This window comes from Crassostrea angulata, chromosome 5, assembly GCF_025612915.1.
Source record: "Crassostrea angulata isolate pt1a10 chromosome 5, ASM2561291v2, whole genome shotgun sequence".
In the NCBI taxonomy this organism is placed as follows: domain Eukaryota; kingdom Metazoa; phylum Mollusca; class Bivalvia; order Ostreida; family Ostreidae; genus Magallana; species Magallana angulata.
The window spans coordinates 39,027,325-39,099,413 of NC_069115.1; the positions used below are offsets into that span (position 1 = coordinate 39,027,325).

The 72,089-nt window shown below is 31.7% G+C and overlaps 1 protein-coding gene across 1 annotated transcript; it reads right to left on the reverse strand.

The window, feature by feature from the left end:
- Positions 1–18,382: 18,382 nt before the first annotated feature.
- Positions 18,383–56,020, reverse strand: LOC128185410 (uncharacterized). Its single transcript, XM_052855007.1, has 11 exons — positions 55,705–56,020; positions 55,481–55,565; positions 52,775–52,948; positions 40,326–40,476; positions 33,481–33,632; positions 33,258–33,377; positions 33,014–33,164; positions 32,348–32,502; positions 27,533–27,652; positions 27,311–27,461; positions 18,383–18,584 (listed from the first exon to the last, which is right to left on the reverse strand). Exons 1-11 carry the CDS (start codon positions 55,999–56,001, stop codon positions 18,383–18,385), a joined length of 1,758 nt encoding a protein of 585 aa, XP_052710967.1. The 5' UTR covers positions 56,002–56,020.
- Between the last annotated feature and the right edge of the window lie 16,069 nt (positions 56,021–72,089).

A 72,089-nucleotide genomic window follows, 5' to 3' on the forward strand; every position in this document is an offset into this window, starting at 1 on the left:
GATAAATGATATAAGCACACTATTTAAAAAGATGCTATAATTCTAAATTAAACATATATTCCAGAACAAGATAGATGTATATAAGCACGAATAGCTTATTGATTTTTAAATCATTACTCAGTAAGCATAGAATAGAACTTAATGTTTCTAATCAAATTTGAACCTATGTAACGAAACTTATTTCAGAATATTGAGAATACTCCTTTAAATAGGAGCAACTCAAAATGTTTACAGATGTAATTTGTCCTTGTGTGTGGTTGTATGTTCCTTATCTATAACCTACAATTTTACAACACGTTTACGTTTTCATTTTCATTTTTTTTTACTCCTAGTATCTTTACAAAACCGTATAAAAGCTACATGTTATTTGAAATGTTTATGAACTCGCATTTAGATACAATCAATTTTTGTTTGGTAAAATACTACTTTAAAATATGTTTTAGAATGCAAAGTGTATATATCAATTTTAGATCCATTGACAAGCGCTTAGACATTGAAAATCGACAAGTCTTAAATTTGCCAATGACAATGAGAGTGCAATAGTTGAATATTAAACGGGGGCGAAAAATTTTCCTGTATACGGTATATATTACTTTCACCCCCCACCCCCCCCCCCCGAAAAAAACCCCCAAATCAATCAGTTGATTAAACCAAAAACAGAAAAGGAAGAAGGGGAGAGCCTGGTCTCAAATATTAAAAAAAAATCCTGTGTTTTTAACTGTGGACAATATCTATCAAAACTATTATCATTTAAATCGCAGATAATCATGAAACGCTTCCATGTCATTGTCTACATTCTTTCAATATTAGAACATAGGATGGACCTTTTCTTCCTTCTGTAGACATGGACAAGGTTCATGTACATGATATTATACAGTAGATATTTTTGATTTCAGTTGGTTGCTGTTTAACTAATGGACATATTATTTTCTATAAATAATTTAGTTATATGACAAAAAAAGAATCAAGCCTTATCCCAGCATCTAAAGTGTCTAAATATCTATATGAAGCATGACTTATCAATCTGCAGACGTATGCGGGCATATATACTGTAACCGCCCCTGCATTCTAGAAATATTTGAATTTTACACGAATATTGTAGCTAATTTCTATGCATTGTTTTGTTTAATTAATATGTACGATTGTGCCTCAATATCGTCTACAATACATGCATTCAATTGTCATATATTTGGTTTCTGAAACCTCTTATATCTGCCTCTTTCATATCCACTGTACTTCTCTAAAATTTCATTATGTTAAGAGGTGAATAGGCATTTGTTCTACTTTCATTAATATACACTATTATGAATAGCTTGATCAACTATGCATATTCAGTGGTAAAGTATAATAGTGATACATGTATGTGTACTCTCGAATACATGTACTATAAATTGGAAAATTGATTTACCACATCTAATCATAGCCTCAAAGCAAAACAAAATAGCATATGCGCATGCTTAATACTCAGCAGAGATGTCTAAGTTCTTGGACATTAAAAACCTAACTTACGCCTCTTTCAGAAACGCAGTTTAAACCTGACTAAATACTGGCGCAACTTTGTTAGTGAGACTAACTTAAGCCCAAATTTACGCCTTTTCTGAAAAACGGGCCCCTGATATCTTATTTAAAACCAAAACATTAATAACAAGATTTCATTTTGCCTATCTTCAGATCCCACCAAGAGGTAACAATGATCTTTGCACGTTTCACTCTTATCAATATTATGATACATGTAGCTACTAAGAATAACTAAGTCAATAGTGACAGTTGGAGAGTTTGTCGCCAATTATTTATATTGAATAACATTTAGGTTATTTTTTCTATCTTATACGTGCTCTCCTGGTGCAAAGTTGCACAATGGAAGTTTCTTGTCAGTTGATATTTTGGGTAAAAAGGAAAAAAAACCTGATATTAGGTTCAAAAAAGTACAAAATGAATCAGTTAATGAATATTAAAGAAAATATATCCATGCGATTTTCTATAAACCGAGATTTCAACACCCTCGAAAATAAATGTTGATACTTTAAAATATCCATTGAATTTTATAGACTCATTTTTTTCTAACAGTTTTCCTGTCCGTTAATACTGGCATACTGTACAGGTAATACAAATCTCTGTGTTTTTTTTACCGCGATTTTGGGTGTAGAAAAACTCCCGCCAAATCAAGTTAATCGCCAAATGTCAACTATGTTTGTACGGATATAAGCACATTCATAAACGCGCTAATTCAGATCCATGCTAACATGTTCCAAAATCGTTTAACGCCAAATATTGTACACGCTAAATATGATATGTGTACATTATTCAACAAATATATCAAGGGGATGCTAATTGTATTAATATTTTACTTGTTTTTCAATGTTTCATTTCTTTCCCGGACAGAAATATTTCATTAATTGTTATTTCCTTTTTAACTTAGAATTTTATTTGAAAACTTCAAAGTTGACAATTTCCAGTTGTTTTATAATTAAAGCAACAGTATCGATTGAATTGGTTCATTTTAAGCGAGTATAAACTTTGATTTTCAACAGTCATTGGTTTCACTTTCTCATGTTAACCCACGTAAACATATTAAGTACATTAAATATTTTTTCAATGAATCATGTGCAATCCTAGTATCAAACTTTTAAGGGACAGCTGGATACCGTATTTTAAATAAAATCAATTATGAAATTGTCAAATATCAGACTTTAACTGATACCAACGGTGTACGTGTCAAGCATTTTAGTCATCCGAACGTTATATTGGAAAGCATGATTAATTATTTGTGTAAAAGACTCGTTTTGCTGCAGAGCATCACTTTGAGATGTCAAACCGATTTTAAAAAAAAGAAAATTAGAATTATCTGCAAAACCAATACTTTGCATTGTTCAACGATACATGTACAATGTGGTACAATTTGGGCTTTACGCCAAAATGGACCTTTAAAAGATGACAAGATTGTATTTAATTTCATGAATTTAACGAAAATAAATATTTCTTTTTTTTCTTTTTTTAGATTTAATAAGTAAGATAACTCATTCCTTTTTAATTGTCCATACATGTAATATCTTTGAAAAAAAAAAACCTGTACGAGCTAGCATACACCTTCTCTTGATTTAATATGATAATGAATGTAGTACTGGCGTGTGTGTACAATAGTGTTTTGAAGTTTTAGCCTGTCGGGATGTGTTTATAATTGACTATGTTTGTACTTTTGTCTCGTGACATGTAACAATGACTTCATTAGATATTTTTATGTACTTAAACTGCCATGTTCAATAAAAAAAAACCCAATGTTGCTGTCTATCATATATTTTTCATTAAATTCATAACTAACAGATTAATTTATGCAATAATACTTATTTAATCGACATACGAAGTTTCAATGAAAAGGTATTTTTGTTATCTTATTAAAAAAAAGAACATGTTCTGTCACTTTGGTGCACAGTAACGTTGAAAACATGACGTCAAGATTAGGCACAAACAGTTAATAGAAATATTTAATATTTATATCACCTTGAGTTTTTTGTGCTTTTCGCAATACAATTTAAATCGGCACTACACCACTTGACGTCAATTTTTTTAAAATTTGTTCAAAATCATAAGTTCCTCGAAGTTTTCTTACTCTTAATGCATGTCGTAGGAAAATCCCTGAATGTCAGATGACGTCATCTATTCTTTTGATCATTTTTTTAAACAAATATTCTACTCTCTTTTCTATTGTTTAATGTTCAAAAAACACATTAATCACAACCTCATCAAAATGTGTTGGAGTGAAACACAAATAAGCAACTAATTTTTGACTAATTTTTACCACCATTGAGCATTTTCACAATTTTAATCGGCTTTTTCCATAGGTCAATTTGTACTGTTTATACTTTTCGTTTTTCATGACGTCCGGTAAATAATAAAAAAGACAGATTCTGTTAAGTTCATTTTGATAATTTGGATTATGTGTGAACAACTTAATCAAACAAACCTGAGTCAGCTAAATTGTCATTTTAAAACATCACTTCCTCCAATACTTAACAACTTTTCTAATAGGATTGGTAAAACATAAAAGCCACTCAAGAAATGGCCAAAAGGTATAACTTTAGGCACAACATACTTTTGCAAACATTTTTTGATTTTCCATTATGGAATCCAAAATATTGACAATGATGCTTAAATATTTCAAAATAGTTATATACTAATTTCAGATCAACGCTAAATGATTATTAATCATAAAAATACATCTAGCGATTTCCATCGAAAATGCAAAGTTATGAATACAACAGTTGATGTGCCAACAGTCTTACACTAACTAGGGTAAACTTGCTTTATTGATAACGTGAGTCAAAGGATAACAAAAAGGAATATTCCTGATTTCTGTTTCAAATTTTGTCAATGAGCCTTTGTATCTGGAAACATATTTTTATATTATCCCTTACAAATTTGTTATTGTCCAAACAAACAATTTTCGAATAAGTCTTAAATAAGACTTTGTGTCTATGCATTCAAAACTGCTAGCATTCCTTGAATCTTAGTTAAATCAATGTCTTTATTTATTCACTTCTTGCAATATTTTGTTTAATTACTTTCCAGCGAGCCGGTATCGTTACTGTTGTGAGTTAATTCCTTTTGAAGTACCCCCCCCCCCCCGATTTCTTGTTGTTTTTATATCACTTAGACTGAGTTTGCAATTGGTTTGGTTTCTCAGGACATGGGTTGGAGCGTTTGGCAACTCTCGGTGCATTTTTTCCTCTTCGTCCAACGCTAGTTCAAACTGTGTATTACTTGATGGTACAGTCGGTTCAAGCATATCTTTTACAACATACACCATAGCATAGCACAGCATTGAAATCTCATAGCATAGCATCAGAATCTCATAGCAAAGCATACAGTCTCATAGAATTGCATTCGTCATATCATGCCATAGTATACCATAGCATAGCATACAACATTATTTTAACTCGGTTTTAAATGTTTTTATTTGAAAAAATAAATGTTCACATAATAGATTTGTGGTAAACTTTGGCTTCTTATTATTTTATTTCGAAATGTATGGAACTCGTCTGTGTATGGAGGCGTTTTCGTTCAAATCTTATAGAATACCATAGCATACCATAGCATAGCATACCATATCATTAAGCTCTTCATTTCAATTTCTCATAGCATAGCATACAAATCTCATAACATAGCATACAAATCTCATAGCATATCATTAAAATCGCATTCCATAGCATAGCATTAAATTGTAAAAGATATGCATGAAATGACTGTAAGCCATCTTGTCTTGGAAAAGTCTGCCATTTTGATTAACTTTTGTCGTTGGTAAATAGTTTTAATGAGACGGGTAGTTGAACAAATTACCTATAATATCTATTTGCAAATTCTTGGCATGGTTATAGCATAAGCTATAATTTTTAGTGTATATAGAGATATTCCATTGTTTTACTTTCAAATTTCACTAATTAAATGAATTAACGAAATAATGATATTAAAATTATAATTATTTTAAAAGAACGATAGAAGGCGTAATATCTGTGCTATAGGAACAAATAACATACAATGTCGGATTTCAGGTGATCGACTTCATTAGTTTTCTTGGGCGTGTTTTTATGCATTCTAGAGAAACATCGTGAGCTTAAATATTTTAAGAATATTGTTTCAGTACCCTTTATAAGATTAAACAAAATAAAAAAATATAAATGAAATATTTACTTTTTCCGTTTTCCGTTGTTCCGTCGTTATGCTTTTGACCTTAAAGAAAACATTTTAAGAAATGACTTGAAAGAAAAAGTAAAAGTTGTACGTGTAAAAGTTTAACGAAAAAAAAATATGCTTCCCTCAGTATACTATGACTAAAAAGCAAAATTTTGGGATGAATAACTTTTACAACCATAAGGTAGGATTTAGTTTTTTAACACTATATGAAAATAAGTTAGAAAATGATATCACTAAACATATATCACAATTTGAGGAATATGTCCTAAGATCTGTTTTCATAATCATCTTTGAAGTGTAAAAATTGTGCTTTTGTCTATGATGGTAACATCATTTATATTTAAACATTTACAGGTAACTAAAAGACACAAATTGTAACAGGAAAAAATGATGGGATATTTGGCGGTTTGTTATGTTCATTTTTCAGTAACATGAACTCTGTTAAGCACATGAAATGTGGTTTGGAACTTTGGAAGTTGTTGCATGTTTTTACATATAATTTAGACAAAATTTATCAGCTTTGATATAAGCACTTTCGTTATTCATAAACAGTAACAAATACCAGCGAGGGGATTTGATTACAGATGAATATACACTCCTGTTTTATTTTTCCCCTTTCGCTCTCATTGTCAGCGGATGAATTCCAATCAATATATATATATATATATATATATATATATATATATATATATAGAGAGAGAGAGAGAGAGAGAGAGAGAGAGAGAGAGACTCAATTTGCACATGAATTCAACATACTTTTTTAAAAGGTCGTTTAGCTTGTTAAAGAGAAAGTCTGGGGCAAATAAAATGACGATATCAGTAGAAAATTGCCTGAAGAATTCAATGGTACTTATTTTTCTACAAAATATGAGTGGAAATAAGGTTTATTACTCCAAATATAGCACATTTTTTGAAAGAATCTGTACCAGAACTTAATTTAAAACAAAAACACCCTACTCTATGAAACTGATGGGAAGCGGCCCCATCTCTTTTAAAATTCTTAAATTGTTATTGATGTAATGTTAATACATTCGAGGTGTTGAAGCTCTGTTGGGATAGCCAGAGATGTCGATCGAGATACTCACTATCAATGCTTATATCCCATCTAAAATCATTTACATTGTCTTTGAATTATAAACAAGAGGCCATGTGCCATATAGCTCACCTAAACAACAGCTCCTTGTTAATTCTAATTTTATAGCGTATGTTATTTCTATTTTAAACTTGCAACCCCTTTCTGGGGTCTAGTATTAATCCGGGGGTTGGTTTAAATAATTAAGAATCTACACTATTTGAGAATGTTTTCGGAGTAATCTCCTAAATGGTAGCAATGTAGTTCTTAAAAAAAAAGATTTTTTTAAAACATTTTCCCAATATTATTCTATGTTAAACTTTGAACCCCTTCAGGGGCCCCAATGTTAGTCTGGGGTCATGGCTTCTACAATTTAAAATGTTCACTATTGGAGGATCCTTGCATACTAAACTCAAAATTGTAGTTCTCAAGAGGAAAATTTTTAAACATGTTTCCTTTATATTTCATTGTTAAACTTGAAACCCCTCTCGGTGCCCCTGTATACACCGGGGAAAACGTTTCTAACAATTTATAATCGACAATAGCCAAGGATGTATTCAAAATAAAATCCCAAACTGTTGCATTGTAGTTTTCAAGAAGAAGATTTTTAAACATTTTCCCATATATGTTGAACTTTGAACCACGCATGGGGCTCCAGTTTTGGTCCAGGTGTCACGATTTTTACAATTTAGAGTCTTCAAAAAATTGGTATTTTTGGTGCAGTGGTTCTTGAGCAGAAGATTTTTAAACATTACTCCTATTCATTTCTATGTTAAACTTTGAACCTCGATTGGGGCCTAGATTTGGCCCAGAGGTAACGATTTTTACAATTTAGAAACTTGACTATATATACAGGCTTTTGTGTAAATATTGGCATTCAGGTGCAGTGGTTCTTTAGAAGAAGACCTTAAAAGACATTAACCATAAACTCACTGTTTTGCAATTATCTTCAATTGAAATAAAGTTTAGCCATGTATTTTGATAATTTAAAATTTTCTTCCCATACAGATGCTCTGTACCAAATTTGGTTCATATTAGTTCAGTGGTTTTTGAGAAAAAGTCAAAAATTTAAAAAAGTTTACAGAGGGACAGACAGACGGACGGACGGACGGACGGACAGACGAACGGACAACAGGTAATCAGAAAAGCTCACTTAAACCTTTGGTGCAGGTGAACTAAAAATATTACATTGCATCTTTTTATCACTTGCCAATCTTAATAATTAGTATCTATCAAAAAAAAAAAAGATGTCCAAATTTCAAAAGAAATTGATAAACTTAACAATAAAGATACGGACATTTTATTAAAAAAAAAGTTTTTTGAATATTTATCTATGAAAAAAAATCGAAGCAAAGTAATTGAATAAAGATCGAAAATAAATAACGGTAAATTTTACGCACCGATTTTTCTACCAAAGATATTTACTTATCGGTGTCCGTATTTGTAAATGACACACAATAATGTACTAGCAGCATGTACAGAAATCATTTCACAAACATATGTGTTTAGAACACTTTAATAAGTTTGGTTTTATAAAGCAAAAATTGTTAATCGATAGAATTGTCTTCTACATTTCTTTTTATAAAAATGTCAATAAACAGCGGCAGCAGTTTTGCGAGAACGGACACTAATATAAATAAACCAATATCATTTTGTAGGTTTTCTTACATATACATATAGTGAAAACATTTGAAACAACTAGTCTGGAAGAAGTTTAACATTACAATGTATCAGTTAATTGCAATTATTTCAAGAGTATGTTACTTTTGTTATACTTAACACCAATAAGCATTTATAACCATTTTAACAGGGTCTTGTACTTTGTTGTGTCAATCATGATCAGCAATGTGACGTAGACATGTCTATTTTATTGCTGGTCACTCATCCATGGCTTTTTGAAATAAATTTGTTTGGGGGTTTTTTCAAGCTGAGACGACGCAATTTAGCTCTGTGCATATTTCCATGAAATTCAGTGGTATTTTGCATCCATTTTAACAAAACGTAGACTTTTGGTTGTTGTGTCAAACAGCAATGTGACGTAAGCTTATTTCATTGTTGGCCACTCTACCATGGCTCTTTGAAACAAGAACATTTGTCTGGCTTTTAATGCAATCTGTTTATATTTCAATTGAAACTTGCTTGAAACTAGCGTCATTTTTACTTGAAATTTGTTTTGATGCAGGAAAAAAGACAATTACATCCCACTGCAATTCCAAGGTTTTGTCAAAATGGTTCTACATCAGTTTCAATAAACATCATGTTGTATTAATATAGGGTTTGTTCGATGTTGAATATTTTTGCAAATTATTTCTCTTATATTTATATACATGTATTATAAAGTCGCTCGGGTCCGTCAAATTATATTCGTAACATACAATTGTGGTAAATATTCCTTATATAATCGGTATTGTTGTTCCAGTTTCGGAAAACAAGTGCCTTACCCTGTCTGTAACTTAATGGTTCCGTTTTTATAAAAGAAATCTTTGTGGAGAGAATTGGAGTTCTTTTAAGGAAGGAATAGTCACTTTCCTTTCCAAATATCAAATATCGTTGCTTAATTTATCAATTTTAAATATTTCAAGCCGAACACATCAGACATTATATTTTGACAGAATAACGGAGTTTTGTTATAACCTTCGCAGCGGACTTTTGGAAACACAAAACTGAAATCAATCATCGATTTTTTGGGCATCAGTAATTCTGAAAATAACAGTCATATTCAGTATGACTGTTACAATATATGAAATCCATTGAACATCAATGCATGTAAATATCAAACTTCTATATTATTATGTCTAATTAATCAAATAGGCAATCGAATACAACTCATGTTCTGCAGTGTAAATAACAATTCATTGCTTGTTTTTTTTGTACCAAAAACTAGGTAATATTCTTTTACTTAACCGGATTTTCTCTATTCAAAAAGTCACACAAACACCATGAAAGATAGATGAAATTGTTATTTATTTTAAATGACGACAGATATTTATAATATTTAGAATAAAACCATACAGTAGAAATTCATGCGCGAATCCAGGGTAGGGGTCCGAGGGATATTTAAATTTCTCGGGGGTGGGGGTCTGAGGCACGTGTAGAGTAATTTTACACTGTATATTTCGTAATTTTAGTTTTCAGGAACCCCCTTCCCCTAGATTTGCGCATGTGATCCCCTTACAGAATACATCAATGATAAAATCATAATTAATTCATCTTCACACTGTATCCCACTACATTTATATTCAAATGAAACAATCTAGTATCAAAAAACAAGCTGTGAAAAAAGGTGGCAGACAAATGTTGCCGGAGCATCTAAAAAATCGAATACATTTTTCATCAATAAAAAGTACGTTGGAAAATCTATCTATTTAAGGTGGTATGGGACATCTGTCGATATTAATGAGGATTAAAGTATATTATAATTGATATACTTTCACCGGTTTAGAATTTTCAAATTTTAAAATATCTAACCAAAAAATAGCTTTTAAAAATAATTCGAAAGGTAAAAATTGTAAAACCCACAGTGGGATTGGAACTCATGACTTACAGATTCGTAGTAGACACTTTAACTCACTGCGCAACGCTGTTAGATGACAATATTGGGAAAGAAACTACTTGTATAACTGCACTTAATTTCATTGTTTATTTCGATAAACAATACGTCACAACATGGAAGTGTCCCATACCACCTTAACATCACACACAGCAATATAAAATTGATAGAAGTGGAAAGAATGTCAGGTGTACTTGTAGACAAGAAACCGAATAATGGTTATAAAAAAGTGTTTTGGTTGCATGTATGTTCACGGTTTGTTATGTCACAGTACACGAACCGGAAGGAAGGATACGGGTGTTATTTTATAGTGCAAGAACCGGAGAGTAGGGGGCATGTGTTATTTTATAGCGCACGAACATAAGGGTAGGGTTAAGATGTTATTTCATTGTGTACAAACATGAGGGTAATGTGTTATTTCATAGCGCACGAACCGGAGGGTAGGGGGTATGTGTTATTTCATAGTGCAAGAACATTAGGGTAAGGTTAAGGTGTTATATCATTGTGCACAAACATGAGAGTAAGGGCCATGTGTTATTTCATAGCGCACAAACCGGAGGGTAGGGTTCAGGTGTTATATCATTGTGCAAGAACCGGATGGTATGGGTCAGGAAAGAACGTACAATGTACAATGTTCCCCGTGAGGTGCACCTTAGGAACTCTTGTTCCATGAGAGTAAACATTTACGTTTAAAATGCATTTTTGAGCATTTTGTCTCAATTGACCGAATTATTAGATTTTAAAAACTATTGTTTCAAAACAAACTTTTACCTTTTCCTTATACATGTTCAGATAATAAATGAGTTTATTTTGACTTATATACTTTATTCGATTACCCAATGAGTTAAAATGAATCACCAAGTGATTTAATGTTTCACCCTTCCATATTTTGTGCTAAGTGTGACGTAATGAAAAGTAAACTCTTTCTGAAGATGATCTCAAGTATTTGTGACCGAAATTAAGTCATATTTTTATATGTACCAATGGTAAACATATGACCTTAATTTTGGACTTTAAAAAAAAGGTATTTACTACTCTATATCGATCTGTAAACTCCAAGAAAACTATTTATTGCGCAAGCGATTGGGAATACAATTCTAAACATGCATAATAAATGTAAATTTATTAAAAGATGATAAAAATAATACTCTCTTAACTTGCTTTTATCTTAACCCCGCCCCTCCTATATTATGAGTTTGTTTTATATTTTCTTTGCATTTGAAACATCTTGTGTACTAAATCAAAGTTTTCCCCCTACATTTAGGTGTATTGTCTTGAATATTTTTTAAACTTCATTGTAAAATTTCAAATTAAGCAATGGAAAACTATCACTTCCTTTGTTTGCAAATTTTTGCCAGATGTATTTAGTTCCTATGTGGAAACTAATTTTTACTTTGTAGAATTATATTTACAAATTGCGGTTAATACGGTTTAGAATAAAACCGGGATGAGAATGACAGGATAGTATCAATGGTAATGATTAAGAGTACATATTTAAGAAATAAGAAATCATTCTTTGAATTCTATAAGGTGACCAAATACGGTCAGGGGTGATCATATCAAATAAAGACCGTGGGGCTTCATTATAGATTTGAACACATCAAACCGTATTTGATCACTTCATAATATCCAAAGAATGATTCCTTATTACTTACATCTATTGAATTTTCAACAATCGATTAACTTGTGTACTAGCTACAATGTATATACACGTATTTACATTTTCAACTGTCTTCGTATGTGAGAACACTGCGAATCGATGTCCATGTAACTCATGGAGCTACAGTGCCTCTCATAGTAAAAAACTGCAATTTACGGCGCACAAAAAATTGCACTAGTTTTGGACTGATTAATCTCATTTCTGAACATTTTCTGTACAAATATTTGATTCCAAAAAATTCTTCGGACATTTTACTACAGATAATGTCACTTCACTTGCCTCTGATATTCTTTTAAACACGATCACCAGCCCTGTAAAGTGAAGTGGTGCAGTTTGTTTACATGTAAAAATGGCGACTCTCGATCTCGACGTGAATTAATATACTTTATTTTCGGATGTCGGTTAGCATGTTTCAAAGACAGTCTGAGGCAAGTAAAGTAACAATATCAGTAGTAAATTATCTCACGCATTTAACGGTACTAATTGTTTTCACAGATTTTGTGTGAAAATAAGGTTAATCAGTCCAAAACAGGCGCAATGTTTTGTGCGCCGTATATAGCAGTTTTGTACTATGGTAGGCACTGTGGCTCCCAAGTCGTCCATCTGAATTTTTCAGACTGGGAGCTACAGACCTGCAGCATTATAGAATCAGGTCATCCGCATGATTTTATGATACACTTATTCAGATAAAGTTTCCTTAAACTAATCAGCTCCTAGTGCATTTCGTTACAAAAATCTCAATTTCATGTCGCTGTATATATAGATTGGGGATATCTACAAGTGTTGTTAGTTTCAACATTCAATCAAGTTATCCATATGATATTGTGACAGAATTACTCAGATATCTCTTTTGATCATCTCGTCAGCTACGTGTGGATTTCGCTACAAATATCTCTAATTTTCAACAGTGTTGTCCATACAACTCAATTAGCTGTAAATATAGATTGGAGATAGCTACAAGTGTTTCTCATTGATACATTTTATTAAGTCATCCATTGATATTACGACACAATTGCCCAGACATTCTCTTTATCCACTACTAGTGCATTTCGATTCAAATTTCTCCAGTTTTAGACTATTTTATTCATTTAACTTTAGAAGCTGTGTATGTAGATAGAAGATTAGGTCACCCACGTGATATTACGATACAATGACTCAGATATATCTTTAAATGTCGTTAGTTACTAGTGCATTTTGTTTCAAATATCTCCATTTCTAAACAGTTCGGTCCATTTAACTCAATTAGCCTATTATATATATATATATATATATATATATATATATATATATATATATATATATATATATATATATATATATATATATATATATATATAGATTGAAGATTAGTGCCTTTTCATTCATCACCAAACCTGGTCTTTGCTTGTAGGCGTCGTTTCAATTCTTATTATCTAGTACTATACATAATCCCGCGAAAGTGCGGCGTATTGAAAATTAATTATGAATTAAAAATCAAATTTTGAGATATTTGTGACAAAACCCACCGCCAAGAAATGAGATGAAATGAAAAAAAATATCCGATCGTCGCTTATAAAGTCTAAATGAAAAACCTTTTGAGGAGAAATGGTGGTAGAAAAGGCATGATTGTAGGAAAGCTTTTTGACAATGCTTTATCTCCTTTTTCAAATTCTGTTTATCTTACTTAATCAAGCCTTTGCATACGTAGGTAAAATCTAGTGTTGCATATAAACTACTAGTATGACTCAAGAAAAATAAGTTCCTTCAAAATTTGCCAAGCAACCCCACTCATTTAAACATGAATTCTATTTCAAGCGGTTCTATACAGGAGTGGAAAACTACGAAGTCGGGTAAACAATAAAACAAAACTTTCTTGGGTGGTTCAAAAGGAGATAATGACATCGCATATTGCAGATTAAGTCCAATACATATCCCGCCTCATCGATTTTAGTGTACGAAATTACTTTAAGGATGCTGAATGCTGAACAAATTACCAATCAGATCTAACTTAAAATTCTAAATAAAAAGTTTAATTTAAAAAAACCCTGTATTATTCAGTAACGAATATTCAGGATATTTAAAATGAAAAATTGAATATTTTCCTATACCTTTATATCAAGCCCTTGTTAAAAAGACAAATTAGACTTAAAATGGACACAATTATCCAGCCCTCCCAAAAGCTTGATTTAGCTGGAATACATTGAAATCTATACTTCAAAATTTTTAGAAGAAGGAGGTAGTATTCAATCTTCTGAGTTATGGCTTATTCACTTTGACTTTTTGCACTAAATGCAATATTTGCATTGTTCAACATCTATTATTTTGATTAAGCGGAATTATAGAAACTATTTTTTTTAATTTTTCACAATAGTCAGATTTGAATTAGAATCAAAGAAAAGTTTCTGTTAAAGCTGAATGTGATACATATGTTTTTTGTTACCTTTTTGCAATTAAAATTCAAAATAGGAAAAATTCTCTTTAAAAAAATCTACACTTTTTGTTAAACACCTTTTGTAAATTGCTATCGTAACACCAATCAACAATACCTACCTATCTAGCTTTAGTTTAGTTTAACATTTCGAAACCACATGGTTTAAAGGCAAAGAATAAATAAATGCATACAAACAGTGTTAACAAATTTACAAGTACGTGGAAATACATGCATCTGTTAGCGGATATGAGCTTACAAGGTATACCTTTATTTTTAGCTGATATTTTTTTTTGGGGGGGGGGGGTGAATCTCTTTCCCTTTAATAAAATCTACGGTCAGTTTATTTGTAATAGATGAGAAGTTAATAAACTTAAGCAAAAATTCCTAGTCATCAATACAATGCAGTCATATTTGACATCTGATCCTGGTATCACACACTTTAATACTTAAAAAAAAATAGATAAAAAGAACTCAATATAAGCATTAAAAGGTATGCCTTATTTACAATCACTTTAATTTTATCTGAATTTTAAAAAATCGCCAAAATAGGCCAGCATTATAATCCCCGCTTAAATCACAGCTGTACGGTAACTAGATATATAATACAAAATCAAATTGAATCACACTTAAGACAAATTATTCTTATATTCTAGAGGCGAGAGAAGATATTTGGCATTTGATCAATTATTAATTATCTTATATTTAAAATATATCCAACATCGCTGACAAACATAAGAAGGAAAATATTCCAACATATATTTTTCTTTTCTTCAATGTCTAAGTTATTTAGAGATTCTTTATGTTTTTGTTATCAAATTTTTCTTTTTATGTGTCATTTTATAGAATGCATCTTAAATAACTTCGAGGTTATTATAATTGTTAAAAATTGATAGAGGCAGAGCTTGTTTTTGTAATGTATTCTAACATGTCAGGCATACCAAGCATTTCATTAACAATAATTTACCAAAAACTATAAATATAATATAGTTCAATAAAATGAGTGTACTCTAAGTATATCTAGTGTTGATTTCCCCAAAACTGAGAACTATTTTTCTAGAAAAATTTCGTCTAGAAAAAAAAATGTCTGGCAAATATAAAAAATGTCGTTAAAATCAATTGTCATTTGCAGAAGGGGTGTTTCTTGCTGAGAGGGGATTACAAAAAGGTTCATGTAAATATAATTATCTAATGTCACTAAACTGTTAGAGTGTAATTTTATAATTTATAAATGAGCTTTCAGTGATTGGGTTAATTTAGTGCCGAATACTGCACTACCTCGATTAAGAAATTGACCAGATTTTTACAAGGGAAAGTAAAATACATATGTACTGTAGCTGGATTTGTATATTGCATATATATATATATATATATATATATATATATATATATATATATATATATATATATATATATATATATATATATATATATATATATATATATATATATATATATACCATTAACACAAACCACTGACAACATGTTTTAATTCGAACACCTTTCTTCCCTCCATGTAAAATACTCTTTGTCATCTAAGAGGGTTACGTACATTTATCTATTAAATAGTATCTAAACCACAGTGTTTGTTCCTGGAATAGAAACCCCACACTCTAAATGACTTGTATAACGAGCCAACGATCCATACCCAAATCTCTCGCCTCTATACCACCTGTAATAGCCTGCAAAATAAAACATCGATTAAGTGCCGTAAACTTTTTTTTCCTAGTCAGGCGATTGCTCTACAGAGCAATTTCCTGGCTACAAAATCGATGGTATCAAATAGTTATGGTACAAATGATCAACTTCGAAAAGAATGTATTTTATGGCGTTACACAAACTATTATATTTATTATTTTTGAATAAATATTGTACCTGTCTGTATACTGAAAAAATAACTCAACCCTATTATATCTTTCCCTTATTTTCAATGCAGTATACACACTTTTTTTACATGCTGTTAAATAATGTTACCATTAAAATGACTATAACTGATTATTCGTCTGGAAAAAACACATGTTTCAGATTACATATTTTAACATCTTGCAACGATTGAAAATGAAAATATATTTGGAACAAACAGGGAAGTAGATGTAAATGTTTATGTATACTAAAAAGTATTGTTCTACTTAATTTTGTTGTGTGTAGACCGGTTCAAGGACCACGAAACAGTTGAATATTTAAATTTTATTTGTACAACATGGTATATAATCGTACGATTGAAGACATTATAAAATGATATGCTATTAAAATGTGTATCGATATTACTTTAATACGTACAAATTCGCATTATTTTATGATAAATAATCATTTCTATGAATGATTAAAAATGGAACTTAGATCTAAAATTGCTTCATTCTGAGGTCTTCCTTTTCTACTCCATTTTTGGTCAAGTGACCCTTCCATTTCTACATACTGTATAGCAGGAAAAACAACTCGCAAAGTTAATTTTCGCTTTATTCGCTGAAAAAAAAATTCCGCAAATTTAACCTCTAGTGAATAATTATAAGAATATCACTATAATATAAATGTAAGACTTACTAAATCACCCTTCGCATTATGAAAATAAACAATACAATATATGTTTTCAATTTAATGGCATAACAGTATAATTGACCACGCCTTATATAATAGTTATTTTGTCAGGAAAATTCATGGTATTAAACAGTCTATTATAATAACCGACCTATGGCTATTGCTAAATTTAATAATTACTAGTTGGAGAAAGTGCATGATCTACCAATTGACTCTATATTAGCTGATGAGCTTTCATTTTTTCCCTCTACTTCCGGTTTTGAAAAAATCTAACAAGGCACAATTCTTTTTTTTAATAAATAACTTCTTTAAATAGAATAATTGCATTCTTCCTATTATATAAACTTAAAAAAATCCCTGCAGTAATAAAACATGACACGACATGTATCCACGCCACGTGCTGTGATGCGTGACTAATTCTGTCTGCCCAGTGATATCGGTAAATTACAAAGTGATTTTGGGGCTCAGAGTGTTTATGTAAGCTACTCAAATGTCTTGCAAGTAAAAGGGTGTAAAATTTAATTGACAGAAACCATCTTTCCATGATAGAAATGGGTTGCACTTGAAGAAACTGTTGTATTACCGGACAATAATCATAAAGAGGTATTATACAAACCGATGTTTTTATCGAAAATCATTTCATTGGATAACAATATTATTGTTTTTTTTAACAAAATATATTTTAAAATGTAACCCAGATAAAAATCTTGTTTTCGTTAAGGGTTGCTATACATGTTCCATGTACAAAAAACCATGATCGTTTTTTGTAAAATTCAGGCGGGTTTGAATTTTATTTTTTTTAAATTTTTGTTTACCACAATCTGAACCCACCGCCATTTGCTGATAAAATGAAAAGAATCGCGATCTTTTCTGATTGAGATATTAACCTGCTATACAGTAACATACATATGTCGTAGAAAGTAGAAAGTTCCTTAAAAGACTTTTACATATGGCGCTAAATTTGCCATGTGCATAAAATATTATCAATAAATATCGATTTCTATAAATTTTGGTTTTTTAAATTTACACACCTTAAATTTTCATCCACGACTACTGTGTTTCAAAATCGTGTGTAAATAAAATTTTCTAAGCGGAATAATTAATTTTGCATTCGGGAAATCTTAAAAAGCTCTTGTGAGCTTTTTATTGCAATTAAAACAAATCAAATGTTCAATGAAAACGAAATAATACTTCGCGTATTAGTGGTCAAAATGGATAAAATTATATACTTTGTACATGAACATGAATTTTATACAAAAATTGAAAAATATATTTTTCTTTTATTTCTAATATCTGAAGCATAGACCTGAATATTAAAATGATGCTACGATGCTTTTGGATTTCAATATTTATGTTTTATTTCCAAGAACTATATATTCCATGTATTTCATTTACCCCACCCTTGTTGGCAGACGTTAATGACTGCATAAATGTTTCATTTGAACAGAAATACACGCCTTTATACGGTCCTTAGCCTCTACCAAGGACGTTCATACAAGTAAGTAAATACTTGCACACTTTACCTTTAACATACGAGGATAAGATGTATTCCTCTGTAATTGCATTAGCGTCAGATCCGCCGACGAGTTCACAATGATCTTGGCCCGTCCCACTTTGGTCATATATGCTTCTGAACGTAGTTCCTAAGCTAGAACCGAGGAATAGCTTGTACCTGAAATAAACAAGACATTTAAAGTTCAAATGATGAAATCGGAAAAAAGTATGTTACATTATTTTGATTTCGCATTTATAGTCATTTACATGATATACAAGTGTGTGTGTGTGTGTGTGTGCGTGTGTGCGTGCGTGCGTGCGTGCGTGTAAAATAAATAAATTCTGAAAAAAAGGATCAGTTAATAATTGATTCAAACATAAATGTTGAATTAATGAGTAACAGTCCGTGTGTATTTTTATCTTGATATTGCAATGTATATGAGCTAAGCATAATAAAATCTTACCGTATAAAAATGTATTTACCTTTACGATTGCTAAATAAATTTGTTACAAAGGTCTTAAGTTACGTGTACATCATGTTAAAAAATGGCCATCATTTTACATAATAAAACATGAGGATCTTCCTTTTAATCAATAGTGTCTTAATTGAGTATCATAAATTTAATTGTTCAAAAATAATATTTGGGCTCCCTTTCATCGAGAGTTGCCATTGAAGCCTTGAGTATAATTTAAGAAACTATTTATAAACACATCTTAAGTCCATGGTGTTCCATGCTGGTAGGGTGACATGACAGACAATATCATCACTGACATACATGTACGTCAAATTATTTGACAGAAAAAGATAAACACTGGCTTTAGAAGACTGGCGGCTTTTACCAGTTTAAAATTTTTCATATTTCGCAAATTTGCTTCATTTTTAAAAAAAAATAAAATGTCTTACTGACATTTCTGGACATGATTTATTATATTGGATATTAATATCATCAATTTATTCACACCAAATATTAAACTCTACAGTGTATTTCTTGCAACCAAAACAAATTTTCCACTTTCTCATTAAAATACAAAAAAATTGTATAAAGTAATTGAGAGTATAGTTATATTTCTCTTCGAAAAACAAAACCATGTTTTAGAAATGAAACTTTACCGACCTATAAAATAAAAGAATGGTGTAGTATTCCACCTTGAAAAACTAGGACGAGTTCAGATAAGGCGTGGTTGATGGACGGATGACGTCAGCCCATGTGGCGGAAAATCTTAGCCCTTGATTGAGTGTATGTGAATTATAGTCAAGATCTAGTAAATGAAAGGTGCGTAAAGATTGCTAAAATTTGAGAAATTTATTTATTAAATGATGCTACAAACAATAGCCTAGCTTAAAGGTCTACCGGGTTAAATTTTTAAGCTAAACACGCTATATTTTGCGTCAATTTTGAATGACGGAGAAAATGCATATTTTGTTACATTATAAGGTTACCTTTATGCTGTAGATAACAATGCTGAATTCTAACAAAGATGACAAAGTTAAATTGATAAAAAATATTTATATTTCTGCCAGGAAAGTAATGCCTCCTTTTAAATATAAATCCATCACGTGATATCGACAGCTACAATGTATTTTAGACTAATTTACAAAAATGAGTGGAGGGTCAACACCTTCATAATTTTTATACATTGTTTAAAGAGTGAAAGACTCTGATTTTTTCCAGCAAACTTTATGGGAGTATTTGAGCAATAAGTGACGTACATATATACTTTCCTGTTACAATGAGGTATGTGTTTCCCCTCAAGGATATTTTTTGTTCGCATGAGTGTAATCCTATTTAAGGAGACCGAGTTTAGTTTTCATTGCCCATGTTTTTGCGCATACTAGTGAAATACAGCGTATTTATACTTGCTATGATTTTTTCGATATCATTAATTAAATTAAACACAATACACAAATTCTTTTACAGATATAAATACATAGATTTTGTTAAAGAAAATTTTATTTTTTTAACAGTTTTTCCGTTGTAAGGTAGGTGAGCGTTGCCATTGTGCTATTATGACGTTATGATAAAATGAAGTTTTGTATGAGAATGATATAAGAAATGACATTAAAAAAAGTGAAAATTGTATGTTGTTGAAATTTCATACACAGAATAATGCTATCCTCGGGTTTGTTTTTTGAATGAATCCATAGTACCAATCTACATTTGTAATGCTCCAAATATAAAGCAAAATTTTGGGATGACCCCTTACCAAAAACCAGACAGTAGAATTTAGTATTTTTTTTTACAGATAAGGCAGAAAATAGAATTCCTAATCACAGATTACAATTTGAAGAAAATTGCAAATCGCTATTGTAGGATTTTTTAAATATGCTTCGAAGTGCGAAAAATTACCTGATGGTCGATTTTCCGTAAACTTCGCAACTATACTAGAGTTGGTGTAAATTACATATGGTTAAAAAATAAAGACTGTTGCGTTGTATTTTTTCGCCAAAAAAACCAAACTGGACTTATTAAGGTAATTATCCATACGTCACAAAACAACGTCTGAAGTATTTCACGCGTTATTACGTCTTATCCGTGCCCGATCTAATTGAGACCTAACTTTAAAAGGTGTATTGACATAGAAATTGATTCAAAACAAATATATCAGAAATCCCGATAACTGCAATCAATTAGGCCTAACGGGGTATTATTCTAATAACATGACTGGGTTGTGTCGATTGCATTTCGTTTTGAAAATATAGACGCTTACTTTTGTCCTGCATAAACATCAATCCATTATAAGGTTGAATTTAATCAATTCTTTGAACTTTAATCCCTATAAGTCTTTAAACTTTCAAAATGAAATCCTGACCGCGATCTATATTCCAGTACATAAGGAAGATAAAAACACAAGGGTAAATAATTTGACCTTATTATCTTAATCCTATTCACTTAACAACGAGCATATATTTATTTTCCACAAAAAAAATGTTTTTAGAATTAAAATCATGCGCTGAAGAGAAGTTAATTCATTATAATATTAGTCTTTAAAACCAGTAAAAAAGTTTGAATAGAGGTTTTGTCTTGAAGGCATATATAAGGAAGTTAGCATTATCCACGAATGTGACTGCAATTTCTAAATACCGAACTCGATCCATAATACTTACCGATATCCAAAGAAACAATCTTTTGCGATTTAAATAATACAGATTTGTCAACAGTTTGTTTAAATCATGTTTTCTATTTAACAATAATCAAAACATATTTTTTAGAGTTATGAAATAATGAACCTATGAACAGTTTTATTTTTACGGATCTTTTTTTCAATATATATATTTTAATGATTTTACCAAAAATATGCCAATTTTCATCCTGAAAAGGCCGGTCCCTCGTGTAATTTTATTTCCAATTTATTAAGGGCGTTAGGGTGTAAATAATATCAAAATTTACGTGAATAAAATTATAAGAGCTTAAATCCTCTTTGAAAAAATATTCATTTCATCTAATTTGTATGCAGATTTATCTATTTTTTTGATAAATAAGCTAGTGTAACATAAAAATTTTTGTTTTGAAATAATAATTCTTTTATTTTACACAGGATATAAGTCAAAAAATGATTTTGTGAAAGTCAAATTTCAGGCTTAGGCTTATATTCTTTATATATGAGAAAAGCGTCATTTCCTGCAATCGGTTCTATTTTTAGCAACGGCCCTAGTTTTTATATACCGATGGACGAGCCAACAGGGTAAAATCTGATTAGAACATATCCTCAGATACACGTTTGAAAAATATGAAAATAATTCTGTACGCATTTTATTTATCTATTTGGGTGTCGCAGTTGTCATATAAAAGTGTTATATTTTGCGTATTTATATTTGACGCGCATTGCCAATGGAGCGTGTATGAGAGATGAATGAGTGAACGTATGAATGAGTTTTTTGTAAGTCACGTGAGGATTTTGTTTACAGGTGTATGTTGACCACATGTTTATTCTTTACTACTATATTACAGCTGACCAATATAAATTTACCACTGAATTCATTAATATGCATGACTTTACTAACTCACTATAAATAGCGAAAATCCCGCCAATTCCCTCACCCCACGACATTTACCTTCATGGTAGACACAGTGAAGTGTATCTTTACCTTACCTGTACAAGATATTTCATATATTTGGTTAACTCATAGTTCTGGATACCTGGTAAGCTTCCGTTTACCTTGTAATTGAAATATATTAATTGTAAATTACTTTTAATTCATTTTATTCAAATATTCTAAATCACCGTGCGATGTTGCGTATGAATTGTGAGTGTGAGTGTGTTTGTACTTACAGGTTTTATTTGATAATATACAATCATCGAAATAAAGAACCAGTGAATACATGCAGCTGAAATCAGCATCAGCGTTATTTATTCATACAAGACCCTGCGATAGGGGTATGGACCATAACCTTAAAACTTGTTAAAGTAACGCTATCAGAAATAACAGACGTAATACATGTACTCTCATACATACATGATCGTATTTCAAATCAACAAATGTTAAGCATATACACAATCGTAACCTTATTTTCTGCGGACGTGCGCAATGAGGTCGCTTTCGCTCTTTCTTCATCAATATTCATTAAAAGGCATTCCTTTCCTGGCAGGAAAAAACAAACAATTAAAATTTTATATCTCTTTAACGAGATGAAATTAAGCATTGCAATTTACATAATAAAGGTAACGTTTAAAGGTAAACAAACAGCATGCGTTTTTAGGAGTAAATATAATTGGTTTTTGTTATTTTTCAATATAATGTCAAAACAAATTTACTTATTTCTTAACAAATTATTAGCTTTTATCTCGGCCGTACAAAATCCAAAAATCTCAAAAACTTCTTTATCAAAGGAAGCATTATAGCTGCGACGCCAAGTATTCGTAATGTATGCAATCCATAATAGCCCTAGATTAATGAAGACGGATGCATAACAGATATGTATGGGCTTGATAGTATATAGAAACATAATTTTCATATCAGTATGTAAGAGCGGAATGTGTTTCTGAAGAGTTGCCCCCTTACGCTTTTAATCTAAAAAAATAATTCTAAAAAAACTATATGGTATAAAATTTATTTTCAATAGCTTTCGTATTCCTAATGATAAAATACACATTTCAACCGAAGTATTCATTGATAATCTAAGTATTTACTTTTTTATTTGAAAAAAATGTACTTGTCCCCATAGACCTTAATGCAGTCTTCTTCTATTAATTACTCTTTAGATAATAAATTTTGGAAAATTTCTCTCGGTAAATCTTTTTTTTTTTACTGTAAAATGCTTTAAATTAATATTTAGAGTATTTAATACATGATGAATTTTCAAAGTTAGTAAAACTAGGTCCTAATCTGGATCGGATACCTTAGTAAGGTTCGTCACACCATAAGCGACAATTATTTGAACATATCTAGAATTGCCATTGTACGAAAGCCGAGAAGGATCATTCGAGATTCGAGATTCGAAATACGAGATTCGAAATACGAGATTCGAGATTCGAAATTCGAGATTCAATATCTAAATTAACCAATCAAATCAAGGATCTGAAAATATGTATCCTAGCGACATCAAACTGTTCTAAATAAATATCATACGTACATGCTCTTATATACAAATAAATGCTATGTTCACTTCTCCCTACCTAACTAAATAATTATTTGTATTTACTTTTACACAGAATATCTAAGTAGACTAGTAATAATGCAGTGTGATTCGCGGATCTAAGTGATTTTGTTTGCCCTGGTGCATTTCCACCTGATGCGTTTGAACCCTAAGGTATTTCACCACCAGTAATAGTTTAAAACCCGGGTTTATTCAGCCCTTTTGTGTAAAAATGCGGTTATGGTAGAGAACTTCATAAGCGTAGCTAATTTTTTCTGTAGGGGGTCCTAGGCCAATTTTAAAAAAAAATTACTATGTAAATTTAATAAGCTCCAATTTTCCCGAGGAGGGGGTCCAGATCCCCTGACCCCCTCCTTTCTAGATCCCCGCATGAAGATTAGTACATGTATCTAAATAATCTAAATATAAATAATCTGTCCTGTTTCACTAATAAATATAAGCATTACTTATCGTTTTTATGTATGCATACAGTGATACACTAGTACTATGATTATAAACAAATCATTGAGATATTATCACATCATACGGAATTTTTAATAAATACAATTTTTTTCCTTTTCCTCAGTAAACAACTTATTATGAGTCTTACTTTTGGAATTGTTTTCAATATAGAAGGATACCTACTCTCTACAATTAAAGGTAGGGATGATAGGGTGCCAATTTGTTCACATTGCCGATTTCTTGTGCACAGAACAGTAAAACCTTTTATTTGATTGTGCATGAATATTTCAAAATTAATTGTTGTACATATATTTTGTTATAATTCATTCATTGATATATCAACAAGAAAGAATAAAAGCATATGTTTCACAGCCAAGTTAAGTTTCTCTGTAGTTTCCTACCCCCACCGCACCAAAATTGACAATAATTACATATAAGTCACACAAATGTTTACTTTTTTTGTAAGTGAATCTCTAAAGATGTAAATAAGCACTGCAAACAAAGATGTGTGTATTTAATATACTACTACATTACACTTAGCCAGATAAAATGTAATCAGGATGAAGCTACAAGGGGTGAGTGGTGCAAATTTACCAATTTGTCGCCATACACATAGAACGACAAATAAAGAAACTGTGAGTGGTGTGTGGAATGCATAAAAGATGGCGGCAAATTATCTCAAATAATCAGTGCAAAACCCCACAAATAGGCTGTTATTTGTTACATATCCTGCAAAAACATTGATAAAAAATGTTATCGTCCCATAACATAGCCGATTAAGTTAATGTGTACATATGGTCAACGTACATGTAATTCTAATATACAAGAAGGCGGACGTATCAGGCGGGGATCCAGAAAATTAAATTTCAAAAATGATCGGTTGAATTACATTAAATGCTTTGAAAATTGTTTTAAACTATCGCACGGGTCAAAATGCGTGATAGAAGCTATGTACAGTGTAATTGGAAACTTTCATTTTATATCAATATGTAGTATTACCTATTATAACATATGAGAGTATAGCACAACTGCCACAAGCAATACATGTCCTTTACCGGCACCACCTCCCTCCCCTTAAAAAATGCAACAATTGCCGTTTTATTTGCTAAAATGTGTGTGGTTCAAGATTTTTCTAAAGGACATACCCGATTAGAATTGAAAAAGAGTCGTACGTTTAAAACTAATTTTGTCAAAATGTTTAGATTCATTTGGTTATATTTTGGTCCATTTGGGTAAATATATGCACCAGCGCAGCTCTAATTTATATATAATCAGGCCATAAATTCAAAATATTTTCAAAAATTAATAGCTTTATATCCAGTGGATGAAAGAAAAGGAAAGCAAGTCGAACTCGATGAGTGCTAATACCTGTGTTGAATGAATGGTACAGTAGGATATGCGCAAAAAAGTCCCGTCTACTCTTTCCTACCCTATAATTATTGGAATATTAAATCCGATTATAAGAGTTAAATTAAAAATCAAGTACGGATATGTACCTGTTTATCAAAAGTAAAACTACTCATAATTTATCTACAGTGCATCGTTATGGAGCTACACAGAAAGTTTTATATTAATTTGCCGAGCCAAATAAAAAAAAACCCTGGAAAACGAAGAGAAAACAAAGTGGGGAGAGAATAACTGACAAATTAATTAGGACTATATAGCCCCCCCCCCTCTTGAAATGTATATACTGAAAACAGATTATTGGCGTACAACAATCGCACACAATTTAAAGAAAATTTCATGTTTTTTTATCATTTTCGCTAGCTAATGTAAGACATCACAAATACCCCAAACCCCCTCACGGAAAAGGAAATGCTAGGTAATGAGAGAGAGAGAGAGAGAGAGAGAGAGAGAGAGAGAGAGAGAGAGAGAGAGAGAGAGAGTCTCGATGTAAATCAGAGGTGCGCTAACACCGTTAAAATTAAAGCTTGCTAGTTGGTCTGCCCTACCCTAGCTACCTCCTCTCTTTTCTCGTTTTAGAGGCTTAATTATTGTCTATATATGCTTGTAACAAATCAAATCAATTTCAAATTCTAAATCAAACTGAATTTGACACTACAAAACTCTCTCTGTGTCTGTCTGTCTGTCTCTCTCTGTCTGTCTGTCTGTCTGTCTGTCTGTCTGTCTGTCTCTGTCTCTGTCTCTGTCTCTCTCTCTCTCTCTCTCATATCGACAATGGCATTGCCATACCCTACAATACACTATTCTTATCTGGATTTTTGTCTTTGAGGTTGTAAATCATTATATCTTCTATGGTTTAAAACTGTATCATAACCTATATTTTGACATGTCGGTTATTTCATTGAGTTTCGTTTCATACCTAAAACATTTAGATTAAACAGATCTTTCTTCGCGAGCCGATTTTTACACAGTTGGGGCGAATGCAATTCGGGTTAAAATTGTTCGGGGGGAAATACATACAGGGCAAACAAAACCACTTAGATTCGCAAAGCCAACAGTGTTATTTCTAATTTAATGGCTTATACTGTGTGGGGTTAATTCATCAATGTTAATTCAACCATTTTATAACCACTATATAAGAGCTATTAAGACATTTATTTGTAGGAAAGAACATGTACGAATGATCTTTATTTAGAACAGTTTGATGTTGCTAGGATACAGGTTTCAGATCCATGATTTGATTGGTTAATTTAGATATTGAATCTCGAATTTCGAATCTCGAATCTCGTTTTTCGAATCTCGTATTTCGAATCTCGAATCTCGAATGATCCTTCTCGGCTTTCGTACCATTGAGCAGACAAACAATAAACACGTTTTGGTCATTGAACTTCAGTGGTATAACACAAGTTTAACACAAGCACTTCTTTCCTTTCTGTAATGCAAATAGAAAGAATTTAATGACCTGTTACTATTGCACAGCTGCACGGCGAGATAGGGAGTCGATGTGTAGTTGGTTCTCTTGACGAGTATCTGTCCGCCGGTACAAGGACTAGGAGTGTTGTCCACTGACACGTTGAAGGCGTACCAACAAGGGGGCGTGGCGCTCATACAAGCTATAAGAATAAAAAGGCATGACATTTGTATCATCTTTTAATCCCTCACTCTCTCGTTCAATTTTACTAACCTGGTTCGTGAGGCCAAGGTATCTGCACCCCACACTCGTACCATGGTTCACTGCGCCAAACAGTGTTCCCTCCTATGGCTTGTATGCTGAATTCATAGCCCACATGTCGTCTTGCATAGCCTAAAACGAGAGACGAACTTTAATTTGAATATGAATAATCAATTTCAACAGAAATCGTTCCAGAAGGTTGTTTTACTTTTCATTTTAGTTTTACTTGATTTTGTAAAGATTAAATATTTCATACGCATTTTTTTGGCTTAAATATAAAAGGCGAAAACCAGTGAAAATAAGTTTTCTAAGAGCATATATATTTATATATATGTGTGTGTGTGTGTGTGTGTGTGTGTGTGTGTGTGTGTGCACATAGACTGAATTAAGAGTAGTAAGCAATAACAAATTAAAATGATGACTCATTTACATCATTGAAATAAGAAATTAAGGTAGTTCCTATGCTCGGTACTAAATCTGCTCTACCATTAAAAGCTTCATTTTGAATGATAAATATACACTCTAGCAAAACATATAGATACGAATAGATTTAAAAATATATATGTTTACATGCTAGTTTTTTTGTTCTCATATCTCAGATACGTGTACCTCTTGCCAAAAGTATTAACAATGATGAAATATGCCAGATGCCAGTTTTTCCCAAAATATTGTTACCAAAGTTTGGGAAAATTAAAGCTAGATATACAAAATAGAATGTAACCATTAATTTAAACCACATCCCATCATTATTTTTGCGCAAATTATTGCTAGTTAGTATGCTTTATGGATCTGATATATACAAAATAATGCAAGGCATATACCATGTTTATAGGATATTATAGACTCAAAAATAAATCCATAATGTTTATTCTATAACATGACTTCTTAGAAAAGATTTGGTGAAATAAATCAAATATTGACGGATTACTTTTCACGCTTTAAGCTCTAATCTAAGTTGACACTAAAATAATTTCCGTAAAAATCACATTTTGCTACCGTTTTCTGATGAGGTCTGTCAACAATGTCAGATATTATTTTAGCATTAATTAAATGACGAAAAAGCTTCTGTCTTCAAAATTTAACCAATTATAGTGAAAGAGAAAAGTAATCTTGGAAAGGGGGGGGGGGTTCAAAACAAAGAAGATATAAACATGTGTTGGAGATCCTGGTTAATGAGAAATTTTGTTTTTCAGTTTATTTTAACAAAATTGAGTGTCTAAAAATTAATCAATATATATCTCATTCAAATCATACATCATCGTTTTAAATGCTTATTGTTGCCATTATTTACAACAGCGATTTAGAACAAAATCAATACCGGATAACTAAAACGCTATTTAAAAGTCGAAACAATATTGTAAAATCCGCATTATGACGCAGTGCGGCTACTTAAGCCTGGTTTGAAGCTAATTAGGCGTAGATAAATTAATAGTGTGTTTCCGGTTCCACGACCGACCCTAAAAATATGCTCCGACCCTAAACATTTTATCGTCGATATATTAATCCGGATATCAACGATTCCGGTTTTACTTCTAGAAATTCCAATCTTAGTTACTTTCGTGTTTGAGAAAACACATACTTTACACCAATTTAAAGATTTGTTTTGACAGCGATTTCTTGTGGAAAATGGCATCGTGCTTGCCAAGCAGACCAACTAGCAAGCTTTAATTTGAACGGTGTTAGCGCACGTGTGATTTACATCGACTCTCTCTCTCTCTCTCTCTCTCTCTCTCTCTCTCTCTCTCTCTCTCTCTCTCTCTCTCTCATCACCTAGCATTTCCTTTTCCGTGGAGGGGTTTGGGATAATTGTGATGTCTTACATTTGCTAGCGAAAATGATAAAAAAAAACCCATGAAATTATCTTTCAATTGTGTGCGGATGTTGTACTCAATAATCTGTTTTCAGTATATAAATTTCGGGGGGGGGGGGGGGCTATATAGTCCTAATTTAATTTGTCAGTTATTCTGTCTCCACTTCGTTCTCTCTTCGTTTTCCAGGCTTTTTTTTATTTGGCTCGGCAAATTAATTTCAAACTTTCTGTGTAGCTCCATAACGATGCACTATAGATAAATTATGAGTAGTTTTACTTTTGATAAACAGGTGTGTGTGTATATATATATATATATATATATATATATATATATATATATATATATATATATATATATATATCCTACTTGATTAAATTTGACTCTTATAATCGAATTTAATGTTCCAATAAATATAGGGTAGGAAAGAGTAGACGGGACTTTTTGCACATATCCTACTGTACCATTCATTCAACACAGGTATTAGCACTCATTGAGTTCGACTTTCATATTTTTATCCACTGGTTTGAAAGCTATTAATTTATGAAAATATTTCGAATTTATAGCCTGCGCTGGTGCATCTATTTACCGAAATGGACCAAAATATAACTAAATGAATCTAAAAAATTTGACAAAATTAGTTTTAAACGACTCATTTTTCAATTCTAATCGGGTATGTCCTTTAGAAGAATCTTGAACCACACACATGTTTAGCAAATAAAACGACAATTGTTTCATTTTTTTATGGGGAGGGGGTGGTGCCGGTAAAAGACAAGTATTGTTTGTGGCAGTTGGGCTATACTCTTATTTGTTATAATAGGTAATACTACATATTGATATAAAATGAAAGTTTCCAATTACACTGTACATAGCTTCTATCATGCATTTTTGACCCGCGCGATAGTTTAAAACAATTTTCAAAGCATTTAATGTAATTCAACCGATCATTTTTGGAAATAATTTTTCTGGATCACCGCCTGATACGTCCGCCTCCATGTACATTAGAATTACATGTGCGTTGACCATATGTACACATTAACTAAATCGGCTATGTTATGTGACGATAACATTTTTTATCAATGTATTTGCAGGACAGGTAACAAATAACAGCCTATTTGTTGGTTTCCGCACTGGTTATTTGAGATTATTTGCCGCAGTCTTCTATGCATTCCCCACAAAACACACAGTTTCTTTATTTGGTGTTCTGTGAGACACTCAACTTGGGTGTGATACATATGCCTGTCTATACCTTCTATTCTTTCTTGTTGATATATCAATGAATGAATTATAACAAACTACAACAATAGGTTTTGAAAAATTCATGCACAATCAAATTTTTAAAATTTTACTGTTCTCTGCACAAGAAATCGGCAATGTGAACAAATTGGCACCCTATTATCCCTACCTTCAATTGTACAGAATATGTATCCTTCTATATTGAAAACAATGCCAAAAGTAAGACTCATGAGAAGTTGTTTACTCAAGAAAAGGGAAAAAAATTTGTATTGATTAATAATTCCGTATGATGTGATAATATTTCAATGATTAGTTTATAATCATAGTACTAGTGTATGCCTGTATACATAAAAAACGATAAGTAATGCTTATATCTATTGGTGAAACCTGGACTGATTATTTATATTTAGATTAAGACATATTTAAGTACTAATCTTCATGCGCGGAGGGGGTCTATAAAGGAGGGGGTCAGAGGGTCTGGACTTTCCTCGGGAAAATTAAAGCTTATTTAAATTACATAGTAAAATTATTAAAAATTGGCCTAGGACCCCCCTACCAAAAAAAAATTGGCTCCGCTTATGAAGCTATCTACCATAACCGCATTTTTACACAAAATGGGTGAATAATGCCGGGGTTTAAACTATTACTGGTGAAATACCCCAGGGTTCAAACGCATCAGGTGGAAATGCACCAGGGCAAACAAAACCACTTAGATCTGCGAAACAAACTGCATTATTACTAGTCTACTTGAATATTCCGTGTAAAAATAAATACAAACAATTATTTAGTTAGCTAGGGAGAAGTGAACATAGCATTTATTTGTATATACGAGCATGTACTATTAATCTTTATTTAGAACAGTTTGATGTCGCTAGGATACGTGTTTTCAGATCCTTGATTTGATTGGTTAATTAGATATTGAATCTCGAATTTTGAATCTTGAATCTCGTATTTCGAATCTCGTATTTTGAATCTCGTATCTCGAATGATCCTTCTCGGCTTTCGTTCTATTTAGAATATGCTACATTTCTAAAAATGTAATAAATAAATAATATAATAAGTAATATATTAATTAATGATATAAAATATTTGAAATATGTAAGAACATAAATCAAACGGCATCCATACATTCTGAAAAGGCCATTGTGATTGTTGTTACATGGACCAATTTTTTATTCTGGCGATCATTTCATTTCGATGAAATTAAATACAATTTAAATTGCATGAATCATTTTTACTTATTATAACTTGGCCTAGATACAAATGGAGTTTTAACTAAATTGTTAATGTGTCTTCATTCCCTGCCATATCACAGAGCATGTGGGTGACGGAGTTAGGTTCATAAGATATAATAAGCACACGTGATAAACGTCGTATTAAGAGGGCTTATTTGAATAAAAATAAAAATATTTTTGTTAATAATTTTATAAATTATATTGTTTCAGATTATATCTAATGATTGCAAATGATAAAAACCACCAAAAATAATTTACAGAGAAACACGGGAGGTTTTCTGCTTATGTTGACGGAGTTTGTGTACCCGGGGATATACCTGTACAATTTTTACCATTCATAATAAACTTAGGTTGTTCAAATTGTACTGCCATTGACGGATATGAAATCAATACACGGAATTGGTTTTCGTATGTATATAAATTTCTGTATGCTTTTATACATGCGTTTTAAAATTATTGGTTTGTTTAGACGACAGAGATCTAGTAGCCAACCGTAAAGATATAATACTATACTTCAATCCCTTCTGTCTGGTTCAAGCATAGTTTACCTGTCAATGCAGGTGCGTTGCCGTAGGTACCAGGGAGTACTGCATCAATTTCTTGTCCCCCAACCAATTCACAGTGGTCTGCCCCCGGCGTGTTAGTATCATCACCAATGTTAAGAAATTCATCTGTTAAATTTCCTCCTAGAAAAATCTGGTACCTGCAATTAATTTTTAAAGGGAAAAATTATTCAAGATGTAAATATACGATATTTATTTCAAAAGATATGAAACTGTACCTGCCCTTATAATAGGCCGTATTTACAATGTATATAATGATACATACATGTAATATGATAATTACTGTTGTAATGTATGTAATCTTATTTATGTTACACGAGTTTTATTCTCATTAATTTCGATTTCTTTAAAAGTACCCTGTTTTTTAGTCACAATAACACTTATTAACGTTACCTCCGAGTTTACTTTGAAAAATAATGTAACCATATTTTTTTTTAGAAATTTGAACAGGTTATATCTCTTGTTAAAAAACTAACGGTATAAGCCTATACTGGTGAGGTAAATGCTTTTTACATATTGTTATACAATAAGAGAAAAAAAGACAAACAAAAAAATACATAAAACAATAACTAATAAAACAAAAGAAAACAAGAAAAGGCAAAAAGATAACAAAATAAGATAGAATCCCTAGCATTGCTTTCAATAGTTTACCTTGTTGGACTACAAAGTTCTACTCCGACAATAGGAGCGGAAGTATATTTGGTCTTCATGACGTATCTCTTCCCGCCTGTACATCCGTTCCACGCAGTATCATGGACAAAGCTATACTCATACCAACACGATGTCGAAGTGTTGAAACAGGCTAAAAGGTGGATAAGATTAAATTAATTTCTATACAATGTTCCATATGTCTGATGTTCCAACGATCTAATTTGAATATTTTATTTTGGCTTACGAGGTTCTGGCTGTGTTGGAATAGTAATTCCACATTCGTGCCATGAATTGCACTTATAAGAGGTAGCTTTACCAATCGTTCCAACCGTGAAAGGTTCACCCCAGTTAGAACGTTTATATCCTAAAGAAAATAAAAGTATTCCGCTTCAGAGATATATCATATTATCATTTTTGCAATGAATTCCCTTTTTTACATATTAAAAAAAATTCCTGTCTCAAAGTACCCGTAACAGTTGGAGCTGTTGTATAATCATTTGCCATTATAGCCTCAGTTTGGTATCCGCCTACAAGTTCACAGTGATCCGCCCCTGAACCATTACCATCACCAACGCTGAGGAATTTATCGGTAAAAGCGGATCCCAAAACTATCTTGTACCTGAAAAATAATGTTAGATTTAGTCTTTAAATTTTTCTAATGTTTACTTACTAGTCCCTTCATCAATGATTCGATACAGAATACACGTAGATATACGAGACCACTAATACATGTCATGTTTCGGAAGAAAGGCAGTAAATTTACAATGAAAGTTAAAAAAGTTTTTAAATAGCACGTAAAATAAAGCGTGCAAAAACTGGACTCTATCCTTGAGAATTTTAAAGTAAATTTTGAGTAGTGCCTGAGTAATGAAAAAAGTAGCTACAAGAAGTTTACAAAAACACCAACGAATGTGCTGAATCTGCGTCAAGCCACACAGAAATGTTGTTATTTGCCAGCTTACGGCAAAAAATAATTAATTACAAGAAACCATTCATGTAACATACAGCACGCCACATAATTTTGCACAATTCTTTGGATGTTAGAATCTGTATGATACTGCCATAAAAAATTGAGGTTATACAGTCTCCTTCAAAAAATTGCTCCCAAGTTGCCATAAACTTACAGAAAATCGAAATCTGTTATCTGTAGTAGCAAACAGTTATCGTTGCGCCGAGTGCAATTTTTTATTTTGGTTTAAACAGTACAGTTAGAAAATAAGATTCTTGAAAACCACACAAAAGGATCCGCCTGCCTATATTCTGTCCCATAAATCTATGCAGCACATTTTCTAATACATAATATTATTCATAAATACCTCAAGGTCTATGTTGCTGTTCATTAAATAGTATGAAGAAATCTATACATGTTTACCACCAGTGGTCAAAATGAGGTAGATTTAGAACCAAAAAGCGGTAGCTGTGTGCGCGGCCTTTTTCGCGCATATTTCAAAGCACAATTTTTTATATACTAATAAGGGTTTCTGATTAATAATTAACGATATCTAAAATATAAAAGATTTTTGGAAAGAACTATATATGATATTAGTCAAATTTGGCCCCCAAAATTTGCTATTTTTAAAATGATTCAGGTACATTAATTTGTTGTGGGTTTTTTTATAAAAGAGTTGACATGAAATATGTTTTTCACCTATTTATTTGATTTATATGCACTCACTGGCAGTATATGACGTCAGGAGTGACGCTATTTTTATAATTTAATCAAAATCAATCAAAAATTGGCATTTTTCTTATCTTTTTTCGAATGGGAAATATAGAGCGACTCTTTGAACAAGAACGAACTTTTTGTCACTTATAAGTATTGGAGAGATACATCTTTGGTGAAAATATTTTGTTTGTTCAAGCAGTCGCTCAATGTTTCCTTAAAGAAAAACTACCTAAAAACAAGCCGTCTTATGCAAAAAATGAGAAAATGGCGGGAAAAGGTAAACTTTATGATGTCATCTTTTTAAATTGTGGGTACTAAAATCAAAATGAAAATCATGAAAAAACTTCAAATGTATATTTGTACAAATAAAACGAAGAATTACAGTAAAATGACAATGTTCATTTTAGGGGGCCATTTTAGGCTCAAACCATATATAGTCCTTTAGTATTATCAACACATGCAATAAAAAGGTTTGCATACATTTGCCATCAAATTGATTAGTTTCTTTTTTAATTTTTTTAACACATAAGAGAAATAAGAGCTAGTAGGAAATCGTATCTTCTTTTTCAATAACAAAAACAATGGTAACTTGCTTATCACAAATAATGCAATGTTGCAATAATATAAACAGCAAGTCTAGTTTACTGTTAATATTTAGTCATTGTTAAAGCCACGTGTGGAATTGCAAGGCTTCCTTTTCCTTGGCAAAAAAAAATACAGACATGTCTTGTAACTAACGTAATCATTAGAAGTGGCTTCTTTGAAAACTTGTTATTCACCCCGTAGGCGTCGGAACCTGGAAGGGGGGGGGGGCTAGGGGCGGGGCTTAGCCCCCCACTTTTTTTGCAAAATTAGACCTAACCATTATGGACATAGCATCATAGAGGGTTCAGCCCCCCCCCCCACTTTTTCTCGCAGTTAAGATGATTGTTCCTAAATTTTCCTTGAAAGATTGAAAAGTTGGAGGTCATAGGCATATTAGTCCCCCCCCCCCTCCCCTCCCTCATTGATTAGGATTTCCATGATTTTAGATATTAGTTTTTTTTCCTCAAAATTACTGAGGATTAGTCTAGCCCCCCCCCCCCCCCCCACTTTCAGTTTGCTTCCGACGCCAGTGCACCCAACTTAAGAAAGTGTTTGTGTGCCTCCAATTCAAAGTCGAATGAGGAACGTATTTTGAAGAAAAGTGGTAGATTTTCTAATAAAAGCGATAGGCGGGAGAATGAGTTAAAAAGCGGTAGACTAACACGGTAGAAATAACATGTATGAATAAACCATTGTGTGTGGTTTTAATCATTTGTAATCACTAAATATAACTTAAAACTTTATAATTTATGAAAATATTAACATTTTTTATCATTATTCAAATAAGCCCCCTGAATACGACGTTATAACACGTGCTTACAACTTATGAACCTAACTCCGTCACCCACATGCTCTATGATATGCCAGGGAAGACACATTTACAATTTAGTTTAAACTGAATTTGTATCTAGGCCAAGTTATAATAAGTAAAATTGGTGCATACAAATTAAATTGTATTTAATTTCATCGAAATGAAATTAATTGACAAAATTTTTAAAAAAATGGGTTCTTGTAAAAACGATCACAATGACCTTTTAAAGGGACATGGTCACGATTTTGGTCAGAAATTATTTTTCAGTTTTAAATGTTTAACAGTGCTTCAGTGAGTCATTTGTAATGGTCAACCAAAATTTGAGTGTCAGTCGTCATCTTATAAGAGAGATACAGTTTATACAATTCTTTGTCATGTAAACAAAGAAATTAGAACAGAGAGAATTTAGCTTGAAAAAAAAGTTTACCGGTATATTGAACCAATGTAAACAAAAACGGGGTATGAGCCTTGTTTACATGATAAAAAATCATGTTTGTTTATACCTCTGCAACTGACACTCAAATTTTGGTTTATCATTAGAAATGCATTTTTATAGGATTATAAAAACTAAAAATAGAAACGCAGCACAGTTAAGGCTGTCAATAAACTCCGTTCAGACAAAAAGTACGGGAAATGTGCATTATGACATCACAGTATATTACAAACCTGGAAAGTACTTATTAATCTATTCATTAGGAAAATTTACTTATACTAATCTTTTAATTAAAAACAACAAATGCTATTACTTACAATTTTGATGTCCGTTATATCGTACACACTGAAAAATAAGCGAGATGTCGTTCTCGCTGTACTACAAAATATGACGTCATATGCTTCAAAATGACGCATTAAGTTAAATCATTGAAGGCTATCGTGCAGTTTTATAGCGAAGAAAAATAAATGTCATACATTAACGGAAAAGTATAAATGAATATTTTGTTTAAAATTATTATTAGTAGAATGCTACCTATAGAGTCTTATTTTCATTTTGTAAAAGTATGCATCGTATAAAGAAGCCACCTCGGTTTTGTATAAAATATCGTATATCTAAAATCTGAGTACCTAAATAAATCACTTAATTGCAAGGGCATACACTTACCTGATCCCGACAAACTTTTACGTGTGAATTTGAAATATGCTATGTAACTTAAAAACTTCTACGATCCTTGTAAAATCTTACAAATTAATTATTTTTTAATGAAATTAACCCTGTGACCTTCAAAATTATTCAACATATGCATTATAAATTACGGTTTCTACTAACAAATATTCTTATCTTAAAAAGTTCGCACCATTTTTCAAAATCTACTATATAACATCAAGTTATTTCATAATTCAGTTGTGAATTTTGACATGATTATGCCCTTGCAATATTGAATTTTTTAAATGACCTCAAAACCACAAATACATCTGCTTGTACCATGCGACTGCCATATCACGTGACCACTATGAACATAAAATATTGTACTGTTATATATATATTTTAGAAATATATTGCATTTGAGTGACTGTTATTGATTTTAAAAAGGACATGCCAGTTTAACTAAAGTATACGTGTTTTCATCACAAAAATTTGCCCATATTTTTATTGACCGCCTTAACTGTACTGCGAATATGAAATTTGACCAAAATCGTGATCATGCCCCTTTAAGAATGTATGGATGCCGTTTGATTTCTGTACTTACATATTTCAAATATTTAATATCATTAATGAATATAAATGCTTATATTATTTATTTATTACATTATGTTTTGTAAATGAAGCATAACGTTATTCTAGATAGCGACATAAATAAGTAAAAAAAAATACGACGTGAGCGGTTTTACGTTAGCATCAAATGTAGTGCATAAACGCTATTGCGGACTAAAAAAATTGCATTCATAACCTTAATAAAGATGGATTAAATGTGAAATATTTCATAATGACCTTTCCAAATATGACTGACCACCGTAAATGATCGAATGGGCCCGCATGTCAGAAATATTGATATTTTAGTGCACACGTGAAAAAGTGCTAAGTTGATTTCACGCAATTATGGTGTATAAAATAAACAAGGTGTAATTTTGTTATGTTTGAACACATTCTTAAATTTAACCGTAGTAAATTGCTGATATTTGATTGAAGAATTTTGACATGCCAAAAATGAAGTCATATTCACACTTGATTTCAAACGCCAAGGAAATTCCGGAAAGTGACGGAGTTGAGGGTCTATGCGACAAAGTCACTCAAGATTGAATTACACACTTGAGAAAAGTTACTCAATTTTACAGAAACTATTTGGTAATGAAAGATATAATGATTAATAAACTGTACATATCGGTATGCCAAATAAGCGAAACATTGCAGTCTGGGGATGAAAATAAATATCTAAAAAATCCAGTTCGAATCAGTAAGTAAACCCATGCGTGATTTGAACTCGGGGTGTACGGATCACAAGCCCGACACTTTCGCCACTCGTGATCGTCTAATGAGAAAGTTACATATTGCCCCCAATTGAATCCTTTTAATAATACGAAATGACGTAGAGGTCAGCCATTTTGTGATGATGTATCATTCACATTTTAAGGCCAAACGAATGTTTTAATGTACAACTGATAGCAAAAACTTCACGGTTTATAAAGCCTAGACTGCCCCATCCTATTTTATATTCGACTGAAAGCGATGTCTGAGTCCAGCGACCTCATTTTTAGCAAGCGACGGACATTGAGTCGAAGTAAAAAAAGTGTCCCGAGGCTATTACCAAACCAATTGTTCAAACCGTGCTGCTTTTTTATTGATATCTATGGAGATCGACCTTTTATTATGGTATGTGTACAGTACTTGTGTGAAGATTGCAGAATTTTATTTACCTTGATTGCGATAAAACTGATCGTTAATTTTGTGGAAAAATTCCGATTCTTTGATATTAATGTTTTTATTTTCCATTAAATAATTTAATAAGACACGCGTGAAGTAATACTCCGTCCAAAATTTCTGTTTCCACCACATTTGGCATAGTATTTCAATAATCAATTCATTGATATCTTTGTACCCAAACTACGTTTATCTGCTAGAATAAAATTAAAAATATATATTTTGAAATGCCCCGCAGCAGGTTTTACTACATGCTAACTTTGAAAAATTGTGCGAGGTGTTCCAAGTGTTTCTGAATGGAGAAAAGGTGTTTATCATAAATCTCCGTAAGAATTTTGTTATCGTTCGTGTTTATTGCTTTGGGTACAAATAAATGAAGTATCAATGAAGAAATTTACGATTTTTTAAACCTCGATTTTAATTGTTTTCGTTTTGAAATGTTTTTTTTTTTTTAAAGTGACAGAAATAGTAACCTGGGACAGGCAATAGTCTGTTGAAACTTACTGTGGTTTCATCAATATTCGTTGAATACCAATTCTCGTGGATTTCGTTGTTTAGTTGATCCACGAAATTAAATGTTCATTGAAGTGCAATTTTTCTTAACATTTTGTATTGATAGGGTCATTGGCCACGAATTTACGTATCCTTGAAACTGTGATTTTCACTTAATTCACGAAAATTGATGCCCTTGAATATCAATGAAACCACAGTACCTGGTTTGCATAGTCAATCATTTACAGAATTACTTTCGATTGAAACCTTTGAAAATATTTGATCGAGTTTAGGGGCAATAAACATCAACACGTGCCAGTATTTTATCGATCGAGTTAACTTTGTCGAACAAAATGGCTGCCAATATTGCTGGGGTGGAAAACAAGTTTTTAGCCTCTCTTCTAGTACCTCTAATCCAACTTTCATTTCCACTTATTTGCATATACGTGGTACTATTAGGCCTCGCTTCGCCCCTCACTCGTACGCTCTGTACAATTTACGATATACAGTGCGTAGAGTAAGTAATATAAATCCTTTGTTTTTCAGTAGTCCTATTTCTGTTTGTCTGTCTGCGTGAACAGATGAATATATAACAAGTAAATAATTGACCGTTGACCTCAACATTCAACCAACCATCCAACGGAGTAAAATCAACGATAGGAAAAGCATTACAAACACAGTTAAAATATCAGTCAAGCATTTTTTAGAGTATTTAAAAGCAAGATACAGTTTACAAAGAAATTTTGACCCTTTTTCACATTACATGTAACAACTAAAGAATTCGTAGGGTCAGCGTAAATCTACAGGGAATTTCTCTTCAGCTGGATGCTTTCGTTCGAGCTTGCAATGCTGCGCTCGCTGATGGTGAAAACAAATGTCTAAATTATACTGACTGTTCAATTACCTGGTGGGGCTGCATAGGACCACGCCCACATACGGGGCGGAAGGATACTGAGTTCTCCGGACATAACGAGTTCCCCCGGTACATCCGTCCCAGGTGTTGTCATAAGTGAAGTTATACTGGATCCAACACGAAGCTGGTGTTTTGAAGCAGTCTGAAGTAAATAAAATAACATAGATTATAAAAAATTACGAAGGTCAGCGAGACGAGGCATCGCTCATATGAGACAACTATGATCGTTTTATAAGACAATTATAGTTTTATTTGATTTTTATCATTATTTGATACATGCAATTTATTATATAATATAATATCATAACATATCATATCATAAACTATAATATATATGGGATCTCACATTTTCATTTAAATTATACAAATATCAGAAGTATTATAATATCATGATCTATTTCATATTATTTTTTACATAATATTTTAATTCAATTTCAATCATATAATGCAAAATGACCTTTAGCTATTTTAAATTGTTTAAAATGATATGAAATATATTGTATCATATGTGACGATATACAATAGTATCATATGTTACGATATCGTAAATATTAATATACATTTTGTACAATTTCCAATTACAATTAACTTGCTGAGTAATATCACAAGTTGTAGCATGCAGTGCTTTAGAAGAAGATTTTTTAATATTTTCCTTGTATATTTCTATGTTAAACATTGAACCTCTATGCTGGCCCTAGTATTAGTCCAGGGGTGATGATTTTCACAATTTTGAATCTACATTATTTGAGAATGCTTGAATAATAATCTCACATATTGTAACATTGTAGTTCTTCATTAGAAGATTTTTAAACATTGTCAATATATATATTTCTGTAGTAAACTTTAAACCCCTCTTGGGAACCTAATGCGTCGAGAAGGGGGGTTGTCAGGATTTTAACAATTTAAAATCTACATTGTTTGGATACTTGCACAGTAATCTCACATTTTAAAACATTTCCCCTAATTATTTCTGTTTCAGACTTTACACCTCCCTTGAACCCCAGTATAAGTCCGAGGGTGATGATTTTAACATTTCAGAATCTACTTAATTTGAGGATGCTTGCATAGTAATCTCACAAATTGTAGCATGCAGTGCTTTAGAAGAAGACTTTGTAACATTTTCCTTGTATATTTCTATGTAAAACTTTGAACCTCTATTGGGGCCCTAGTATTAATCATGGGGTAATGCTTTTCACAATTTTGAATCTACATTATTTGAGGATGCTTACATAGTAATCTCAAATATTGTAGCATTGTAGTTCTTAAAAAAAGATTTTAGACATTTTCCTTATATATTTTTATGTTAATCTTTGGACATCTCTTGAGGTCCCAGTTTTTGTCAGGGGTCACGATGTTACAGTTTACATTTTTACAATAAAGAATCTTCACTATATATAAAGCTTTGGTGTAAACATTGGCATTTTTGATTCAGTGGTTCTTGAGAAGATTTTTTACATGTAGTTTGGGATGTCATGATTTCAACAATTTAGAACCTACATTTTTTACGGATGCTTGTTAGTTCACATATTGTGGCATTATAGTTCTTGAGAAGATATTTAATCATTTTCCTTATATATTACTATGTAAGACTTTGGACCAATCTTGGGGATTCAGTATGATTCGGGGGGTAATGATTTTAACATTGCAGAATCTACATTCACTACTAAGTCATAAAAGTACTGATATTCCCATTTTTTACTGATAAACTTAAACATTTACTGACAATGAACTGACATTACTGATAAACTTAGAATAGTACTGACGTTTTTACTGACGGTACTGAGAAACTTAGAAAAGTACTGACAAACTTAAACAGCACTGATAAACTTAGATAAATACTGACACTTTTTACTGACGGTACTGAAAAGCTTAGAGAAGTACTGACAAGTACTGATAAGTACTGACCCATTGTTCCTACTCCCGCAAGAGTTTAAAAGGTGTGAAATTGTATTAAGGTAACTCCGTACCTATTAAATTATGGGTTCAAAGTTAAAAGACTTTACTTTTTAAAACTTATTGGACTTGAATTTCATAAAAAAATAAATATAATATATATGTATCCATACTATTTAAGATGTAAGGTAATAAAAACCAAAGGCTGAAATTATCATCTGAAAATCACACTTTTTCTTGTTTAAAAATTAAATATAAGTGGATGGATACTTGTTTGTCGATTTAAATTTTATTGCTTACTATGCCAGAAAACTAAAATTAATAAAAAAAAAAAAGAAAAAAAATGTTTACATTAGAAAAATTATAGCATTTAGTCATATCACTTAGAGAAAAATAGAAAAGAGTTATTTCCCTTTGTCATTATTGAATTATGTCAAATATAATGATGAAAAACGCTTATTAAATATCTCCAAGTAAACAATGATTTGAGTTTTTGATGTGCACCTATAATAACATAGAAATTACAAATCTACTTGCAAGAATTTTTATGAATTCATTGTTTATGTAAAATGTATGACGTCACAGGAGGGTGGAAATACTTTAAATAATGTATTTTTAATTATAATAAAGAATTAAACGATTATTAAACTTATTGATAACATTTTCCTTGAACGAAAATGTCGATTTTATATGTAATGTTATAAGTGAAGGAGAAATTGAGCCTTGGTGGATTTTATAATATTTATGTTGTTAGCATGAGTTTTGATAATTATTAAGAAACAAAAATTCAGTTAAAAAATTGACACTCTTGCACTAAACATCAATAAACTTGATCACCCATAACAACACCTAGCTATTAGTATTCGACTACCCATAATACCCATGCGCGGATTAACGGGGCATCTTGACCACCCACCCTCCATGGAAAAATCTTATTTCTTAAATTTGCAGAAAAAAAATATATCTCAGACCCAATCGACCCTCGGAAAACATAAACAATATTTTTACTTTTTTTGAAATGATTTTGGGGTCCGTGCATTTTACATTTTAGTAAATTAATGCGCTGTGTTTCCCTATACTATGATCGCAGTAAGCTCAAAGAGCTTGGGACAGAAGCCGAACGTGTTTATCAGTTGTTTTGTCTTTGTGAAATAATATAAATCTAGAAATGAACCCTACCCATCTACATTGAAGCTTGGGGAGACTAGTCTAGATTTCATCTAAACATCTTAATCAACATTGACACAAATCAAGTTAGACTTGTATACCAATAAATGACCGTGTTTTATAATTTGTAAAAAAAAACCAAACAAACAAACAAAAACAAGTGGAGGACCCATGTTACATGCCTGAGTTAAAGCGCGTAATAACACAACATGATTAGCACGTGCAGATAATCACACATGTACACCAATCGAAATGATCACCTATATTTTGATATTTTTGCCCGGCGTAATGATGCATAGAATAATATAGTTTCAATGAAATGTCTGTTGGTTCTATTTAGCAAGAAGTAGATTAGTTAATGAGAGAGAGAGAGAGAAAAGAGAAAGAGAGAGAGAGAGAGGGATTAGTCAGGTTCTTTGACACTTTTAACTTTTCACAGTGTGCATTGTCCAGTTTTTTAATATATACGCATTATTGTATATAATTGTGTTCATGCATGTACATACGTATAAAGCAATAAAACAGTTCATAAATGATTAATGCATGATTGTATACAAATGCCAGTAACGGGTAACGAAAATACACACATGCATGATTTTAAGACAATGTTTCGGGTTTAAGATGAGAAAAATATCATACATTTATTTAAATCTTAATTGAAAAATGAAAAATATGGGAGCAATTAAGTTTTAATTCATATCACTGTGTCAAATAATGTTCCAAATTTAAAACTCTTCCTTTTCATGTTTGAAATTCTTAGAGCTGATAAATAAAAATTTTCAAATTCTGTTTGCTTTACTTAAAAACTGGGGAAAAAGTATTAAGGGGTGTTAAAACAACATATTGCATTATTGTTTAACAGTGCCGAGCATTCAGATCCTAGGACGTGTGTATATACAAGTACACGTGTGTCTTTCACCTCATTGTTCCCAATCTCGCTACCATGCACTGCTAATTGTCAAGAAGGGCTGTGTACAGTAGCTTTTATAATCACATACTGGCCATTCAGATCTTAGGAAGTCTATATATATATATATATACGTGTGTCTGTCACCTCATTGTTCCAAATCTCGCTACCGTGCTCTGCAAATTGTCAAGAAGGGCTGTGTACAGTAGCTCTTATGTAACCACTGACCGATAGAAAAAAATGTCAACATCCTCTCCTTTGAAACTTTCATTTCAATCAACCAGTTGTTAAACATGTTTTCAGTTTCTTTGATCAATTGATCTTGTGTAAAATAAAACATTGATGGGTAAAATATTAAATTGAGTGTTGTAAATTAATCTAAATAATTATACATTGTAAGTTATGAAAATTAATTAAGATTGCATGTCAACTTATTGAGAAATCAATTTCCAGGTAAACTAATAGTAACTTTTAATTCAAAATCAATGCAAAATCTCTCTCTCTCTCTCTCTCTCTCTCTCTCTCTCTCTCTCTCTCTCTCTCTCTCTCTCTCTCTCTCTCTCTCCGACAAACTGTACAACTGTTGGTATAAAGTTAACACGACTTCTTTACCATTTCACCATACACTTTGTAATAGTTGATTTTTTGTTTAGTGCGGTAGGTCTAACATCATGAATTCAATAATTAAGAATCTATTTGGTTTGGGGATGCTTGCACAGTAATCTGACATTTTTAAACAATTTCCCTATCTATTTCTGTGTCAAACTTTACACCTCCTTTAGACCCCAGTATTAGTCCAGGGGTAATGATTTTAACATTTCAGAATCTACTTTATTATTTTGATGCTTGCATAGTAATCCCAAAAATTGTAGTTTGCAGTTCTTGAGAAGAAATCATTTAAACGTTTACCTTTATATTTTTCTGTTAAACTTTAAACCCCTCTTGGGGCCCCAGTATTATTCCATGGGTCATGATTTCAAAAATTTAGAATCTGAATTATTTGAGGATGCTTGCAGAGTAATCTAACATATTGTACATGTATAGCATTGTTGTTCTTGAGACGAAGATGTTTTAACATTTTCTCTTTAAATTTCTCTGAACCTCTCTTTTGCCCCAGTCTTAGTGCAGGGTGATGGTTTTAACAATTTTAAATCTACATCATAGGAGGATGCTTGTATAATAATCTGACATATTGGAGCATTTTAGTTCTTGAAAAGATTTTTAAACATTTTCCTTATATATTTTTATGTTAATTATGAACATATCTTGAGGCCCGCGTTTTTGTCAGGGGGTCACGACTTTACATTTTAACAATAAACAATCTTCACGATATAAAAAGCTTTGGTTAAATATTGGCATTTTTTATTCAGTGGTTCTTGAAAATAAGATTTTTAAGATATGTACCTTATTGTCACTGTTTCGCAATTATCTCCAGTTCTAAAAGGGCGATGTGCTTAATTTCAATGATTCAGAATCTTACTATAAGAATGCTTTGTACCAAGTATAGTTAATTGGCCCAATTTAGTTAGTTGACTCAATAGTTTTAGAGAAGAAGTAAAAAATGTGAAAGGTTTACAGACGAACAGCCGGACGACGGACAAGTAATCAGAAAAGCTCACTTGAACCTTCGGTTCAGGTGAGCTACAAAGCAATTAAAATCGAGTTGGCTTATTATATCGATTATTATAGAGTTTTAAATCCAGACAAAGAAGTTTACACATGGCGCAAGAAAAATCCTTTAAAACAAAGTCGTCTTGATATTTTTCTTATTTCTGATAGTCTTACAAATTTAGTTGAAAACTGTTCCATTAAGCTGGGTTACAGGTCTGATCACTCCATTGTTTTGCTTGAGATAAAATTTAATCCCTTCACCAAAGGGTGTGGGCTTTGGAAGTTTAACAATTCTCTTCTGTCAGACAAAGAATATGTAATAAAAGTTCAAGAAACTATTCAGTCAGTTAGTAAACAATATCTAGATAATATAGAGAGTTGTGATTTTCAATGTAAAAATGGTATTGATGAAAGTCTTTTTTTTTTTAGGTGTTAATGATGGAAATAAGGGGGGTGACTATTTCTTATTCAACATATAGAAAAAAGGTCAGAAATAACACTGAAAAAAATCTTGTCCAGGAAATAGAATGTATGGAATCAGATTCTACTGTTGATATTAATATTTTGGATGAAAAAAAAGTGCTCTTGAAAAGCTACGCAAGGAAAAGTTGTTTGGACATATGATAAGGTCTCGTGCCCATTGGATGGAGGAAGGCGAAAAACCTTCAAAATATTTTTGCAATTTGGAATCTAGAAATTTTATATGCAAGTGAGGACACAAATTTGGTAAGGATTGATTTAGATAATATTATTTTTAATTACAATTCACCTAAGTTATAAAATGAGTTGTCAAATGGTCTAGAAGATTTTTTTTTGTTTTTTTTTTTAGAAAAAGAGGTATTAAATGTCATAAAACATATGAAGAACAACAAATCCCCTGGGAGTGATGGGTACACTGCTGAATTTTTTAATTTTTTTGGAAAGATATTAAAAATTTTGTTGTACGAGCCATTAACTGTATATTTTTGAAGAAGGAAATCCCCATCTCACAGAGACTTGGAATTATCTCATGTCTACCTAAAGGTGATAAGCCTAGACAGTTTTTAAAAAACTGGCGACCAATTACTCGTTTAAATGTTTTGTACAAGATTATTTCAGGTTGTGTTAGTTTTAGAATTTTAAAAGAAAGTATTAGATTATTTAATATCTGATACACAGTCTGGATTTATGAAGGGAAGATACATTGGAGAAAATACCAGATTTATATATGACCTGTTATCTTACACGGAGTTCAAAAACATACCTGGTCTTTTAATACTTATAGATTTTGAAAAGGCTTTTGATTCTATGTCGTGGTCGTTCATATACCAAGTCCTTAAATATTTTGGCTTTGGAGAAAATATTATTCAGTGGATTAAGATTTTAAATACAAACTTCCATGCTGCTATTTTACAGTGCGGCCATTTATCACAACAGTTTGTTGTACAAAGGGGATGCAGGCAAGGAGACCCTGTTGCTCCATATTTATTTATCATGTGTGCAGAAATTTTAGCAATAATAATTAAACAAAACAAAGATATTAAAGGTATTTTTATTAATGATATTGAACATAAGATATCACAATATGCAGATGACACTTAACTAGTCCTTGGTGGTTCACCAAAATCACTTTTTGCAGCTCTTGAAACCATAGAGTTTTTTTTCTAGTTTTTCTGGTCTTAAAATAAATACATCTAAGACAAATATTATTTGGATTGGATCAAAAAAAATTTCAGATCAGGTTTATCATCACACAAGATGGAAATTGGATTGGGGGTCAACAACATTCAACGTTTTAGGAATTCAGTTCTCAGTAAATCTTCATAATATTGTCGATATGAATTATAATTTACAAATTCCAAAAATTATAGCTATGGTAGAGCAATGGAAACGACGAATTCTTACTCCCATTGGTAGAATTACTGTTATTAAAAGTTTGCTCATACCGAAACTAAATCATTTATTCATTTCACTACCAAATCCAAAGAAAGAAACAATTTCATACCTTAATAAAATTTTGTTTGAATTTCTGTGGAAATCTAAGATTGATAAAGTTAAGAGGTCAGTCATTACACAGGACTATTCATCAGGAGGGTTGAAAATGATTGACATTAACAATTTTATAATATCTCTCAAATGTTTATGGATAAAAAGGCTTACAAAATCACACAAACCATGGATGGATTTTTTATTTACCATTTATGGAAATGAGTTTTTACAGAATTTGTTTGATTTTGGTGATAGTTTTGTAATTGAATGTTTACACAAGGTAAACAATGATTTTTGGAAAGATGTGTTTAATTCATGGTTATGTTTTATTATTACCTATATTGATCACCCAAAGGCAAACGATAATCTTTTAAATTCTCCGGTGTTGTACAATTCAAAAATACTCATAGCAAATAAATATGTTTTCATAAAAACCTGGTACAAGAATGGTGTAAAGGTCATACAAGATTTTTATGATGAAAATTGTAATTTTTTAAGTTATGAAGAATTTAAATGTAAATACAATCTCAAGAATATATGTATAATGCAATACAACAGTGTTAAATCAGCAATTTTTAAGTTTTTTAAAATGTCTAACATTGACAGGACTTCTGTTCAAAGAAATCCTAATCCATGTATACCATTTTTTTCCAAACAATCATACTCCATGAAAAGTGTACAAAAATTATTTACAATGTTTTGAACGAAAATGTGGTTGTTCCAATTGCTGTAACCAGATGGAAAACAGATCTGGTTGATTATAATGTTGAAGATCTTACTGTATATGATATTTTTAAGATTTGTTTTAAAACTACCAAAGATTCTTCTGTACAATGGCTTCAAATTAGAATTTTACACAAAATTCTTCCAGTTGGATACTACCTTAAAAAAATCAGTATTAAAAATACTGACACATGTGGGTTTTGTAAAAACAACGTGGAAACAATAATACATGTTTTTATTTCCTGTGAGAAAATACATACCCTGTGGAGTGAACTTAGTTTATACATTTATAGAAATACCTCTGAAAGAATTGGATTTAATATGTCTAATATTATACTTGGCCAACTTCCATTGTCATTTCATAACAAAGTAATTAATTTTATAAATCTGTGTATGAAACAATATATTTTTTGTTGTCTTATGTCAAATAAGACACCATGTCTGATTTGTTTCCTTTATCACTTAAAACTAAAATACAATATTGAAAGATATGCTGCAATACAAGCTGGTAAACTACAATATTTTGAAAACTTATGGGATAGTTGGAAAGATATCTTGGCTGCTGATATCTGATTTATTTTTATTACACTGTATCATGAATATTTTTTTTCTATACTTAATTTTTTCCCCATGTAAGCAAGTAACCACAAAATAATAAATTTCAGTGTTTATTCACAAGTGTGTATGTGTGTGTGTATGATTGAATGTCTGTTTTGCATGTCTGTTTCTTTGAAAAAGAAATAAATTATAAAAAAAAAAATCGAGTTGACTTAGTCCAAACTTATGAGCACTCTAAAAACATTTTCAAACGCATTCATCAATCAAGTTTGAGCGAAGTATAATTAGATGTTTTAGCATCCTTTATAGTAGCTCTAGAGACCAGAACACTTAGCCAGATACTTAGGCCAGTGCCAAGATAGTATTTTTGCAAACGTCTAAGGTAACTATATCGAAAAATTGAAATATGTATTGATGGACTATTGATTAAAAAGTTTATATCCACTTCTAATATTGATGTCTCTCACTTGTCAGGTGAAATATTTACCTTTGAAAAACAGAATCCTTCGGAGAAATTATGTTTCTAATAGTAAAAATAAATCGAATATAGGATAATTCTAATTTCCTATCAAAATTAAAGAAATTCGCATAGGAATTATAATTCAAATAATACTTTAACATAACTCGCGTAGGATTTTAAAATCCAAAAGGAAATCTTAATTTTCAATAGGAAAACTACCTGTCTGTCTTAAATACCTGTGAAAAATTCTTCTATAGAAGATAAAATTTCTGTAGGATATATGGAAAACCAAACACATTTTTTCTATATTTCCCGTAAGAAAATCATATCTCATATGGGATTTATTATATTCCTATTAGATTTTAATGTTTAAATGTAAATATCTCATCTGTAAGGTGGGACACACTAAAACAAAACTGGTTGTATACTCTTTAGGCAATGATCTATTATATGGTAAATGCGGATTTTTATAAAACTGCATCCTAAGAGGGTGCAAAAAGACACCTTAACAATTATGTAACATAATTATCCGGCAAAGTGTTCCAGGCTCTGTATTTAACATTAGCCTTCTGTTTTAAGTTCATAGTTTCATGAATCATAAAAGTCGTATTGGTTAAACAAACATTATCTTACATTTTTCAAACCTGCTCAAAACCACTAAGCATCTGGATTCTCAAAATTACACTTCGCAAAAAAATTAAATCAACCATGCAGTTTGAATTAGTTAAGATCATTATTTAACCTTTGGCCCTGAATCAGCATCAAAGTCAGCTGACTGTGTAAGGATCGCAAGGAGCTGCATCAACAAATGAATTGTAATATTCTTACGCATGTAAAGAAAACATTATTTTATCATCATTAAGTGTGTCGATGTTTTACTATCAAGACAACCACATTAGAATACTGTTTTTTTTTTAGTAATTTACATATGATTTAAGGTTTTAATGAAGCTGTCAATGCATAGTGCATAAAGTGGTGGAAGGCGCAATGCGTGCGCAAACAGTAAAATAGTTTTCCATATGCCTCAAGGCCAAAACCGATCACAATAAATTAAATACGATTACATTAAAGGGCATCATGCTCCAAAACCTTCAAACTGTTCCAAGAACCTTAACCTCATCTAGCATTCGAAACATACATGAAGGTTAGATTTAGCTTCAAAGCCTGCTGAATAAATAAGTAACATTAGATGTACCATCCATGCAACATTAATGAAGATGAGGCTAGAAATGACTAAGATATAGTCATCAAATGGCATCTGCTTCAGACACACTGACCATTACCTCCACAACAAAACCATCAAAGCATGTCAAATACATAAGTATCATCATGCACCAGCCCTGCAAATTTTGCGAAGTTAGGACCAATAAATATAATAAGGGAATTGCTTCAGAATCATTTTAATTGGAGGTCGTCGCGCCGAGTATAAAGCATAAGTTAACCCAACTTTGTCTCAGTTTGCTTAAAACCTAAAAAAAATCGATTAGTCATCTAAATAGTGTTTAACTTCAATATCTTAAGTTCGCAGATGACCTAATTACGAGTGTCTTCAACAAGGTTTAAAAAAAAAATTTCATACTGAAAACTTAAAAGAATATCGAACGAACCGTTCACAATGTGTCACAAGTGTAGTGTTGCAATGTTTATGAGCTTCAAAAAAATCGCGTAATTTATGCACGTGCTTTGCATAACACGGTCCTACGAATTATTTAAACTATACTAGACTTTGACCTGTGCGTGCACAAGTTGACATTGCATTTGATATAGGACATTACGAATAGATACATCGACACATCGTATTGTTGATATTTTCATAACAAAGCTTTAAGCCTACAATAATGCTATTAATTTTACTAAACTCTGCATAGTTGGAATAATCTAACTGTATCTCGGGATAGGCCTTTACCACATCTAACATCCCTCCATACACCCGTAATGTAGCAGAAAATTGCAAAATCGCTCCGAAACGATTTTGGAGAAAATTAATGAAGTTGCATCGAAAATAACAGTAAAATTATTCATAACAAACCAATTTGACGCTGTAAATACCTATCATCTAAAAAGTTAATTCACATCACTGAAGAAATCAACATATTTTTACAACGTGTTTTACTCGCTTCAATTTTACACACCGAGTTGAACTTCGGAACTCTCGGGATTTGTCATAGTAAATGCAGTGTGTTAGAGTTATCTCACGTATTCTTTTTTTTATGAATATCGTATAAAGCAAATTTCCAATGAAAACTTCGTTTTTGAGACTATCCATGAAAACGTGATACTGTGGAAACATCAACTAAAGAGCATTCCATGATTTAGCATGAATGTAATGCACATGCCCAAAATTGTAAAATTCAAAACATCCAGATAATTTCAGGATTTTTTAGAGGATTTTCCGTTAATTATTAATTAGCAAAGCTTGATTGAGAAAAAATAAAAACAAATTGGTAATCTTACCACTGATGTTTAAAATATATATAACAAAAGAGTATTCTTCCGATTTATCGGTAATAAAGCCCAAAAATTAGAGTCTATAATTTTAATATATGGTGGCTAAATTTTCGCGGTATTTTTGGGTAGCCCCCCCCCCCCCCCCGGATTTAACTAGACGAAAACAAACTTTGAGAGAGTTAGTTTTCTTACTGAAACTAAAAAATGACGCATCCACAAAATTACCTCTCCACGAATAACAAACCCATAATCCACGAAAATTGGCCCCCACGATATCAAATGATTTCACAGTAGTTGATTGTTATTACGACTTATAATGACTTGTTTCTGCCTAATACTTAAATTTTATTTCAATGTTTATTTTCTTGTTATACTTATAATGCAACCAAGGTACACTTTTACGGTACAAAAAGTGTAGTTTTACGCATAAACACCTTTGATGCTAGTTTATTTATTTTATTAATATTATAAAATGAAACAGATATACAATTCTTAATTACTGAAAAGAACTAATATATGCTATTTTTGCCTGCTGTTCAATCCATATTCACTCATACACCTGCATGTGTATTTTTGAGTAAAATATTTCTTAGAATTAAACTAATTCTTAATTACAGTACTTTACAAACAGAAAACCAGCTGCAGTTTAAATATTTGTCAAATCAAACTAAAGAAAAATGTAATGGTAAATAAGAGGGATCTTACCAGGTATGTCCGGGCATAAAAAAGCAGAAGATGTCCAAGTTCCATTCCCTCTACATGTAGAGGTCAAGGTAATTGAAATGTCCGAGTTACACGTGTAATTTAGGACGGTCCCGACCTTGGTGGATGTGACCTTCACTGTGGTTACATTGGTGTCAGGATGATCAGAAGGACAATCTTAGAATAAAAACGTGATGAAAGTTTGTTTTTATGTAAAGAATTCATGTCATGCAATCATAATAAAATTTCATAACTTCTTGATAGGGGAGTTTTATCATTTCATATTCACTGAATTTTTCATAAAACAGCGTTTGTAATTGGTTGAAAAATTTCCTTCCCTTTGCCTAGAAATGCAGCGATTTTTGTTTATCGTTTTGTTTTCCTCTTGATAGTTCAGTTACAAAAAATATTCGTACTTTTATAATTAAGATTCCTTTTTTAGTTTTAAACATAAAAAGAAGTTCCAAAAGTTCTTACAATATTGGGAATAGGAAAGAGACAACCAAAGATACAATCCAATTACCAATATATTTCAAATTGATGACTTGAAGAATACACCCTTATCTTTCCTTTCCGAGCATTATATCATATTCCATTACTGACCAAGTTAAGTCGTATAAAAACAAGCTAACCAATGTAATCAATAGCTTTTCTCATGGTATAAAGCGAAATCTGTAAGTGTCTAATTTGGTTTTTAATCCAAACACATGTAATTTATTTCAATGTAAAAAGTAAGATACTTACATATACAGGCATAAAAGAAAAATCAACTCTAAAATACTAGTAGGCAGTAAAGGCTGCGCTTTTTTGCATTAATTCACAAAACAATATCATACTAGCACTGTATGTGATACACAGTATAAATATGATTATGATACACCGTACAAAGATAAAACAAAATTGCAGGACATCTGACTGCTAATCGGCGTGCAGTTCATGTGATGTTTTGACTATACAAATCTCAACAAACTCTTGAATAATTTTAAATACGAAGTAGCTATTAATGATATCTAAAAAAAACAAAAAACTCTTTTTAGTGTCCCACTGAGCTAAACAAAGTTAAAAAATTAGCTATCATCTTAAAAGATCTCAAGTTTCGACTTGGCCCTTCACAGTTTTTTTAAGTGCTTTATTATCGACCTTCTCGATTTTTCAAAGTGCGTTGTAACAGGGCTCATTTGAAAACATTTTCAAGGAAAGGCACTATTACTGACTAGATATACACATTGAAACATTATTTATGCATAATTGAGTTCATAAGCATATTAATATATGTAGATAGAGAGATAGATAGATAGATGGATGGATGGATGGATGGATGGATGGATGGATGGATGGATGGATGGATGGATAGATAGATAGACAGATAGATAGATAGATAGATAGATAGATAGATAGATAGATAGATAGATAGATAGATAGATAGATAGATAGATAGATAGATAGATATCGTAAATACATGTATACTAAATCATGGGAGAGTAAAATTTTTAACACCCTGAGAATAAATATTGTACACGGTTTTAAAACAATATCCGCAACAATTTGTACTCTCATTTTGTTTATGGGATCTCTAATTTTAGAATGACCTAGGCTGTTAATGTAACTGATGTATTCCGCCGGTCAGCAAATTGAAATTACAAACTGTTTATGGGATCTCTAATTTTAGAATGACCTAGGCTGTTAATGTAACTGATGTATTCTGCCGGTCAGCAAATTGAAATTACAAACTGTTTATGGGATCTCTAATTTTAGAATGACCTAGGCTGTTAATGTAACTGATGTATTCCGCCGGTCAGCAAATTGAAATTACAAACTGTTTATGGGATCTCTAATTTTAGAATGACCTAGGCTGTTAATGTAACTGATGTATTCTGCCGGTCAGCAAATTGAAATTACAAACTGTTTATGGGATCTCTAATTTTAGAATGACCTAGGCTGTTAATGTAACTGATGTATTCTGCCGGTCAGCAAATTGAAATTACAAACTGTTTATGGGATCTCTAATTTTAGAATGACCTAGGCTGTTAATGTAACTGATGTATTCTGCCCGTCAGCAAATTGAAATTACAAACTCGAAGTAGTTTTTTAAAATGCAATAAAGAACAAGATTGGTAAATGATATTTGAATATATCAGACGGAAACTTACACTAATCAGCTGACATGCTATACATTCTACATTCTTTTTGGAACTTTATTTTTGTGCAAGGGGCAATTTTATAATTAACGGTTGTTCAGTCAATATTCAGCAAACCGTGTTCCATAGCAATATCCTGTTCATTACGCAGGCAATGAGCCTGGCTAAGAATTGATGGTTTTGTTGTTGGATTATTATTATATATAAATTTATTAACATCCTTATGATGAAAAAAAGTTTAATTTGATTTACAGACCAAAATATAAAGCATACGAAGGAGGGTTTTTTTTCAATACAAATTGCTTTAAAAAGTTATAAAAATTACATTATAAAAATGAGTTTAAGATAACGAGAACATTTTATTACATCAGAAAACTAATTCGTATGTTTTTATCTTTTTTAAATCGAAAATTAATTAATGCTTATGAGCAACAAAACAGGGATATATTTTATATATAGTAGAGTAAAGTTTTTGGTTATTTTGAATTTTGTTCATTCAATGTATATGATATACTCGAAAACATATTTAATCATCTCATTTAAAATATTTTTGTCACTAAAATATATTAACCTGATTTGACGCATTTTGATCCAGTAGCTGTATTAACGGATCTTCCTTTTGCTGGACAGGACGCAGTTTTTGAATCAAAATACTCCTGAAAAAGAAGTAAACTACCATTACTCATTTGCAGACTTAAAAAATATAACATGTATTTGAATATCTTAAAAGTAAATTTGGAAAAGCTCTGAATAAAAGTGTACTTTATGTTTTAAAGTAACAAATAAAATATTTACATCTGGTATTTGGTTCCTTCCAATGTAGATAAAATCAGGATCAGACACCATGTTAGACGGGTTTGTTGAGACGTCACTATGTGACAACTCACACTCTAAGCGTTTTCGGCTGAAATTCAAGGAAGCACAAAAGCGTCTTTTCGAACATTCTTTAACACACATGACCATTCCAATCGGAGAAATCTTTTCCATGATAAATCCAGATAATCGTGACTCTGGCGTAAAGAGGTCGTAAAGTCCAGCCTCAGAACCTTTTATTATCAAGAGAACGGCAATTGCGGTGAAAGTTGCAATCATTTTTGTCACATGAATTCTACAAAACATTCTCTCAATTAATGATAGACTATGGAAAACTCAGATATTTTATCGTTATAGGAAGACAAATATAGGGTGTTGGTAAAGTTCAAGCAACCAATCAATGATTAGCTCTAGTTATCCGTGGAGAGTCATTATAACATAATTGATGTGCAAAAAAATATATAGGAAGCATCTGAAAACTAAAAATTGCCGTTTAAATTTTAGAATAAAATCATGTATTTACAAAGAAGCATTTTAGTTGCATTCTAAAGCGCAATTCGCAATCCACAACTGATTATTCATATATGGGGTTGTTAAGGTCATTTACAAGTGGTCAACCGCTATTACTACTGTAATGTGGTGTTGTGTTAAATCATCGGGGGATATGTTAGACTTGTTTAAGTATCTGTAATTATTAAGTATTACTTTCTTTATAGTTTTAAATGGAACAAAATATGTGGCACTTAAATATACTAGAAAGGAAAAATTAAGAAATTTAAAGCTCAGTAAAATTTGCAACACATGATATAAGGACATTAAAACAACAAATAGTCTTGAACAAATCTACTGATTGCCCAGCATGGCCAGAAAAGTAAATGCTGGCAAAAAAATCATCGCAATTGTCCAGTTATCTTTAGTGGTTGTTTATTGGTATAACTGGACGAATGGCCGTCTTAAACTACTAGTAGTTGATTGTTCACAACAGAAAAAGTCCAGTAGTTTAATTAATTGATTTTGTCTTCGTTAAGAATTTTTTGCTAAAAGACGTATCCAGATAAAGTCCAGTGGTTTAATAAATTATAAATTTTACCTAAAACCTATAGGTAAAAGACAAATTACAGATGTTAAGGTTGGGTCCAGTAGCTGTAAAAAAATCTTTCTTATAAATAGCAAATAAAGCTACGAGTTAATAAATTTGCCCTATTAAACTGAAATGGGTCCCTCGAGAGGACTTGGGGCATGCGCATGCTAGAATATCGTGAATATTGTTAGTACGTAACACGCGTAAACGTGGGAATTTTTTCGTCTCTAGTATCAATTTCGGAATGAAAACATAACTATTTTGGACACAGGTCTGTATTAGCCGGCGGTGCACCGGGAAACAGGGATTTGAATACCAGACTGGGTCTTCTAGACTTAGAGTGGTTGTGCTCCAAAGTTTTTATTTAAGGATAACTCTACAATGTTTTCTTTATTTTAGATAGAGCTGATCTTCTTCTAAATGAAATTTTTAAAGTCTAAATTCACCTCTCTTAAAATGTATTAGACCTGTGATGTTATCTGATTTTCTTTTTACAAATAATCACCACGGAGAAAAAAGAGAGAAGAAATTCTTTCTTGACTTTCTTGTATTACATACGTATATACTAGTATGTATTGAGAACATGAAACACACAACTATGACGGTCGCATGAGTACCATAGCCAGTAGATAGACCTGTCAGGAAGTCTCATGTTTATGTTTGCATTTAAAGCTTTATATGAAGTTTAAACCCAAATCTGGGACTTCTGGGACTAATACCCCCCGCTTTCATTAATTGATATTTGCAAATATCAATTCATAAAAGGTTGGCAAAAGTCAGAGGAATACCAGAGTGACTCAAGTGACATAAAAAGAAATATTTTCTAAATGAACTTATTTATCACACAGACCCCGAATAAAATTAAAAGCTTGAACACTTTGTCACATGGGCAGTGAATTTCACAATTAAGGTCAAGATTTAGTAAATAAAAGATGTCTGAAGTTTTATGAAAGTCGGGATATAAATTCTTTTAATGATGCTTTATAACAAAAGCTTTGTTTAAAGGGATGTATCGGGGCTTAATTTTTTTGGTAAGCACAATAAAAAATTGTGTATTTAACTGTCAGTTTCTATTAATGATGAAGGAATCATGCAGTAACAAATATCAAAGTTTTGTCCATTTCTGACTAATAAAATACATCTCGAATGCCTACAACTATCCTAAAACGGCATTAAAAAGCTCTTGACCTCCTCTTTCAAATGATGTCATATTAAACATAGATATCGGGGTTACTTTTCCATGATTCAATATAGAATGTCAAGAAACTGTTTCATTCTCTACGTATTTTCTTTAAGGAAAACGTTTACTCAGGGGGCGAAAAAATTCCACTAATAGGAAAGAAAAACTTCTTTCAGTACATTGTAGCCCTACTATCGTGGTGCTTTCTTCACTTTCAAATAACTAGGTCAATGACCTACTCTAACGCCAGTGCTCCGAATGTTTATTGAAAAGTTTGTCAAAATTGTCCACCCATATCATGGTTTTCTTTATTCGAAAATTATTAGAAATTAAAACAAATAAACAATTTTCTAGTTGAAAAATGATAAAATACGAATAGCTTTACTAGTTTCATATTTCAATGAATCCATTTAAGCTTATAGTTTGATAAAATTTAGGCCGAATTTTCTCTATGATATGACAATTTTCAAAATTCTACCCTTTTTTATCGTATTTTTAAAAAAATTGACTAATAGGAGCTCCAAACCATTATAAATTAACTTATTGTCTGCATACCGTTTACGTTAACATTATATGAGGTCAATGATCAAAATCTCGAGATATTCTATTAGGAACTAATTTTATGTATTTTGTAGATTTTTCCCATTGCGTGCCAGCCAGTGATAACAAATTATAAATGAGATAATACAACCATAAAATATGATACTAAAAACACGTAGAAATTTAACTTTAGCAATTAAATTGCACCGGAAAATTTTTAGGATAAAAAAAGAAAATAATTCGAATTTTTCTCTGTGTTAATAATAATCTACTTTTGTTGTACCATATCTTCCTCAAGTAAACAAAAACGGATATCAATATCGATATTTGTTAATAACATTGTTATTTTGTTTTCAAAACAATATTTGACTTCAGGTAATGAATTTTGTAAAAATAATTTTTGAAATCTAAAACTCAGAGTAAAAGTTATATCTAAAGCCGTAAAATACGGGAAAAAGACTTAACAAATTAATAAAAAAAATAATTCTGACGTCATAATAGTCCTAGCACCAAAGAGACACTCTGGAATCATTTACTAGATCTTGTCCTTAAGGAAAAGGAAATTTAAACATAACAGTGCATTTAGTTTATCTCCCCCCGAATGTATAAGTACAAAAAAAATTATAAACTTTATATATATTCAATATGTCGCTATATTGGCCTTACTCAAAAGCCTAAACCGCTACCCGATGGATCATGAAATTTACTTTTAAAGGGCTTCATGGAAATCTTAACCATTTATTCAGGTTATCTTTACCGGCTGTGGTAGTAGAGACGAAGATATTCTAAAATTCTAAGAAATCTTTTTTTTCACTATTTGGCCATACTGGCCCTGCCCAAGAGCCTGAACCACTCACCCAGGGGTCTTGAAATTCACAGTTTTAGAAATGGGCTTCCTTTGCGTTATTATTTTGTATTCAAATTATCAATTTATGCATTTGGTTTTTCTCAAGTTTATATAAGAGTAGATTAGAAAAATTTCTAATACTAAATACGTTTTACTGTTTCGGTTTTTTTGTTCCCGCCTATGCCTGGACCACTGGCCCAGGGGCCATGAATTTTACAATTTGTGTATAGGCTTATCTGAACATAACCATGCGTGAAGTTTCTTGTTCATTACATGGCAATATTGGTTTCACCTTAGAGTCTGAATCCCTGACCAAGGGGTCATGATTTTCTCAGTTTTTGGTAGAGGGGATTCATGGACATCATCATTATGCATTTTGTTTTTAAACAGGTGTGAGTGTATAGAAAAGTTTTGAAATTTTGATCTTTTTGCATATTTTGCTCCGCCCATGAGGCCCCGAGGATAGTAAGGTCAAAATTTAGAATTCTTTTATCGGTGAAATGTTTCAAACCAATATGCTATTAGTATTGCAGTTTTCAAGAAGAAGTTAAAAATGTATAATTGTTCACGGACAATTAATGACAGACGGAGCACGACGACGAACGAGGACCAATTCCAACAGGTCAGCAGAGTGACTTTGGTGACCTAACAGTTTTTTTTAATATCTTATAAGTTATCGAATCACTGTAATTTTCAGGAGTAGTTTCAGCTAATTGGTGCATCAAATTGACACCACTACTGGGACTTGTTCTGTTTATATTCATATGGCGTTTTATGACGATATCGTTAATAAAAAAAAGCTATGTGGGTGTTTTTTTTTGCAACCTTAAACATTGAAAATATCTTGGAATTATAGATCAATCTAGTAGAGAGGTAGTTAACCACAGTCCCTTTTACTAGTGACTAAGCGATCTATAACGAGTCTCTTGGCCTCTAGATTAAACTGTATGCGTTAACGAATTTGCTTTACATGACACTGTAAGAACTATGGTAAAAGCCAAACTAAAACAAACTCCTGAATCATATCAGTTTCCCTGTTTTATTCGATATTTCATTCAGTTTTCCTTTGTAGCAGATTTTTTATGTTTAATTTTTTTAAAACTAGTCTCAAATCTTTCTTGAGCATAGAACTGTACATGTATGACATTACTGGGTGTGGTGGGTCATACAATTCTAAAGTTTAGAGTTCTCTTATTCTGGAAATGTTTCAAACCATTATGATATTAGTCCTGTGGTTTTTAAGAAGAAGTTAAAAATGTAAAAATTGTTAACAGACGACAAAGGAAAGACGGAACACGACGACGAACGAGGACCAATACCAACAGGTCATCGGAGTGACTTTGGTGACCTAACAATGTTTTTTAATATATGTGACCTTGAAAAACTGTTATCAAGATTGGAATGTTTGTTAAAAAATTCATAAGTTACAGCTGACCCCTCGCCAATTTGCCAGACTGAGTTAAACGATAGTTGTTAATGCATATTGAAAACAAATTTTATTGCCTGGTATGCATATTTCATAAGTAATCGAATCACGGTGATTTTTCAGTGCATTAAATTGATATCACTACTGGGACTTGGTCTGTATGTCTTTCTATATTACTGATATTTTATAACGAAATAATGGACCCAAACTCAATGTGGGTGTTTTTTTATGCAACATCAAAACTTTCAATATTTCTTGGAATAAAATGAATTATAGATCAATCTAGCAGAGAGGTAGTTAACCACATTCACCTTTACTAGTGACTAAGCAATCTATAACGAGTCTCTTAGCCTCTAGAGTAAACTGTGTGCGTGAACGAAAATGCTGTACATGTCACTTTAAGAATTATGGTAAAAGCCAAACTAAAACCAACTCTTGAATTTTATTAGTATTTCTGTTTTATTCGATATTTCATTCAGTTTTCCTTTGTAGCAGATTTTTATGTTTAATTGTTTTTAAACTAGTCTCAAATCTTTCTTAAACATAAAACTGTATGACCTTACTGGGTGTGGTAGGTCATACATTTTAAATTTTAGATTTGTCTTATTCTGGAAATGTTTCAAACCAATATGGTACAAGTCTCGTGGTTTTTAAGAATAAGTTAAAAATGTAAAAATCGTTAACAGACGACAAAGGAAAGACGGAACACGACGACGAACGAGGACCAATGTCAACAGGTCATCGGAATGACTTTGGTGACCTAACAGTGGTTTTTAATATCTGTGAACTTGAAAAACTGTTATTAAGATTGGAATGATTGTTAAAAAATTCATAAGTTACAACTGAACCCTCGCGAATTTGCCAAACTGAGTTAAACGATGGTCGTTAGTACATATTGAGAACAAATTTTATTGTCTGGTATGCATATTTCATAAGTAATCGAATCACTGTGATTTTTCGATGCATTAAATTGATATCCCAACTGGGACTTGGTCTGTCTGTCTTTTTATATTGCTGATATTTTATAACGAAATAATGGACCCAAAAATATGTGAGTGTTTTTTTATGCAACAACAAAACTTTCAATATTTCTTGGAATGAAATGAATTATAGATCAATCTAACAGAGAGGTAGTTAACGACAGTCCCAATTACTAGCGACTACTCGATCTATAACGAGTCTCTTAGCCTCTAGATTAAACTGTATGCGTTAACGAAAATGCTGTATATGACACTTCAAGAATTATGGTAAAAGCAAAACTAAAACAAACTCTTGAATTATATCAGTATCTCTGTTTTAGTCGATATTTCATTCAGTTTTCCTTTGTAGCAGATTTTTTTATGTTCAAACTTTTAAACTAGTCTCAAGTCTTTCTTGAGCACAGAACTGTATGGCCTTACCGGGTGTGGTGGGTTATACATTTTAAAATTTAGATTTCTCTTATTCTGGAAATGTTTCAAACCAATATGGTATTAGTCTTGTAGTTTTCAAGAAGAAAGTAAAAGTGTAAAAATTGTTAACGAACGATAAACGACAGACGGAGCACGGCAACAAACGAAGACCAATGTCAACAGGTCATCGGAGTGACTTGGGTGACCTTACAGTGTTTTTTAGTATCTGTGAACTTGAAAAACTGTTATCATAATTAAAATGATCGTTAAAATATTCATACGATATAGCTGAACCCTGGCTTATTTGTCAAACTGAGTTGAACGATGCTTGTTAATGCATATTGATTGTCTGGTATGCATATTTCATGACTAATCGAATCACTGTGATTTTTCGGAAGAAATTTCAAATTGGGGCATTAAATGGATATCACTACTGGGACCTAATTGGTCTGTCTGTCTTTTTTATATTGGTGATATTTGATGACGAAATAATGAATCCAAAAACGATGCAGGTGATTTTATTATCGATATCAAAACTTTTAACATTTCTTGAAATGAAATGAATTATATATATATATATATATATAGAGAGAGAGAGAGAGAGAGAGAGAGAGAGAGAGAGAGAGAGAGAGAGAGCAGAGTGGACGTTATCTACAGTCATCTATATATACTAGTGACTAAGCAATTTATAATAAGACTTCCATCCTTCAGGTTAATGTGTATGCTTAAATGAAAATGCCGTACTCAACAATATAAGAAACAGGGTAAAAATAACCAACTTAAACATACTCCTGAACTTCATTGATATTTTTTTTTTATGGTTACACTCAGGTTTTTTTTATATAAATTTAAAATTTATTTTATATAAAAGTAATGCTTTTATTAAAAACCTAATCTCAAATCGTTTTTGAGCAAATTATTTTTCGTATAATACTCTTTCGTTAAATATTTAACCTTGTTTTGTTGTTTAAGTTCTGAGTTTCATGAAATTACATAACCTGAGCATGCTTCCACAAAAGTAACAGCTTTTCAAGCAAAATGGTTTTTGAATAGATATTTCTTTATTTATTCCGATATTAAAAAAATCATTTCCCTATTTTGCTTCATCCTACATGTATCTCGGTAATCATGATCTGATTAAAGTTTAATCTTTGCTACCCGATGATGCTTTCACACCAAATTTCAGCTTTTTGGACCAATTGTTTTCGAGAATAAGACTTTTAAAGCCCCTATTTATTCCTACATGTAAGTCAATATTCAACTCCCTCCCCATCCATTAAGCCCAAGCTTACTCTGGGGATCATAAATGGTACAAACTTGTTATGAATTGATGATACCTGATGATGCTCCCACAAAAGTTTCAGCTTTTCTGGCTAACTAATTTTTGATAAAATTTTAAAAAGCCCCCCCCCCCTCTCTCCCCAACTGTGATTCTACTCTACCCTTGGGATAATTTTGAAGAAACTTAAGTTTACAACTGCCTGAGGATGCTTTCACAAAAGTTTCAGCTTGTGTGGCCGAATAGTTTTATTTAAGACCCCCAGAGTGGCTAAGTCTTACCCCTGGGAATCAGGATTTAAAAAAAAATGATTTTAAACTGCTTGAAAATGCTCCTATAAAAAGTTTAAGTTTTCTTGCCCAATGGTTTTTGAGAAGAAGTTCTTTTACTGCTAAAAAGTGTTCAATTATTCTTCATTATCTTCTCTTAAAAGAGGGAGTGGCCCTTTATTTTAACAAACTTAAGAAGTTGACCGACGGAAGGACGGAAGGACAGGCAGATGTTGGACAAAAAGTGATGAGAAAAGCTCACTATAGCTTTAAGCTCAGATGAGCTAAAACAATACAGCAAAAGGACAATGTAAACAATAGTGTTTGGAGTGTACCACTTTTGGCATCAAGGTGAATCAATAAGGTGAAGTGAGTTGAGTTCAGCATTTAAGTTATTGCTGTTATTGGCAACCAACTATTTACCTGATATGAACTGGTTGGCGGCGACTAATGTTAGCAACTAATCCTTATCCACACCTGTTGTTATAATACATCTATATAGCAAATACTGGTCCGCGGCGAGAAATAATCGCAAAAGTGACGCTCTCGCGAAATTTTTGTTTTCCATGTTTAAACAATTTTGCACATTTATTTTTTTTACTATTTTTAATACTTTTAATAAATTTTCTGTTTTAGGCTGATTTAATATTCTGACACTGATGCTTTTTTTCTTTTCTTTTTTTTTTTGGTTGTCGTGTTAGGTTGTTCCCTAGAAAAAAGTGTTGAAGACAATGGTATCTGAAAAATTTACTTGCATTTAATTGCCCATTTCAGCTCATTTTCAATCAGTATCTTTTCTAGGAAACATTAAGTGCATACTTGATAAACATCAATTTATCATTAAAGATTAATTTCTTCAATACTTATTACTTACCGAAAATATTTTTGATGTTCAAAGTAGTGATTATTTTTAACCCAGTATAATAACGAAATGCACACCATTTCTGTCGTCAGATGATTGTGCAGTAATGAAATTTGTAATTGCTTTGAATCATTAAAACTCAATTAAGCTATGGTACACTATCTAAATGATCTATTGGTTTTATTACCTAATTGGTCCTTGATGTCCACTATCTTTCCCAGGGATGGGGTACTTCACGTACCCTTTGTTGAAAATCAAAATAAAACAAAAATATTGAACACCTTTATGCAATATATTTTTCATAAAGTCTTGAAACATCTAAGCAATGTAAATAGGATCCTTACATATGTATGGTTTTTTATATAAAAAACATATATGTCAATTTTTATGGCTATCAGTCCCAGCTGTTCATTGTCAAATTATTTGCCAAACTACAATTTGGGTATCAACAATTGTTGTACTTTTATCAAATACCATAGAATAATTCGTTCGTTAAACACATTGTGTTACTGATCATTTTGTTTGTCAGCGTAAATAAGTCTATTACATAACACCTATAACCTCTTCAAAGTAATCTTTAAATATGATCTTTCAAAAAATGTTTTTTAAATACTTCCTGTTCCCAAACAGACACCGATAGAATTAGGATTATCTCCTAGCAAATGCAGATAGCCATATCTATGGCATAATGTAATCTAGTAAATTATACTTTTTAGACCAAATTGATACAAAGAATATGAAAACACATAATGATCTTTTACAGCAGATATTTTTATTTCATAAATCTAACATCAAAAAATTTTATGTACAGAACAATAAAATTTATAGCATTAGAATTTTACTCAACACAAATAAAATAAAATCGGCAAATGGAAAATGATATCCAAAACTTTTTCCTTAATTTGAATACAGTCCATGTAATACACTATTACATATTATATAGAGTATTATATCTTAACCACAGAATTCCTGCCGGGAATGGAAACACCACACTCTATGTAACTGTTGAAATAAAATATTGTTTTGTAATGACCAATTGGCCCGAAACTAAACGCTTAACCAGGTGAGTATCTGTAGAAACATGCAATATAAAAAAGTGGAAGTCCTGTTCATACCCCCAATCGAAAGGGGTTTTTTTTTGGGGGGGGGTGGGTTGGGGGTATAATTTTAGATTAGTTTTCAATTTTAAAACCTTGCAGTATATTTAAGCTTTGCAAGAAAAATCTATATTTTTACTGAAATGCATGCATGCCTGAACAGACGGAATAAAAATCCCTTCAAACTAAGGCTATATCTAAAAAAAAAAATGTTATCTAGAGTTATATCTTTAATCAAAGGGTCGGTTTTTTTAAAAAAATTTTGGTTTAATGAGTCTATATTTATTTTAGTTTTTAAAAAAATGCAAAAAACTCTTACAATAGGAGAACGACTGCTCAACAAAGCCACTTTTATTCAGGTGCTACGGGACACCTCCATATTGTGACTTACTTCCGATCGAAATAAAGAATAACTCAAAGCATAATTTTATCAACAAAAACCTATCCGCCAAAAAATTATCTGACAGAGCAATATATTAGAGCGTTGACAACGAATCTGTGAGTCATGAGTTCGAATCCCACTGGAACTTTTGAAATGTTTAAAAAAATATCTTTGGTTCAATAAAAAGTGACAATAACAAACTGTCAACCATCTCGAAAATCGATAAAACGAAATACAAATGCAAAGCAGAGCAACACGGACCTTTAAAAAGAATGAGGTAGGACCAGGTGCCTAGAAGGAGTGAGCATCCTCTGCTGACCGGTCACACCCGCCGTGTGCTCTTTGTCATAAACGGGAAAAAACTGAAAAGTCCGCAGACAATCAGGTGATTAATAATGCTCTAACAATTAGTATGAAAAACGTCAGTCAGCATGCGATCCAGTGAAAGATTGTATTTGCGGACAAGGTCGTTGTATCTTTATGACTTCAAACGAGACTGTTGATAGTCCTGTTTTATCAACTTGTTTATCAGTAGCTTGCCTCGCCTTAGAAGCTGTCCATACAAAGAGCACGCCCTTGTGTATCGAATTTATTGAGAGACAAAAACATCATAGGCAGGTGATGAAGGTATATTGCTACATAAGTAAGGAAAGTTGACTAGAGAAAAATTTAAGTCTTAGCATTTATCATAAAGTTTTATTGTTAGTAATATCGTAAAAATTGTTCAACGGTAAGAGTATTTTGATTATTGGGTACTTCTATCCACATTAATATCCACATGTTTCCTATGGCACCTTAATCAGTGAAAAAAAAATTTCGTGATATTCCAGTGGCAACATATTATAATAGTGTACATGTAATTATCATTTGTAATTGAGTAATTCTAATCAATCTGATCAATTATTAAATAAATCATTTTCAAAGAAAATTTGATAAGTTAGTTTTGAAGAAATCAAAAAGAAATTACCATGAGACAATAAGTGATTTTGTAGTATACAGGTAATGTTTAGTAAAATTATTGCCATGTATATTACTGTCTCGCTTTATCAGAAACGTTTTTATTAAGGAGGCTAGGTGGTCAACAAATTCACCATCAAATGTTAGTAAAATTTTAAGATACCATTTGTTTATCTATACACTATTATTCCGGAGAAAAAAAACCCATATATTTCATTTTATCTTTTAATTTGGGAATTTTTCTATATATTCATATAGAGCTCTTCTCATAAAGGAGATCAATTAAGTCTGTAAATGCCCACAACCATCGAGCCCACTTTATAGTATGCTACATGTCGGAGGTGCATATATACGTACCAGACACTGACGGCAAGCTCATGTAGTCTCCTGCTACGGTCGCACTAGCTTCAGACCCACCCAAGAGTTCACAGTGGTCTTGACCCGATCCATTACCATCCCCAAGGTTCATGAATGTGGCCCCTAAACTAGAAACCAGGAATAACTTGTACCTAAAATAAACAAAGTGGCAACAGACACTATACATTACTTTTATTTGAATATAAAAGATTAGTTTACCCATATGTTTGCCAGGTAGAAGAACGGAATTTCTTAACAAGCTCTAGACTTACACGCAACAGAGTAAGTGAAGAGGTAGGTTTGAAACATGATAATTGTCAATATGTAAGTATTTATTTATTGATCTATCTATATATCTATATTAACGAGGCCGAGTACAGAACGAGTACGCACGCTTTCGCGCAGCGTTTCATTTGTATTGTGACGTCATCTTTTTGCTTTGTTGACGCTATGGCGTGATAGTTTCAACTGAAGATATTCAGCGAAATTTGTTGAAAATAGCTCATTTGATGCGTAAAATTGATATAATATTGTGGAATAAACATAAATGTCTCGAAGTATAAGCTATATTAGGGCTCGGGTCGAAAACGTGAAAAGGTTTCAGCAAGCCTAGCCTTCTGTCACGTTTTCTTAACCCGCCTAAATATAGCTTAATTCATATATTTCAAGACAGTAACCATGTATTTTATATTAATGACCCTTAATATGTAATGTTATATATTTATTTTTTACTTAAATATGTCTGAATGTTTTTATAATACTATAAAGATCACCATTTCCGCCTTTGTTAAATAAAAAATAGCCATAATCCGACAAATCTGGGAAATGGGGCTTACAAAAAACAACTTTGATAAGACCCCTCGAACAAAGCAGGAGGTAAAAGGGTTTTTTTATTTGACTATTTGATGCCTTTTAGCAATATCTTTAATATGTAAAATTGAAAAAGAAATCCCTAGGGCAGAAGTTTAAAAAAAATGTAAAACATGTGCAAAATTGATACATTTCAAGCAAAATCCCATAGGGTCCTATGTTAAAAATTAACAAACTTTGAGATGACCCTTTAAACAAACGATGTGGTAAATGTCTTATTTTTTTATCTTAAAATAATAATTATATCAGTAGTAATTCATGTAAAAAATTTCATTCAAAAATCTAGGGCAGAACAAATTAGACCCGGCCTCGTTAAATGAAAAAATGATAACAAACCGTCAACCATCTCAAAAATAGCCTACACTTCTCCCAACCCAATGGCGATATGAATATGGTAACTGAAATCAGCCAGAATGAAGCTCAAACAATATGACGATTATCGAATCAAGGGCTCCAACCTCTGTAAGATACACAAAAATTAGTGTTATTTGAACAACGGTCTCCTCTTACTAACTTCCCGGCAAAATAATTCAACCTTGTAAGAATGGCAAAAATGGATGTCTGGTTCTTGTAAGAGTAGCATCTTAATACATATGCAACAATGTTATGCATGTAAAAACGGTGGTACATCTGAGTACAGTTCTGGAAACGTGAAAGAGTTGGATGGTCACGGCCATTTGTAGAAAATATTAATCTCCTTTAGAAGAAGATTTTTGTACAAGATTATAGCTAATAGAAACAGAAAAGGGCTGGGTGGTCATGGCTATTTGTTGACAATATTAACCTCCTTTAGAAGAAGAGCTTAATATGCATTAGGATATATATGTATAGGCAAAAGAAAACAATTTCAGATTTTAAATCTAAAATAAAGGGATTATTCTTTACTAAATACTAGTTAGGGCTAAAGAAATAAGATCTGAATTTTAATGATGGTGTGGTGTTTATTTCTTGACATATCGTCTACTTAATTAAAGAATGCTCAGTTTGAAGTGTTTTGACAACCAGTAAGATAATGTCTAATGTATAAATGTTAGTCATTATACAGGTCATATTCTGACTGTGAGCTCACTAAGGCATTCAGATTCCCTGTAGTAGAAACAATTTTTTCATGAAATGTTTGCACGTATACTTTATGGCCACTTAAGACTGGCCCTTACGACAGGGCCGCTGACACTTGGGTCAAGAATTTCACTATTTTGGCAGAAACAAATGTGACCATCCTTAAAAAATGCTCATCAAAAATATAAATTTACACTCACTGGAGTGACCTATGTCCTCACCCTAAAATCAGAGCCTTTAAGCACAAGAAATTGAATTCAGAAGTTTTGTAGGGTTTTTGTGCTCATAATAAATTAGAGTTTTTACTGATTTTTAGTTTATTTGTTTAGTGTCCATGAGTATAGCATGTCTTTCTAAAAAAAATAAATATCTCATCATCATCATCATCATCATCTACAGTCTTCTTCAAATAAGATGTCTATTTGGTAAGGGGCATACATTTCACTATTGTTATACCCCTCCAAAAACAGGTTTTGGGGAAGTAACTTAATCATGTTTGTCCTTTCCTTTTACTCTCAGTACATTACCATTACTTATACTCTTCGTGATTGATTCAATAACTCATAAAAAGAAAAACCTAGATATAAACCTTGGTGTTTAATGGGGGCTGTTATGGAAACGATCAGGAAATATGTATTAACATGATTTCTTTAATATTACTTGTAGAGTTTGGCAAAGTCATTTGGGATAAATTAAAAGAATGTATTGTAGAAGTGGGAATTATTTCTCATCATACATTTAATGACCTGAGATTGCCATTTTTTTTACTTGAAAACAAACAATTTACAACTTAAGAAATTTTGTTGGTTTTAAAATTAAAACTACTATTTTACTTGCTTATTTTACTTACTTATTTTACTTTAAGAAGAAAGGAATGCGTTTTTTGAGTAATAGTTTTCCCAATAAAGGACAAAGGGCTTTAAGATAGATTTGACCACGCTCCGACCGAAATTATCATCTCATAATATTCAATTGATGATTTCTTCTTACTTGTAATTGTATTCTTTTTAGCAGTTGTACGATTAAATATTAGAAAATTGAAATATTTATGTGATTTTCATTTCTTTTAATTATAAAAAATCCCGCCTGTGCTCAATATAATTTCATTTAATTGGACTATAAATACAAAATCGGTTCGTCATGTTACAACAGACAAAGGAACTGAAACATGTAAATATTTACAGTTGAACACCAAGTCAACGAAAATAATATTAAGCAGGAAAGCTTATATCAACATTTGAACTTCATCACCTTTGGGCCATGGTTCCTGTGTAGAGGTCGATAACTTGGTTATATATGTATAGTGAATATTTCTTTCTGCTTTAAAACTCGTCTTATCTAATAACTGGACATTTAGCAACCAAGTTATTTTTTTATATTATCAATAACATGGCATCATCATAATATATGTAGTGAGGTCAATATATACTTTTCAGTATTAGTAATTTTCTGCTAATCATCTATTCTGTAACGCCCTTGTACTACAGCACAGATGAACTGCAAGATAAGGAGACGATGTTTAGTCGGTTCTCCTGACAAGTATCAGCATACCGGTATATTTCCATTGAAGCTATTGTCTAATGACACGTTGTGAGCAAACCAACAAGGGAGTATGACACTCATAAAGGCTGTAAAAGTAGAGGATATAGTAAGATGTCGAATCAAGAAACTGAAATATAGTCTCGTTACTAATACTTCAGAGATGAAGAATTGTTTTTATTAGAAAAGTCGTTAAATGGATATACCGAATTACATGTATGAATACAGTGCAGTAACTTTCAGGAATTTTAAAGTATTCTCTATATCCGAGTTTAACAAGTTACGCAAATAAAATGAAAGTGATCATTTAAAGAGTCAGTATGGTTGTATTAACTTGACGTGTGTTAAACTACAGATTTACCCATTGTATCGTTAGGAAATAAGAAATAACGTTGATTGTTACAGTTGAAGTACATAAAAATTTCTATTACATAACTAATAAATGTAATAATGATCGAGATTCCGGAAATCGGAGGATCGTATACTGTAAATAACTTTTATTCGCGAGCGAGAAATTTTCCCAATGTTTGCAAGAGCATCTTTGTCGCAAATATTTCTCACCGCGAAGCAACCCTTGTCATATTGTTGAGGAAATAACAACACAGGTCTTAATGAGGCTTATTCGCGAAAGTTAGTTATCGCGAATTTGGTTGTGTTCAGTAACTCGCAAAATAATGTATTCGTGAATAAAAGTTGGTTTACAGTATTTATATTATATTGTTTATTTGTAGCGTGCACATGGATTTTGGATTAACAGTAATTGGAACGGGCTGTAAACTACAAGATCCTAGATTCAAATCCCTACATTGGGAGAAATGAAATTAAATATTTTGACAGATGGCTTTATTTTTTCTTTCTTTACATGCAGTCAGTTTTTATTGAGTATCAGCAGAAGTAAATCATACGACTTTTCAACATTAAATGCGATAAAACTATGATTATTTTAGCCCAACCCCATAGTCAGAACCCCTACCTCAGGGGACATTGAATTTATAATTTTGGTAAAGTGCATCCTTGCCTTCAAAATAGATTATTAAACTAACCTAATTTTTAAACATTAGATGCATTAGCACTATACATCCATTTGGCCCCACCCGGAGTCAAAACCAATACTCCAGGGCACATACATTTTATAATTTTAGTAGAGGGCTCCCTGGTTAACATAATTATGAAGTCAGGTTTTTTTTAACAGATGCGTGACAGTAGAGAATAAGATTTTTTAAACATCATA

Bases quoted from the DNA above. Each gene is read 5' to 3' on its own strand.
- LOC128185410 (XM_052855007.1), bottom strand. From the start codon at position 56,001: ATGATTGCAACTTTCACCGCAATTGCCGTTCTCTTGATAATAAAAGGT. The intron at 27,653-32,347 runs GTAAACTATGCT...CTCTCGTTTTAG, and splicing joins CAACGCACCTGCATTGACAG to GCTATGCAAGACGACATGTG. The intron at 18,585-27,310 runs GTCATTAAATTC...TGTTTATTTCAG, and splicing joins CAGCTGTGCAATAGTAACAG to GTACAAGCTATTCCTCGGTT.